Consider the following 72,089-nt stretch of genomic DNA (forward strand, 5'->3'; position numbering starts at 1 on the left):
TTGGGATGAAGGTTGTGGATGGGAGTTGAGCGGTGGCCGTCTCTCTGGTCTAGGAGGACCCGTCAACCCCTGACCCATGCTGGCCGTGGTGCCAAAGGTGGGGTGGAACCGTGAGAGAGGGGGAGAGTCTAAAACACAGATTCCAACCTCTCAGCTGCCGCCCGGAGCTTCGGTTCATCTCTGACCCTGGTGGCTAGATCTATGTATTCCCAGCAGAATAAATAATCGCTCATTATTGATTTTCTAAGGAAAACACTGCTTTGTGGACTCTGGTACAAGAAGCAAAGTGCTGGTGGCTGGAGTCCTGGAAAAGGAACCTGCTTGAGGCCCTGCCTCTGAGCTGGCATCTGTGTGGTCGCCTTGTCTCTCCCCAGAGACCAGGGCCTGACCAGGGAATCGGTGGCATAGGACCCTCACCTCACTCCAGGAGGCCCCTAGCCTCTGCCCCCCTCCTCCCTTACCCAAGAAAAAACCAACAGCCTCCAAATCTTATGGGGTGAAGGATCTAGATCAGTGTTTTGCAAACTTTCCTTCATTATCACCCTGGGGACCTACTGTAGTAATTAATTCCCGCAGATTTACTCTATATCCGTGGGGACCACAAACCACTGTAATAACTGAGATGATTCCTCCCCCGCCCTCCACAGAACCAGTCTGTGTCCCCGCAGGGGTAATATTTCCCTGACTGAAGGGCTCCTGCTCTGAATCCGTGGTTTCCGGGAGAGAAAACCCCCAGCCCAGCCCAGGGGAGGCCAGAGGGGGGCCCGTTCTCCCACCGGAGAGGAGTTGGGGAATGGAGAGCCAAAGGCAAAGGGAGCAGCGTGGAGCCCAGCCAGAATGATTAGGTCTCTGGGGATTTCTTAAAGGAAGGAAAATAAGCTGACGCTCCTGGTCTCCAAAAAACTAAGGACATTTCAGCCGTGGAGATGGATGCAGGCCTCAGGAAGCGCTTCCTGGCACCACAGAGCTGATCAGCACCATGGGGGCTCGAGGTAATTACTTGTTTATTGATTGGCTGAGAGCAAGGGGGCAGCATCACAGGGTGGATGAAAAGCGAGGTGTGGCAGGCGGAGGAAGGAGGAGGGCTCACCGTTCCACGCCCGCCCTGATTGGCTTGGAGACTGTGAAAGAGACACAGAAGCCCCTCTCCGAGCCTCAGTTTTCTCACCTGCAAAATGGGGGAAACCTATCTTAAGGCGTGGTGGTGAGGATGACATTGGAGGACGCCTAGCACCACCCCTGCAGACTCTCTGCCAAAGTGAGCTCCTGTGGGGATGTTCTTTGATTTCCTCCCCAGGTTGGTTCTCCAGCCTCCTCCACCCTGCTCCGTCTTCTCGCACAGCATCTTCAAGACACCAGGTGTCAGTCAGGGACCTCCAGCCTGCTATGCACAGCCCTGAACTGGGGATAAAGCACCAGGACAGCTATGTTTTATGGAACACTGACCATGTGTGTCAGGCGTGGTGCCAGGCATTGGATAAAGAGCTGTTTCAAGTAACACCGTTCTGGTTTTCTGTTGCTGCCTACAAACACCCTGAAACTGTGACTTCAAATCGTAACAGTTATTTACTTTTCTCACGAATCCGGCAGTTGACAGGGCTCCGCTGGGTGATTCTCACTCTGGGTTTGTCCCCCGTGAGTGACAGTCAGATGAAGGCAAAGGTGCCTCACTCACCTGGCGGTGGACGCTGGCTGTCACCTGACCTCAGCTGGGAGACGTGCGAACGCCCACATGTGCTCTCGCCCTGTGCCTTGGCTTCCCCACAGCAGAGAGACAGAGAGACAGAGGCAGAGAGTCCAGAGGAAGTGCTTTTTATGACCCAGCCTTGGAAGTCGAGCATCGTCACTTCCACCTCATTCTTTTCACTAGAAGCAGGTCACTGAGTTCAGTCCACAGTCAAGAGGAGGACGTGAGAATGTAAGTCCTGGAGGGAGAAATGCCACGGGTTTCAGATGTGCTTTAAACTCACAGTCACTCATAAAAAGCCTGCAAGGTACTCACTATTGTCTCGATATACAGAAGAGGAAATTGAAGCTCACAGCAAGTATATAATTGCCCAAGAATTACTCAGTTTCTATAGGAAGTGGAGAAAAAGTCTTGCCTTCGGGAATCTTACATAAAAGAGATGTACACAAAGGGGTGTCTCAAGCTGAGGGGAGACACAACCCTGCCTCAGGGAGCCCCCGTCTGAGGGGAGACACAGCCCTGCCTCAGGGAGCCCCAGTCTGAGGGTGTCAGTGAATCAAACTTCAGGCATGCCAAGTAAAGCTAATCTACTGACACTGTTGTGGTGAAGGAAAGTGCAGTGGTTATTGCAGGGCATCAAGCAAGTCCAGGGAAGCTAGTCAGAAAGCATTGTTTAAGGCCAGATGAAGGCGGGACGTGGCAGGGTGTGTGATCAGCTAGTGCACAATTCTCTGATTGGTTGATGGTGATGTAATAGGGAGGAGGCACATTATTAATCCTCAGGCTCCCATAGGTCTGGGGGCTGTGCTCCTGGTCACGGGGCAGTTAATTTCTTCCATTTGATGCGGGTTTTAGCATCTGGGAAACTCCGGTAATATGCATCAGATACTATTATGTAGGTACTTCAGTGAGGAGCTAAAGCAGAGGGTATGGGGAGGGGTCTGTCCCTCCCCTCATCTGAAAGCCCCAAGTAGTCCTGTTACAGACACAGCCCTGCCCTCAGGGAGCCCCAGTCTGAGAGGAAGATGCATCTCTGCCATCAGGGAACCCCCAGCTTGATGAAGGACTCAGCGTCGTTTATCTTCAGGGATTCCCTGGTTCTTTCTGAATGCATTGACTGTAGCTTCGTGATTTATTCGTTACAGTGGATAATAGTTTGCTCTCATCCCTTGATTGGAATATGGAGGGTATCTCTACTAATGTCTTACTGAAACTTTATAAAGTGAATTAATGAAGAAACCCTTTCCTCTGTCTACATGCCAGGATTTCCTGCCTCCTGTACTAGAAAGGGACTTGGGCTGGGAGTCAAGCAGCGCAGTTTTACTCTCAGCGCTGGCAATACCTAGAAGTCTCCTTTCCTTCTGCAGACCTCCATCCACACCATGGCAATCCCCTGGCATCATTAGAATCAGTGACATGTCGAAGACAAACTCCATGCATGGAATGCATAGCTGAGTCAGGATTAGAACCCAGACCCTACAAGGCGCACAGCCCAGGGCTGTCTGAGGAACGTCTCCACAGGAGGGCCAGCCCAGTGGGTGGAAGGTCCAGTGAGTTTCTGGAGGATGGAGAGAGTCAGGGTGGAGCTGGTGAGGAAGAGCAGAATTCCCACTCATCCCCGGGGAGATGCCAGTTTCCATCCTTTGCTCCAGGCGCCTCCCCCTCCCACTTGGTGTCCAGAGCACGCAGGGTCTCTGCACTCCTGCAGCAGGTGCGGGGAGGGGTCACGTGGACATTTGGACAGGGCTCTGAGTCTGGAAGCTGTAAGGAGCTGGAAAGAGACCAGAGTCCTTGGTAAGGCACGTCTCCTCTCAGGGTCCCATTTCCTCATCTAAAAGCTGGAGACAAATCCGCATTCCATATCCACCTCACGGAGTGGTTACAAGGGGAAATCAACTTGCACTGGTGTACACCCACCTGGTGGGAGGAAATTCTGCTGTGGTTATTTTTGTTTTAAATCTTCATAGCAAAGTTTGGAATATTGTTCCCGTTTTGCAGAGGGGAAACTGAGGAGGTTCAACTAGAAGAGCTGAGACTTGTAGGTAGTAGTGTCAGAGTCAGCCCAGACTTGTATCGCTTATTCATTCACTCAGCAAATACATTTTGCTGCTCCAGACACAGTGCCAGGCCCTGGGCAGAAAGCATTGAACCAAGGCCCTGGACCTTGCCCTCCCGGGGTGACAGTTTGGAGCGGAAGACAGGTTTATAAACAGGTGATCATGTGGGCACTGAGTGTTCCACACATGGAGAACTTCAGGGCATTGCAGGACAGCCCATGAGGGGAGCCCACCAGGATGGAGATGGGAGAGGGTGTGCTGAGGAAGTGATGTGCAAGCTGGCGTTTCCAGGAGGAACTGGATGAAACTGACTCATCAACTCGAGGAAACATCAGGTGTTCCCCTGTGTCATCAAGACCAGGGACAAGGGCCAGCTCCTCTCTGTGGGCTCTAAGGGGGATGTTGGGCTGGGGGTCCTGAGGAGCTAAACCTCCCATCACAGGAGAAAGGCAGCCATAGGTCCTCAGTGAAATGTCTGGGCCCTGAGGGTGTGTCAGGTCAGCAAAGCTCTCCAAGTCACTCTGGACCAATCACTGGAGATGTGTCATCAGCCCCTTGTCCCTATTTTGGGTGAAAGGGGAGGCCCCTCACATGCCCCCACCACCCTGCTCCACCACAAAGCAGACTAGTGAACCATCAGAGACCTGGACCTGCTCTCCAAACTTACTTCCACCTTTTCCCTATGCTCATTCATTCCATGCTATTCCCTCTGGGTCTCCTTATCTGTGCCTCCGTTTCCTCATCTGTAAAATGGGTCTCATAGCAGCAACTCCATCACGGATTGCTTAAAGATTACAAGAGCTAATACAAGTAAAGTGATTAGAACAGTTTCCAGCACGTGATAAATGCTCAACCAACGTTATTTACATGTTACGATAGTCGTCCCATAGATAGGGGCTGGGTTATGCTCTCTGTTTAACCCCTTTCAAAAGCATGTGTGTAATTTTTGGTGGTAATGGTGATGACAATGGTCATGATATAAGTGGCTTCAGTGACGATGGTGGTCAGTTTTCACAAAGATGGTGATGGTGGTGACGGTGGTGAGGACGAGGTAGCACTGACGAAGACACTTTGTGGTGACGATTGACAGCCAGCCAGGGCAGGCTTGAGGGATGTGCTTCCATCCCAGGTCACAGTTGTCTCGATGAGAACCTGAGGACGTGCTCTTTATCTCATTCCTCTTGGTTCCCTCCTGGCCCCATCCTGTGCTGAGCCTTGTAACCAGCGCACAGTGGGTACACAAAGCAGGTTTGCTGGATGAATGGCAGACCTCACTCTAGACAGTTCTCTCTCAGAGCCTCATCGACACAAGAAAAAGAACGCCCCCTTTTCTTCTAGTAGCTGCTTCTATATCTCCCGTGACTCAGTTAAGAGATCCTGGTTTCTTTAACCAAATCACTCTCACTGCAATTGAAGGTCCTTCACCCTTCCTGTTCCATGAAGAGAACAAACTGGTGACACCCCACCTTTTTCTGGAGCCCTGTGCTGGTGCAGAGGCTGACTTGAGGCATCACCCCTGCCCTGCAAGATGTGGCTGAGGGTGCTTGTGGCATTGCCTCAATTTTGACTGTCAGTGACAGAGAGACGCTTGTGGGGAAAGGAGAACTCCTGCTTCTGCAAGACATCAAGGACCAAATAACCCCAAACTGTCCTGTAACCACACTTCCAGAGAAGCCAAATCACTTGGGCAGGGTCTGCCTACCCGGGTCCCCCACCTGAGGGCAGACCCTTCTCCAGAGCAGCCCCGCCCTTTCAGTTAGCAGTCTCCAAGTGCCCAGATGCCATGCCCCCTTCCCCATCCCCACCATAAAGAACAGAATGGGTCAACCAGGTCTTAAAATGAAGGCAAACTGGGGCTAAGACTTCTGGCTGTCATTTAAAATCCATTCTCTCCTCTTTTCCCTTTCTATTAGTACATCTGTTTTTTTAAGTTGGGTACAGGATTATCCTAAGTTTAGCATAAAGACAATCTTTCTTGGTCTTAATTGCAACTAGGTATGGACTATATAACCAAGTTTTGGCCAATGGGACATGAGAAGATATAAAGGGTGAAACTTCTGGAGAATGTCATTAAAAGGAAGGGAGCATACGCTTCTGCCCTTCTTTTGCCCTGCTGGCTGGAATGTAGACATAATGAATGGGGCTCTAGCAGCCATCTTGGACCATGAGGTAATGTTGGGATAGAGGCCATGAATGGTGGGGAAACAGGATAGAAAGAGCCTGGATACCACATAACACTTTAGCAGTCTAGCAGTGACTACTTCTGGATTTCTTAGAAGTGAGAGAGAAATAAATCTCTCTTACTTAAGCCACTGTTATTTTATTTGTTCGTTTTCTGTTACTACAGGCTAAACCTAATTCTAATTGACACATCCATGGACCAGAACTAGTCCCTAGGCATATTTTGTTGGCCTACACACTAATGTTCAAATATTTTAAATTCAAGTCCAACATGTTAAAACCAAGAGTTTCTTTCACATAAAAAATTGCATCATTACTTTTTCTGGAACTGCAGTTCAGCCTGGCAATATTGGAAGAAGCTGAATAAGAGCTGCCCTTTTCTGCTGGAACCTGGGTCCTTCTGCTCGTCACAGGCTCTGCCCATTTTACTCTATATTCCCTCCTGGTGCCTCTGCCTCTGAGCTTGAGTCCCTGGGGCAGAGGTTCCCATTGTTCAGACGCGATTCCCTAGGAACGCTTCTCGCCCTAGGAACCCTTCTCACCCTGCCTTCTCCATATGAGCCACAGGGAGCGTGGGCCCCTTACATACCATCTGGAACCAGTCTGAGTCTTACTCTCTGGCCCAGCCATGGGGTGGGAGCTTTCTCAGAGAAGGAATTATATCTAGAAGCAAAAGCGAGATGAGGAACAGGTCTGGGACTGGATCAGGGGCTTGTCCTGGGCCCCCAGCAAATCTGTGGGAGAACAGACCGGGAGTCTGGTATCCTGAGCCCCAGCCTGGTGACCCAAGCTCCTGACTCTTTGGAAGAGAAGTTTTGGTAGGAAAACTTTCCTGGGAAGAGACCGAGCTTTTCTGTTCTCCTAAAACAAAAATGAAAACAGAAACAAAACCAGCCCCGCCCACTCTGTCCAAATCCAGGCAGTGGTGGCATGTGGACAGGAAGCTGCATGTGTGGCATCTTGGTGAAGACTGGCCACCTGCCTCCCCCTCTGGACCCTAACCTGCAAGACGCCTGTGACAGGGACAGAGGCCACCTCACAGTGAGAGCTGCTCTATTTCAGTCCCTGGCGAGGAACTCCTTCTCGAAGAGGTACGAAGTTATAATTCTTTCCTTTTGGCATCCCCATCTAGCGAAGCCTAGTACGTGGAAGAGGATAGATATACATTATTAAATGGATGGATGAATGAATGAGTGAATGAAACAGCAGGAGTTCAGGGCCTGTGCGATATGTCCCACATGAATGGCAGTTACAAAGGCTCCCCTTCCCCTCCCAGGCTCCTGTTCTTAGGAATCACCAAACACTCCTGAATGGGGGTTCTGTGCCCGCTAGTTCCAATCCCCATCCTTCCCTCTACTCTGCGGACCCCTCCTGGATGGAGGAGAGAGCCTAGAAGGAAGGAAAAGTTCTGAAGTGGCCGCGGTGACCTGCTCATTGGCACCCTGCCGCTTGTGGTCCCTGCCGGCCTGGGGGCGGAGTCAGGCAGGGTGCCGCCACATTTCAGCACCACAGAGACCGATGGGAAACTGCTCCACTATTAGGACCCATGCTTTGTCTCTACAAGCAGCACAATTAACTAGAACAGCTAATTAATCACAGAAATGTGCAACGTCTCTGTTATTTTTAATTCCTCGCCGACATTAACGCATTATTGGTTTGCTTTAGAACTAATTCACAGCCGGGTCTTGATTTCCTTATCTCAGGGTTGCCAGCTCCGGGCTGGACGTGAAGGAAGCTCCGCTGCTGATTTCCCAGCACTTCAAATCATCTCAAAGCACATTAGAGTCACATAAACAGGACACGTAATGAGACAGCCCTACTTTGCTTTGATACTTTTAATTGCCAGCCTGAGAAAGACAGGGAAGAGGCGAGGAGGCCCAGGAGAGACGCCTGGGGCCTGGTGATGCACGCACGTCGCCTGCTGCAGGAATAAAGTCAAAACCAGCCGGCTCTTCTCGGAGCACCTTCCTTGTCTCATGGGCGCCGGTGGTTTCCAGCAACAGAGAGACACGGGGAACCTGTAGGATAGACACATGACCAGTGCCATTCAAGGTGCACAGAACAAGGTTCCTTTTCAGAACTGAGGTTCCTTCTCCCCTCAGAAAGCTAGCAATTTGGCAAGGAAACTTCCTGGATGGGACGTGCCAAGCAGGGACTTTCATCTTTCTCATGCAATCATGTATTCATTCGACCAACACTTTTTGAGCACCTGCTGTGTGCCACGCACTGTCCTATTTACCGATGACACATCAGTGAACAAAAGAAACACCAATTCTGGCCTTCATGGCGCAACCACTCCAGCAGGAAAAGACTCCAGCGGGAAAAGACAGACATAACAATAAGCACAATAAAGAAGTACATTACATAGTTTGTTCATGTCGGAAGATAAATACCCATGGGTCTTGCATTCCTACACATCTTGCAAGTAAGAAACTAATTGCTTCTTGTTCTGGATTATTCTTTCAAGGATGTTTGTATAGCAAACAGCCTCAGAAGCTAGAGATTATGTCTCCACTGCAGCAGCGGGAGACATACTTTCTATCCAGTTTAATAAAATTATTGTCTCTTCTGGAGCAAGGGACAAGCATGCTTACTGTCTGTTATGAAAGATTCAGGTCCCCTGAGCACAAGTTCCTCTCCTGTAACATTACCCATCATGTGGGCAGGTCTCATCCAGTCCTCTTTACATCAGCCTGTGGGAACCAGGGCTCAGGAAACTGCTGTGAGAATTACATGAGATAAGGCGAGATGAGATTTGTTCCCCCGTGTTAGTGAAAATGATCAATAACACAACCTCTGCACTCAGAGACATGTTAAGTCAGCTTCAATGCACAGCCCGGGGTCATTTTTGATGATAGAATTGCCCTGGACTTTCTCCTGGCAGGTACAGGTGGAGTCTGCAACAGTCAGCACATCCTGCTCTATCAAGAGGGCTCCCCAGAGAAGGAAGCACTGTGGCCGAAGGCAGGTGACAGGATCACTGTCTGAGCACCCTGAAGCCCTCCCTCCCTGACTGCTCTGCCCTGAGGACGGCTGACTGCTCTCACCCCCCATCACAGTTAGTGGCTTGCTCCCGGTGTGACGCTGAGATATCTCTCGTTCCCCCCGGATGTGGCTTTTGTCTCGCTAACCAGGTTGTAAGCCCAGGGCAGGTACCACATGTCTCTAAACTGTCACACACCTGGCAGCGTGATCTGCTCATCATAAACCATCAATAAATTCGCTGTGACAATAGCAACAAGACTCCTCGTCAGTGCCAAGCACAGTCTTCCCCGCACATAACCTGTGCCAGGGTCTGGAGGGAAGAGGAAGCCACACTGGGGTGGGGTGGGGGGACCACCCAGTCCTCCTCTCTCCCGTCCAAGCTGTCCTCCCACTCAGCCGTTCTAGCCATCTACCCACTTCCCAGGGGCGCAAGCCGCTCTTCCCCCACCCCCATGCGTCCCAGGAGAGAAGGAGGTGGGGATGCCAGCTTAAGTACTTCCCTGTCTGCATCCTGCACCCCCAGCCTCCATGACTATTATTGGTAAGTGAACCAATTTTCTCTCCTGACATCTGTAGCTCTTAGCAGTGAATATATTTGAAAAACCCTTTATGATTACTTGGAATCTTCCCTGCAGTTTGATTCCTGATACTTCTCTTTACTCACTGAATGACTCTTTTAACTCATTATTTCTGACCCTGCAGGCTTGTCCGTCTCCCCACTCCACACACCACCATAGATATTTATCCCCTCCCTCCCTCAACCTGCAGAGAAGCAGGCAGGCCAGCAGCGAGGACCCACCTCCGCCCTCCTCCGCCCTCTCCATCTGCTCCCTCCACTGCTTCCCCAGGTGGGCAACCCCCTTCTCCAAGCCTCACACCCAGCCCAGGACTTTGTAAAAAGGAGGACTTTTCAGGGGAGAGGGGTCTCCTTCTCCCCCATTTGCCATGAGCTGCATACACCACCCACTGCTTGTTCTCATGATTATTTCCCATTCCTTCCAGAACACTTAGCGTTCCAGCCTCAGCACGTGAAGCGACTTTTCCACCAGGGGGACAATAGAATTCGGTAATAATACTAGTGATCATCTTAACAATACAAAGTAGAACGGGTCTCAGAGTACCGGCTGCTGATGGTAGGGGATGTAGTGAGGGTCCGAGTGGTGTGCATTGAGCCCTACTTGGCCCTAAAGACATGGCTGTGATGCACCTGATGTACCTTCCGCGGTGGTCGGGGGTGGGGGGAGGGTTGGTGAAGGCTCTAGAGGCACAGAAATGTCGTTGGATCCCAGGTTAACACTGCTGAGGTCTGTCTCCCAGCTCCAAGGAGCCTGTGTCCAAACACAGTGTTAAGAGAGTGAGGGCAGCTCCCATGGGGTCTTCCTGCCGTCCTCTCACTACCAGGCAACCAGAACACCCATCGATCTGGATTCCAAATACCTTTGCAGTGGCATCTGTCACCATGCCTCCCATTCATTCACTTATTTATTCATTTAGGCAACGAAGAGTTCCTGGGCGCCTGGTATGTGCCAGAGAGCCAGCCTGGAGCTTGGGGGACAAAGAGGAATAAGCCAGGTTCTTGCCTTCTGAGCTCACAGCCCAGCGGGGGAGAGGGATACAGACGTGGCCGTGCAAGAGACGGCGTGGCTGGAGGCTCAGAGCCCAGATCCTGAAGTCAGGCTGTCTGGGTTTGAACGCCAGCTCCTACTTGTTAATAGTGGGACTTTGGGCAAGTCTCTTAGCTTTTCTGGGCCTCAATTTCCCCATCTGTAAAATGGGGATATTAACAGTACTTACCTCAGAGGATGGATATGAGTTAATATATGAAAAGCTGTGAGGACAGAGCCTGGCAGACATCAATGCTGTATACATGTTAGCTGTCCCTCTTGAAAGGTGGGATTGATTCTGTTTCCTGGTACCTTTGTAGAAAGATCTTATTATATTGATCATCGATGAAGGTATTCAAGCTTTCTGTTCTCAGGACAAAGGGAGACCAAAGGTGCCCCCTCCGTTCCTCAGTATAAAAACGCTGAGAACTGGAGAGTTTGGAAAGACTGCTTGGGGCGGAGGGGAGGTGCGGCGGAGTGTTCCAAAGAGATAAACTGAGTTACAGAGGTAGGGAGTGCACCGCGTGGTGGGTGTCCCTTGACCCCCATCTTCTCAGATCCAGAGAGCGTGCCCTGCTTAAGCCCGTGGCTCAGGAAATGGATGTGGGAGCAGATTCCCTCCAGAGGGGCTCATGGGGTGAGATCACAGGTCTTCCCAGATTCCCAGGCCATTTGCCCTCAACCGCCTGGCAGTAGTATCTCTGGGTGCTTTTTCACTGGACTGATGTGAGGTTCTCCTGTTCCGTGAGCCTGTCCACCTAGACTGGATGGTTCAGAGGGTGGGCCAGGTCCCCTCAGCCAAACTGGAAGGGTCCAAAGCCAGCGCAGGGTCTCCAGGTGCATGTAGTCTCTTCTGGGTCCTCAGGATGGGCTCCGCCCCCAGGGCTCAGGTCAGCTCACGGGGAGTGGGGGTAGGGGATCCGATGCTGTGAGTCATAGAAACTGCTCTGAGGTTCGGAGCGTCCTGTCCTTCCTGACATGCTGCTCAAGCAGATTGGGTTCTCATGGTGGAGCCAGGCAGCCCCGCCCCCAGGCCCCATCTCCTGTACCCCAGATCCTACCACCAAGATAACCTGGGCACAGCTGGGGTGATGTACTGCTCCGAAAGGTCCACAGGGAGGAGCCAGAGGGCACCTCGTCTCTATCCACTGTGCAGCGAGGGCCCTCCCACGAAGTGAGATGAAACCTCCGGGCAAGTATTGTTTGGTCCAGCACCTAACACGGTTCACATCCATTCAGCAATACACTTCAGTCCTACGTGCTAGTCGGGATGGGCCTTACTGTCCCCATTTCACAGATTAGGAAACTGAGGCTTACCAAGGTGAGGAGGCTTACCCCGGGCACACGGCACAGGGGCAGCACAGACCCTACCTCCACTGTATCCTAGCTCTTCCTCGGGCGTTACTGCCAAATGTGTGAGATTCCTGCTTGCATCTGGGTTCTCAGCAGGAGAAGAGCTTAGAAACACAGACACTCCAGGAGGAAGACCCAGGGGAGAGGCACATCGGGGATTGCCTGCATCCCTATCTCTGGAAGTCAGAAGAATGGTTTCCAGGTCTTTCCAGGTCTGCTTTCACCCCTGTCAGGCAGGCAGCCTGGGGTGCAGGTCATAGGGTGAGTGTGCAGGGACTTGTTATTGGGCTCTTCCATGAGTGAGCGGCTGCAGGATGACGTGCACATGGCCCTGCATGGAACCATTACAGCAGTGATTAATTAGGTGCCTTCCACCCAGGGCCTCTGGGCTCCTGGGGCTGCTTGTCAAAACTGCAGGGCTCAGCAAACGGTGAGGCGCCAACCCGGAATCACCATCCAGACTTGCCACGCCAGGGAGGGAGGCCGAGTGGTTGCAGGGGACTCTGCCACACTGAGGTTCCGTGCCCGATGCAGGCCCACTCGCCTGGGTAACGTAGCTGTGGGAGTGGGTCTTTTCTTACTTGCCCTGAAAGGTTGAAGGACCTTACCAGCCTCAACTACCATTTATTGAAGACCTGCTTTGTGTATCCACCACCTCAGGTGCTTAAATGAGTTACCATGTGTCACCTCCACAGCAGCCCCATTTTCCAGATGAAGAAACTGAGGCTCAGAGGAGTAAAAAGCTGCTCAAGGTCATGCAGCATAAATGAGGGGGTGCAGTAGGGCTCTGCCCTACTCACGATACTAAGACCCCCCCACCCCCAGCTGCTTTCTCAAGACTAGGAAAGAGGAGGGGGTCCCTTTGCCTCCAACTTGTGACTCCTAAGACCAAGGCCCCCCACCCTTAGCATCCCTCTCTCTCATTTAGGGGAATCACTCATGAGTCTGCACAGATGCGGTAATCACACTCCTTGTGTGTGGACATTTCCTTGTCCAAGATGCACATGCTCTTCTGGACTAGGGTGGGGTGTGGGGTTGGAATAAGCAGAAGAGGACGTACTGGGACCTTTACCCAAGCACAGGCAGATGGGAAGGATCACCTGCAAGCATCCACATGCTTCTTCTTCAGCTACAACCTGGAAATACTTGAGTAACAGGTTGTGGTCATTTTAGCTTCTAGACTGCTCCATCTCCCCATTCTCCAGTTTAGTAAAACTGAGGTGCTCAGTGGTGTTAGGGTCATGAGTTAGGCTGAAAACGAAGGTCAAGCATGTCCACACAGAAGGAAGTATCACCACCAGTGGGATCACTAGTCCGACTCCACGGGGTCTGGGCACACTTCTGCATCTACCAGTCCATCCCGAGCATGTGGGTCGAGTGCCAGTTGCAAGGGGCTAGGTGCCCAGTGGTACAGTGAGGGAAGAGGCTGCACCTGTCATCAAAGAGCTCCCACTGGTGGCTGAGACAGGAAGCGCATGGCTGTGACTGCTGGCGAAAGATGTGGACTCGGTGGGTGGCTCCCAGGTGTTACATCAAACATCCCAGCAGGTAGTGTTAGGATGGGGAGTGAGGCAGAGGACAAGTTCTCACTTGAGGTGTCCACAATGGGGACAGTAAGAATGAGAAAAGAAAGGCAGCCGAGAAGGAGCAAAGGACCTGGAGGCTTCAAACACAGTGCTGCCCTGGGAGTCGTCAGGTGAGCCTGGCGCGGGGTGAGGGCAGAGCCCAAGTTAAAGAGAACTTAATGGTGCCAGTGGCTGGGCTCAGTGCTTTGCCAGCATCATCTTACTTAAATCTTCACAGCAACCCTCAGGGATAGGGATGGCAGTATTCTCTTCGGCAAATGTGGAAACTGAGGCTCAGAGAGTCTGTTAACTAGCCCAAGCTTGCAGAATTAGGACAGATGGCCAGCCATCTGCTCTGTGGGCCAGATTCACCTGCTGGGTTGGCTGGAGGAGGGGAAAATGAGGGTCCCAGTGACTCTAGGTCACATGTGACGGGTTGGATGCACTCCGGTCCCTTGGGAAAAGCTAAACTGTGTGAACTAAACTGTATGCCCCGGAATCCTCATATATGTGGTGAAGTAGCTTTCCCACATCAGAGAACGAGCTGTAGGGATGTGATTACTGAGGACGGAGAAAGGCGGAGAGGAGTCTAAAGGGGGAGGAGGGGTGTATTAGTCTGCTCGGGCTGCCATAAAATACCACAGACTCGGTGGCTTAACTACAGAAATTTACTTTCTCGTGGTTCTGGAGGCTGGAAATGCAAGAGCAAGGTGCCACAATGGTTGGTTTCCTCCAAGGCCTCTTGTAGCCTGTTTACATGGTTGTCATTCTGTGTGTGCCCCACTGCTGTCTCTCTGTGTCCTAATCTCCTCTTCTAATAAGGACACCAGTCAGATTGCATTAGGGCCCACCCTAAGGGCCTCATCTTAACTCAGTAACTCGTCAAAAGGCGCTATCTCCAAATACAGTCACCTTCTAAGGCACTGGGGGTTAGGGCTTTGTTATATGGTTTTGGGGGACACAATTCAGCCCATAACATTCCACCCTCTGGATACCCACCCCCCAAACCCATGCCCTTCTCACATGCAAAATACATTTACCCCCAGGTCAATGGCCCCAAAGTCTTAACCTATCCCAACATCAACTTTAAGCTGCAGGGATATGACCTGGGTCCCAAATACTAAAGATGGATAAAGATGAAGGGAAGGTAAAAGGAGAAAGGAGGGGATTTCTGGGGCTGAAGCTCCAGAAAGTAGAGTATACTCTTTGGGCAGGGCTGGCAAGGATGCACTGAAAGCAAATGGCTTGACCCTAAGGTCTCACCAGGCCAGGACCATCCTCACGGAAGAGGACTGGTTTAGTGAGAACAGGGTGGGATGAGAGGCTAAGGAGTTGGGGAGATTGTGCAAAGCTTTGAGTGTAAGAAATCTGTCTGCCTGCTCTGCCTCTGTGTGGAAACAACTGTGCGTGTGCGTGCACGTGTGTGTGTATTTAAACATTATTACTGTTTTGCGTTCTCTGCATCTGCAGCTCAGAGACACAGGAGCCAGGGTGATGGATCTATTAACATTTTCATTCACTTCAAGATACAGAACGTGAGTCTCTTTTGGGACACATTTTGCTGGAGGCAGGTGGCTTTACCTTAAATGTTATTGGGCCTCTTTGTGCCCTGGTGTCTAGAAGAGGGTGTGAGCCCCCCTGGAGAGGCAGGGAAGGACCTGACTCTGGGTGGCCTCTCCAGAGTGGCAGGGAAACACCACAGAGGCCTGAGCCCAGGGATACACAGCTTCCGGGGTGGGGGATGTTCTTTAGTCTCTGGGGAAGCCTGCAGAGCCCAGCCCTGCAACCAGCCCCAGTTTTTTTTTTTTTTTTTTTTTTTTGCAGTACGCGGGCCTCTTACTGTTGTGGCCTCTCCCATTGCAGAGCACAGGCTCTGGACGCTCAGGCCCAGCGGCCATGGCTCACGGGCCCAGCTGCTCCACGGCATGTGGGATCTTCCTGGACCGGGGCACGAACCTGTGTCCCCTGCATCGGCAGGCAGACTCTCAACCACTGCGCCACCAGGGAAGCCCCCAGCCTCAGTCTTGAGTCTTTGGTGACTTGAAGGCCCTCAGAGTGATAGGGCCTCCAACCACCTGTGGTCATCAAACTTCATTGCACATGATCACCAGTTGGGGAGCTTGCTCAGATAATAGACTTCTGGTCTTTCTTTTTGAGGTGTCTAGGGGTAAGGTCCAAGATCCAGCACTTCAATAAGCTCAGGGGAGTTTTATGGCCCATTGGCCGGCACTTTCGAAGAAACTTGTTCCCTTATCCGGGTGATCAGCTAGAAAAGCTCGTCCCAGAAAGTGGTGCTGAGCCTGCCTGACTGTACCGCACCCTGGTCACCCCATGCGTCCTTCAGGAACGGAGAAGACCCCTGTGGGGGTGGGGGGATTATTCACCCTCTCAGATTCACTAGAGGGTCAATGCCCTCCAGCCAAAGACCTAGGAACACACCAGCAGTGGAACAAGTTGGATTTTTTACTTGTTGCAAGTGAGGGCAAACATATACCATGGGGACTCTGGGGCCTCTCAGTAAGAGGGTGGAGCTAGAGAGAAGCTGTTGTAGGATCTGGGCTTTGGTCAGGCGGTTTGGGGAGGGTCCAAGGAAGCAGAAGTCTGCTCTGGATTGAGTGTTGTCAGAGAGCGAGGCAATCCTACTAGTGGGTATCTCAATCATTTTGATCCATAGGTGAGACAGGAAGGGGGCAGGGCACAACCTTTAAAAGAATGTCATAGCCATTGAGGACACGACATCAACTGGTTAGAACCAACTAGGTCCAAGATGGCAGATGAGCCGACTTCCACTAGACACTGAGGCTCAGTATACGCTCATGGTAATACATCAGCACGCTACATGACGCACGGGCGCCATGACAGCTCTGAGGCCGACCATAAAAGGCCAAAAAGTGGGTGGTGGTCCAATTCCTGGGAATCCCTGCCCCTTCCCCCAAATAGTTGGAATAATCCTCCCACAAATTAGCCTATGAAATTACCCACCCTATTAAAAACTGACAACCCCGTACCCTGGTGCCTTTTGCCTTCTGAGACGGCCCACACTCTGTCTACGGGATGTGTATCTCCCTGAATAAACCTTCTTTCACTTTACTATGGCTTGCTCTTGAATTCTTTCCTGCACGAAGCCAAGAACCCACACTCGGTGGCCGTCCCAGGGACTCACCTGAGACCTGAGATGTGACCATCCTCTCACACCCCGCTCTCTTTCCCTCAACATCGGGAGGCGAAAGCTATAATTAGTGAAACAGAAGCAGTCACTCACATTAGCTGGGAGAGAGGGGGCATTCGGTATTTTATAGTTTGGACAGCATTCACGTTTTGTCTGCGTTCAGACACGGTTGCAGAATAGACTTGGTTTTGTCTTGCTCTATCATGGTCCCAGGTGGCGTTGTCCGACGCTGATGCTCTGGGATATTGTTTATGGTCGACAGGAGGGCACAGAGGCCACCTCCCAGGCATCAGGGCTACCCTGCTCTTTCTCATCACCCTATCACACCCCTGCCCACGAAATCGGGTGGTCCGTGTACTGTCCAAAGGAAAGACAACAATAGCCACTACAGCTGACCTTCACCTCCCAGCCCCCAGCTACTCTGACCCCCTGTGAGGCTCCAGGTGTCGGCTACCTCCTCAGGCTGCTCCCTCCCCAGCAGTGGTTTCCCTCCCTTCCCTTTAGCCACTGCTCCTTCCACTGAAAGTCACACCCTGTGCAAAGGAGATTTCCCCGCCCCCTCCCCACCCCCCTCCCGCCCCCATTCTGTTCCTTTGTATTTTGATTTCACATTGCTGCTCTGCCGCTGAGTTCCTGTGTAGCTACGACTGTCACCAATGAGAGACCCTAAGTCGCTCTCACCCTGCAGTACTCGGCCCAGCCAGACCCTCGTACAAGAGTAGTGAGGGTGCTGGTTGATGGGTAGCAGGTTGAGGCTGATAGCGTTTCCGGTGTTGACTTGGATAAGGATGGTGATTTGGATATCGTGATGGCGATCACAATAGTGGCAGCGATAGTGATGGGGTTCTTAAGGATGGTGGTGGGGCTGGTGATGGAGGTGATGGTGGCAACCGTGGTGACAAGGTGATGGTGATGATATTGTTGGTGGTTGCAGTGGGCAGTGTAGGGGGCGGTGACGATAGAGTTCACAGTCATCACAGTGATGGGGAGGGCAAATGTGACGACTACGAAAAAGATCAGTTTGTAGGTTGAAACCCTTGAGGTTCTTTGACAGTGTTCATGGAATATTCTCAGAGAGTTTATTAAGTTATCCACTTCATTCTTCAGGAAAGGAAACTCTAAATCAACTTTCTAAGGTTGCTTATGGGCAGACAGTGATACAGAATGAAGCTGGTACGACAGATCTCCTGTCTCCCAAGTCAGCAGCCCCAGGCTTGCCCCATTTCCAGGCCCATGAAAGGAGATTACAGACGGCTGCTGCATTTCTGGCAGTGTCCTCAGACAGAAGGGGACTCCCTGATGGGCACTGACAGCTGTGAGGTACCTGGGGAGACTCAAAAGACCTGTCTCTGACAAGACCTGTCACATGCAGGCAGAGACAAGCATGGATACTGGATAAAGGGCCTGGAGACGCAGAACCAGGGCTGTCCCACAGGGCAGGGGTGCACAGAACAGATGGTCTAGACCAGAACACTCAGAAACCAAGATGCAGGAAGGTATGGGGGCTGACTCAAAGTGAGCAGCTGGAAATGGAGAAGGCGGGGCTGACAACCTGGGATGGACCTGGCTGAAACTTCCAGGGAAATCACTTGTTTGGAAAATGTCTGAGGCATGAGGGCCCTGAGCCCGGGGCCAAAGATTGCATCTAACAATGGACTGTTCCACACACCCTGCTACAGGAGCCCCTGTGACTGACCTCTCAGAGCAGGGAAAGCCTGGGCCTGTAGCAGGGGCTGTTACACCCTGCCCTGTGAGGACCTGACCTACTCCACGTGGCCTCCACCACTTCATCCCTCCTTAAGGTTCTCAGGACTCAGAGGCATAGGGGTCAGGGGGCCTCAGGTGTAAAGATATCCCCAGGGAAGTTGTGAATCACACGGTAACCTTCAAGATGCTTCTCATCTGGGGAATCAGCCACATAATTTCCCCAAGTGGACACTAATCTGTATCAGTCAGGGTCCCGTCACGAAAACATAACCCACACTAGGTATTTCCAACAGAGAGATTTAATACAGGAAATTGGTTACACAAATGTTGGAAGAGCTGAGGGGCCAATAAAGGGTTAAGGAAGCAACCAGAGGTCAGCAAGAGCAGGAAGCCACTATGACCCTGAGGGCTGAGGGGACAACAGGAGGTGCTCTTACCAGAAACCGGATGCCAAGGCTGTGTGGCAGGAGCTGGCATCATGTCGGAGATTCAGCCTCCCTGAAGACCTGCATTAAAGCAGGATGAGAGAGGGAGAAATACCCTGGCTTCTCACTTTTTCTTTTCTGCAGTCTCCCACTATTCCTCCTACTGACTGGCCCTGACAAGAGGCCAGTTGGCAAAGGAGGCTGGGAAGCATCCTATGCAGGAGGGCTGGAAATAGATCTGAAAGCAACTGGGTATTGACCACTCTAGGTTCTGATCTCAGAAAGCTGAACTACCTTAAGGTCTCGGGAGCTCAATGACTAATATCCCTTCCCCCACACTTAGTTCATAGCTGTCTGAGAAATAGATACAGGAGTCAAGCAAAATGGAAACCAAATATTAACTTCAGGACTACTGCAATAGTAGAGACTGTGGCATTAAGGTCTCTTAGCCAGGTGGGCTTGTAACATCTCATGCCTGAAGTTGCCAGGCTTGCTGAGTCTCAGGCAGAGCTGGACATCTGCAGACTCACCCCACCTCCCATGGTGGGGAGATGCAGAATATCTGTGCTTTCTGTCAGCAGGAAGATCCCACAAGTGGAGAGCTCTCAGATCCTCTCCCAAACCCACCCACAGAGAAATCACCTCTTCCCCAGGAGGGCAATGAGAGAGGCAAGGGAGAGAGGAGAGGATTGTTGCTCTAATGAAGGGCCCTCTACATGGAACCAGAGACCAGATGTTATGAAATCCTAGTCTCCAGTTGGGAATGCTGAGTCACCTCTATGAAGCCCTGCCCAGTGGTCATCCAGCCTCTCTTGAAAATGGTGACTGATGGAGACTCAGAACCATCTACAGGAGCCCGTTCCATCTTCACACACTTCTGATGGTTAAAATGTTCTTTACAGTAACCTGAATTTTCCCTGTAGGTTCTATTTCTCCGGGGGGGGGGGTGATGGAGGGGGGGGGCTTCACATAACACCTCTGATCCTCCTTCAGCAAGAAGAAGATGTTGAAGATGTACTTCAAGGGGGCAAGTCCGTCATCCTGAGACACAACTTCTCTAGGCTAAACACTCCCAGTCCTTTCCATTTGCTCTTATATGTCCGTCGTTTCCCAACCATTCAGCACCCTAGTGTCCTCTTTATGGACAGATTGAGTTGGTCAGTATCCTTTTTAAGGTGTGGCACCCAGAAACAACCACACCAAGAAATCACCCTGTCATCTCTGCCACCCAAGTGGTCACTCTATAGCACCTTTAGAGTTACTAGCGCTGGTCCTACCCAATGAGATGGATACAATTGTTTCCCCATTTGGAGCTGGGGAAACTGAGGTTTGGTGAAGGTTTGACTTGCCTGGGGTCCCATAGTTAGCAAGTGACTTGGAGCTGTCAGATTACAGAGCCTATGTTTGCTCCCCAAGGACATACTGTTCCCAACGCTAAGAGTAACGCACTTGCAGACCCCAGGTTTGAAGAAGGACAGAGAATAGCGAGCTCCTGTGACTCTGGATCCACAGGGAGTGAGAGGAAGGTGAGGGAAGGGGAGCAATAGGGAGCCCGAGCCCCAGCCCCTCTCTGCCCCAAGGTGGACGCTGTGTTTTGCTGGCCCGTTGGTGACCCTGCCCTCTTGAGTGGGGAACATGACCTTTCTTCTCCCAGCAGACCCCGAGAGGGCAGCGCACAGAGCAGCAGTGTCTCCTGGCTTGTCACTGACAGGAGACCCCAGGACACAGAGCCGCACTTTTCTCATTTATTTGAATGTGTTATAGCGCCTGTAGAAATGCTCATCTCTGACTGTAGCGGAACAAAGCCCTCAGCTGTTGCCAGTGCCTGAGACAGAAAGGAAATCACATGCTAATAATTCATCAGAGGGAGGTGTGTGTGTGTGTGTGTGTGTGTGTGTGTGCGCGCGTGTGTGTGTGTGTGTGTGTGTGTGTGGCTACCTGAAAACAAGCCTCATATTTCTCCTGTATAGGCCTCTGATACCAACTGACAGAAATCCATTCTTAAGTGAAATATTGATAGGTTTACTCTGCAATCTTAAGCAGACCTCCTAAATTGCTGTAATTAAGGCTAGTAAAGAGGGGTGGCAGCAGAGATGGGAGACCAGAGACTCTGGACCTGAGAGAAAATACACACACACACACACACACACACACACACACACACACAAACAGCTAGTGAGTAAACAGAGCTGATGGTTGAATTCCCCCCCAAAAAAAAGAGTCGTAAAAAGGCAGCTCAGGAGCTCGGGCTCCTGTTCCCAGCTCAGAGCCTCCACCCTGTCCAAATCCACTTTGGATATAAAGTCTCCAGCCTGACTTGTCCTAGGGATCAAATGGCCATTTCAGCAGTCACATCAGCTCTTCACTTGTGGCTCAGCTGACCCAGCACGTGGAGGGCCGGGAACCAAGTCTTTAAGACAAGGAGACGCCCACCTCAGGGGGAGAGCCGCAGCCCCTTGCTCAGGAACGGGACACGCGGTGGTCTGTCTATGTGACCCCTGCTGCCTGGGGGACGGGGGTCTCCAATGATGGGGTGATTGGTATGGGGAGGTGAGGGAGCGGGAACTGGAGACTCAAGAAGGTGTGGGCGGTCCGGGAAAGACAAGAATCAGAGAGAGGCATGGACATATATACACTACCAAACGTAAGATAGATAGCTAGTGGGAAGCAGCCGCATAGCACAGGGAGATCAGCTCGGTGCTTTGTGACCGCCTGGAGGGGTGGGATAGGGAGGGTGGGAGGGAGGAAGACGCAAGAGGGAAGAGATATGGGAACATATGTATATGTATAACTGATTCACTTTGTTATAAATCAGAAACTAACACACCATTGTAAAGCAATTATACTCCAATAAAGATGTTAAAAAAAATGAAATAAAATATACAAATGATGGGAGCCCAAAAAAAAAAAAAAAAGAATAAGAAACACGGGAGCACACCACAGGGGGTGAAGGACTTGTATTCTCTTCAAAATCAGGTTTAGGGCTCCGCAGGCCTGGGAGAGTGTGAGGTGTCCTGAGGGCCTGGCTTTGCTCATGGGGGGATTTCAGAAGGGCTTCCTTCTTGCTGCCCTTCTACTGGTCTTTTTTTCTCTGCATGCCCGTGCCTTCCTCTCCCTCTCCCTCCTTCTCTCCCCCTTCCTCCCTCTCCTTCTTGCTCTCATCTTACCTTCTTCCTCCTGCTGTCTTCCCCGACAGAATCAGAAGCAGAGGTAAACATTTATCAGAAAGGCTTTAATTAAAACGTTAAACACGCACCTGCAGCCCCAGAGACTTTCCCAGAACTCTGTGTCCTCTCAGCAGCTAATTATTTAAAGTAAAGTAGTGGCGCTCAGTCTGTATATGAGAGACTCACATATTAATGGGGATGTAATTCTGCTCCAGCCCAGACTTTCTGTCGTGGAGTCACAGCTTCAATGGGCTGTGTCCTGGAGGCCTGGTTCACTACACCTGCTCAGGTGTCTGTCTCCCTCCGAATCCCTGAGCCAAAGCGGCAGCCCGGGCTCCCTTCTCCAGAGACCCCTTCTGTCTGTCTGAGAATGCTCCGTCATAATTAAGAAATGCATGAATCAGAGAAGGAGGGAGAGAGTGGGAGCAAAATGTGATGATGAGGAGAATGGGAACGGTGGAAACAACCACGGACATGGGAATGGGGACAGAGCGGAACTCTTGGCAAAAGTTTTCCAGCAGCTGACACAGAAGGAGAGGCTGTTTCCTTCCAGATTAGGGGGTTGCAGTGGGGGATGGGGCAGGGTGGAAGGAGGAATCAGACCAGGAGTGAGGTCCTCTGGAGGTGCTGTGAGTCTTAACCACTTGCATTTATTCATTCATCCATTTATTTATTTGTTCATCAACTGTTTATTGTACATGAGCAACGTGCCAGGCGTTATATCACACACTGGGGGCCAGAGCTGCAAATACACAGTCCCCGGCCTCAGGGAACATCCTAACAGCATATCACCTGCACTCACACTTGCTCCCTGGTTTGTCTCCCTGAGACGCAGACCCATGTGCTGTGTATTTTCAGGGTGCAAAGACCATCAGAATGAAATGCATGGGGAAGCATAGAGGTGACCTTGTATAGCTGGGAGATTGAGCCCAGAGAGGGTGTGACACCACTCAAAAGTCACACAGCTAGTCTTAACTGAAGTGGGACCAAAGCCAGAACAAGCCCCCACAGATACCCCTCAAGGGGTGATGTCAGACAGGGGTGATTGTCCACAGAATGCACCTGTCAGATCAGCTTCCACGTCTGCCCAGCACCTGGCAGCACCTGCCCAGTGGTGGAGTGGGGGCAGATTGACTTTCCTAACGGTGTGTGGTGTTTGGAAGCTTAATGTGGGAGAGAAGAGTTCAACAGATCTGGATCCAAATCCCATCTCAAACACTTAGTTGTGGGGAAGGTTTGTGTAAGTAAAATCTTTGGAGTCTTGTTTGCCTCCTTTGTAAAATGGGCATAATAAAGCCTACTCTCCCCAGAGGGTATAAGGACTAACATGTATGTAGAGCTGCTGGTACAGTGCTGGCCCAGGAGATCAATAAAAGGAATCACTACAGCACGAGCTTGGCCACCAGGACAAGTCCAAGTGTCTTCTGAGCAGGTGCCGCTCAAGCTGGGGCGGTGACCCAGGAGTTTCTGGGACAACAGGGCAGACAGACTTTGGTTGTTTTTTTCTTTCTTTTTTTTCTTTCTTTCTTTCTTTCTTTCTTTCTTTCTTTCTTTCTTTCTTTCTTTCTTTCTTTCTTTTCTTTCTTTCTTTTTCTTTCATTCTTTCTCTTTCTTTCTTTCCTTCTTTCTTAACATTTCACAGATAATCTAATACATAATTAGATTATAATTAATTACTCACATGTGGGTAACTGGAAATTAACTCACCCACCATGAGCCATTAAGGGTGAAAAAAGCAAAAGGAAGACATCATGTGTCCTTCATATTACAATATGCAAGAAACTACCTCTTACATCATGTCTGTACTCCAGCCTTTTTGTCTCCATCTGACAGGTAAGCCATGAAGACACTGGATGGGGTTATGAATCCTTAAAAGGTTGTTGTGTATCAGTTCATTTTCCAGAGAAAAGAGTTTGTAGTTTTCCTCAAGACTCCCTTCCTTCGGGGAACCCTCAGCCTGATGTGGGAGATTCATCTTCTGCCTTCAATCTGAAATGGAGACAGCCCCGCCCTCAGGGAGCCCCAGTTTGAGGGGAGACACAGCCCTTCTTTCAAGGAGCCTCAGTCTGAGGGTAAAAACAGACCTGCCCTCATGGAGCCCCAGTATGATGGGGGAGACATAGCCCTGCCCTGAGATAGCTCACACGTGATGGAAGAGATACACCTGCTGTTTCCAGGCACATCCCAGTCTGAGGAAAACAAAAACTATCAGAAATAATTCACGCATGCCAAGCAACATTGTACCAACTGAGCCCTGGGCACTGCAGAAAGATGCGGCAAAGCAGGGTCCAGCCCAGAGCACTCCAGGCCAGGCCGCCGCTACCCTTCCCCTGCAGCCCCTCCCAAATAAGGCTCAGGCTAAATCCAGGCAGCACGTGGTCACAGACCCTTTGGCAAGCAATTAGTATTCTAAACATGAAATTAATTTCTCCTACGAATATAAGAACCTAGTAATTTGTTTCACTTTTATTTTATTGTCAGATAGGATTCATTTTCTACATGATTTTATGGTTGGATAGGATTCATTAGAAATTTTCCCCCAACTCCTTCTCTTAAAAAAAAAAATCCTGGGCTTCCCTGGTGGCGCAGTGGTTGAGAGTCCACCTGCCGATGCAGAGGACACGGGTTCATGCCCTGGTCCGGGAAGATCCCACATGCCGCGGAGCGGCTGGGCCTGTGAGCCATGGCCGCTAAGCCTGCGCGTCTGGAGCCTGTGCTCCGCAACGGGAGAGGCCACAGCAGTGAGAGGCCCGCGTACTGCAAAAAAAAAAAAAAAAAAAAAAAAATCCTTCAGCTGCTCAGTCAGCGGTTGAGCTGGGCTTAGCTTTCCTTTCAGTCACCTGTTCGCACACAGCCGTAGCCCCGGGTTCTGCTCCTCAGTTTCACTTTAATTCCCGACTCTTAAGAGCCAGGTACTGAAATGGAGATAAATCTTTCTGGAAGCTCCGGCAATGGGACCTTGGATAATGGAGCAGAGGGGAGAGTTAAGGTTTCCGGGGCTCCTCTGTGTTAGTTACTGACATTGCGACCCTCACTCGCTCAGAATAATTTATTTAGTACCCACTCTGGGTCACTTAACTTGCTGGGCACCCGCTCCTGCTTCTGCCTCTGCCTGTGTTGTCCTTAATACGAGGTCACTGAAAACAGACTCTCCTGGGGTACACTAGGTCTCTGCTGGACAGGACCCCTAAATGCCAACCTGAACCAATCACACAAGACGTCTTCAGCCTTGAGCACAGACTCTGCTTTCCCTTGTGTCCTGCTCACTGACCTCAGCTGTGCTCAGAATTAGGCCCCTGAGTATCTCCCCTTTTATTACACAAGCAGGGATTTGGGCTTCATATCCCCCTTGGACCAGGGCTCCCTGAGGACGGGGCCGCGTCTCCCGCCTTCTTTACATCTCTCCCCCTCCAGCTCCACCTCAATGTTTCAGAAGTGCCTCTACATTTGGGAGCCGGAGACTCTGCCTGGTACTGTGAACCCCCAGGAGCTGCTTCCCTCCCTGTCCCTTTTACGGATGACCTTGGCCTCCAGGAAGCAAAGAAAACAACTTCCATAGCGATACCCTGAAGGGCTCTGCCAGGTCAGTGGCCGCACTGTGACTGTGTTCTGCCCTGAGCCTTTCAGAGACGCCACTTCTCAGTACCTGCTTGCTCCCAAGGATACCCTTCGCTTTCCTCTCTTTTCCTTCGCGTATAGCTTTACTTTCTTACTGACATCGGTGGAGAGACACTGTGGATGGCATGAATAATAGATTATTCATTTGGAGGCTCTCCAGTGAGACTTGCCACCCAGTGAGGACGCATGTTATGTAACCAGGGAATTACGGTGGCATCAGAGGCGGCGTGTCTGCTAAAGAGCGTAAGATCAGAGGAGTGAGAGAAGCGGGGAGCAAGGCCATTTCACAGGAGGGTCTGTGGGGAGCCAGGCTCTGGGCTGGCTGTTTTCGGCTGTCTTCTCTCCTTTAAGCTCACAGTGACCAGTGAGGAGGCGCTGAAACCTCTCTGTGGAGAGAGAATGGGCTGGATAAAGTTGGGCTGCCCTGTGCTGAGGACTGCTGCGTTCCTGGTGCCCGGCCTGTACCCAGCTGGCTGCTACCCTGAAGCTTCCCCGTCCCGGTGAGCTGGCCGGGGCTGTGCCTCAGAAGGCCTGCTGGAAAAGGTTTCACGAGGGAAACAGGAAAACCAGATCTAGGAGACATCATCCCTGAAGGAGGGAGGCCCTGGCCGTTCCCCCCATGTGACACTGGCTTTCTCCACAAAGGCCCTTGGAGGGTTCGTTAATTAAACATATAATTATGTAGATGATGAATTACAGTTAGGGTGTGTGTTATAAAGAGAAGCTGGGGGGTTAGTGAGAAAATGGAACAAGGTGACCTGGCCTGTGTGGGAGTAACTGACTCTGACACTCCGCCTCTGCCAGCCTCTAAGTGATCCTGGTCTGATGAGACGCGGCCCCGCCCTCGGGGGGCCCAGGTCTCAAGAAGAGACTTGCTCTGCCTCAGGGAGCTCAAGGTAGAACCTCTGCCCTCAGGGAGCTCCTAGATAAAGAAAAAACAAAAAAACAGACCCTGCTCCCCTAGACTCTGAAAATATACATTTTTTCCTGTGTACAACAGAGAGGAGATTTCTAGTAATCTTAGTCAGAAACTAGAAGACAAGGGTGAAAAGGTATAACGGACATGCAGACTGCTCTTCCTAAAGTTTGGGTGGAGGGGGAGGATCTAAGGACACATATATCAATTTTATAGTTTCACAGTGTGCAAAATCTGCTATCGTTTCCAGCTGAACGTGGCTGAAAAGACACATTCACTTAGCTCCGATCCCTCCCCAAAGTCAAAAGGGTGAATAAAGGGATAAAGAAAATAGAAAGAATTATTAGCTGTAAGAAAATTAAAAATAGTTTAGGAAGGAAACTATTATCACACGGGGCTCTTTCTAAGCAGTGTTTATATAATCACAAATGCTAATGCAAGCATTGAATACTTATTTTTAGCCACGAATTGTGATAAAACTCTGTTGAAAGACTGGTGGGGAGAGTGATTCTGCTGGGAGTGATAGGAGGAATACTATCAGGGTGCTAAGGGCTCAAACTCCTTATCAGGAAGCCACCAGATAATGTCTCAAAGGAAAAAATCAAGAAAGAGCCAATAATGAGGAAGTAAATACAAGAGGAAATAACTAAAGAGTTGAAAGGTTCCCCCTGAGGAGAGGGATTTTGGATGGGAAGGTTGCACGCCATTCTGTGGACCTCGGGGAAGTCCAGGTCATTGCAAAAACAAGCACCAGCAAAATTTCAGTGGCTTTAATATGACACAGATTTATTCATCACTCATACAGGCAACCCCACAGGGTAGCTGCCCTCCATGCGGTAGCTCTGTGTCCTCAGCTCCTTCAACCTGGTGGCTCCTCCCTCTCGACACAGGCTTCCACAGTTGCCATGGCAGGAGGAAAAAATGCTGAAGACACTTATACCATCCATTAATGCGTTAGCATGTAAGAGACACATATCACTTCCTCCCATAACCCACTGGCCAAATCTAGTCTTATGATCCTCACATAACAGCAAGTGTGGGAGTTGGGGCGGGGTGTGGGGGGGTGTCATTGGGTGTAATCCTCTCCTGTGCCCTAAAGAGAGGAAAACCCAATGTGGGTAAACACAAGGAACATCTACCACACCTTTCATGGCACCCTAGAAGTGCTGGCTGCTCCCTGCATGCCTCCCCCAACCCCCTATTCTCTCTTCCGTTACTGCTCTTTGAGGCCTGGCTGGAATCCCATCTCCTCCTTGAAGCACTCCTTGGCCACTACTTTCTGCACTGATCCCCTCAGCCTGACCAACAACAGTTCTCATTATCTGTGGGATGCATTTAAGCGTTTTCAGAGTCTTTACATATCCTCTGTTGCAAATGATTTCATCTTCTGGACTTTGGGCCAAGAATTGAGAGGGATTGCTGGTCTGGACAACAGAGTTTATCAGAAAAGTGGGAGGGATGGGAGCCTGGAGAGTGGGCCCCTTGACTTCTGAGACTTTGGGCATTGCAGGGAAGGGAGCTGAAGGGACAAGTGAACCCTGGGGCTTGGAAAGATTGTTTTCAAGAGCCCCTCATCCTGAGAAGCTTAGGCTGAAAAGTAAACACCAGTTAAGAGGTGGGGGTCTTGGCTGGAGAAGGCCTCCCTTAGAACTGTTGATTATCTTAATGAGGGGATAAGAAGTATTGAAGAGGCCACAGCCTGCATGGGAAGCCCACCAGTGAGCCCAGGACTTAAATGGACATGTGCAAAAGATGGGAGGTGAAGGTCATCTCCCCCTCTGCACTCCCACTGAACCCCCAGCAGATAGGTCCCTGCAATTCCTGCACACTGGGGTCACTGTCTGCTAACATGGCTATTTATTTATTTATCTTTAAACATAACACTATGTCCCAGGTACTATCACATGTGTTTTATAAACACGAACTCATTGCATCTTCTTTCAACCCTGTGTGGGTTGTCGTTCCCCTCATCCCCCTCTATAGATGAGGATAGCAAGATTAAATAACTTGCTCAAGGCCACCACTAGTGAGGGACAGAGCCACTAGCTCCTTTACAACAGAGCATATCTTCATAAGTCCAGCAACTTCAGGTGCTTTCTAAATGAGTGAATGCTGTCTTGTTTCCCTCTGAGAGCAAACTGCCTGGGTTCAGTTTCCAGCTCCAGCACTTACTAGCTGTGTGAACCTGGACAAGATATTCACCTCTTTGCACCTCTATTTTCTCGTCTGTAAAGTGGGGCTAATAATAAGCCTCACAGGGTTGTGGTGAGGATTAAGAAAATTAAAGAAATTAAAATATGCAAAGAGTAACACAATCCCTGGCACGGGGAAATTCTCAATAAATATAATTGTTATTTCACAAGCTATACCTTAGCTCATCAAACTGTTAGCATCTGTAAATACACATTAACCATTTCTTTTCATTCTTGACACTACCCAGAATGTTTTAGGCACACGTTTCTAAATATTACCCTAGAATAGGGGATTATTTTAATTGTCTATTTCTACATAACAAAGCTTAGCAACTTAAAACAATGCATATTCATTTCCCAACAGTTTCTGTGGGTTAGGAATCCAGGCATTGCTTAACTGGGTCTTCTGTTTCATGATCTCTCACATTGTAGACTTTGTGAGCCATTGTAGGCACATCAGCCAGGGCCGTGGTCTTATCTGAGGGCTCTACTGGGGACGGATCTGCTTCTAAGTTCACTCTGTGGTTACTGGCAAGATTCAGTTCTCCCATGGCTGTTGGACCAAGGGCCTCAGTCCCTTGCTGGCTATTAGCAGGTGGTGACCCTCAGCTTCTTGCCATGAGGGCCTCTCCAACTCACTTTATCAAAGCAAGTTCATGAGAAGAGGAGCCAGGAAAAGAGAGAGAGAGCTAGTAAGGTGGAAGTCAATGTCTTCTGTAACTTAACCACAGAAGCAACATTGATCTCTTTTGCCATATTCTATTCGTTAGAAGCAATTACTAGGTCCAACCCACACTCAGGGGGAGGATCAGGGGGCCCATGTCAGAAGCTGCTGACCCCAGGGCTCAAACATACTTGTTAACTGAACTCAAGAGCCAGCTCTGCTTCAGATGAAAGTAAGGAAGGGGGAGAGGCTGACGTGTAGTGTTCTAACTAGCTCCGCCTCTAGGGCAAGCCTCTTTGAACCGTTTTGGGGCCTTGGTGTCCACCCCTATAAAATGAGCAGCTTTGACTAGGAGATGCCTCAGGTGCCCTCCGTCTGACATTCTGGGGTTCTAGGTTCTTTAAATGTAACAGATCTTGATCCAACCAAGCTAATAACGTTAGAGAGCTCTGCATTCTTGGAAAACTGCCAAGATCACGTGAGTCCCTTCCAGACTCCCAGCCCAACCAGGTGAGGGCTGGATCACTGCCTCCCTCCTACCACCCATGCTGCCCCATCCCACACACAGCCTTGTGGGAAGGAAGGAAGTGGGCGAGCAGAGTCCTCAGCAAAGGAAAGGTCCCAGGTGTTGCCATTTGCCTTCCCCACCTTCTTGCCCTGAATTGCTCTGGGGGTTAAATCACTGCCCAGTACAATCAGCTAGGCAGGCCAGCATCGAACCCTGGGTGAGATGAAAGGTCCTTTCGAGGTACGTAATTCAGAGCAGCAAACCCTGTACAGGGCATATGATTAGAAAAAATGTGTGTCCCCGGGGCTGAACACAGCTCTGCGGCATGGCAGGCCCCTGTGCTCCCCTCGGAATCCTTCTTATCTCTTGTCCCACCGTTCCTTTCCTCCCTCAACAGCTCAGCTGAAGCCCACCCAGCAGGCAGTCCCTTTCAAACAACACCCTCTTTTCCCTACAGAGACAGTGCTACATGAATACAAGGAACCTGAGAAACACAGGGGGGATGGGGAGTCTGGAGGACCTAGTGTGGGTCCTGCTGGGTCCCTCGCGGTGTGGTCCTGAGGGAGTCCCTTTCCCTGCTGAGCCCCAGTTTCCTCATTCTGTCAATGAAGAGGTTGGAGTAGATGATGGCCAAAATCTCTTCCAGCTTCCAAATCCTATGGTTCTGACATTTCCCTAAAGTGATCCGGGAAATTAGGGGTCACTAGATGAGAGAGGATGTGTTTGGCTATGAGTAAGTGAACCCCCAATAAAATGTGCCTTCTGTGGGCTTCCCTGGTGGTGCAGTGGTTGAGAGTCCGCCTGCCGATGCAGGGGACACGGGTTCGTGCCCCGGTCCGGGAAGATCCCACGTGCCGCCGAGAGGCTGGCCCCGTGAGCCATGGCCACTGAGCCTGCGCGTCTGGAGCCTGTGCTTCGCAACGGGAGAGGCCACGTACCGCAAAAAAACAAAAAACAGAAAACCAAAAAAACAACAAAAAAATGTGGCTTCTGTACATTTATCTCAATCAGAAGTAGAGAGATAAGAGGTTTCAGGGTTGGAGCACTGGTTCAGCAATGTCACTTTCCCATCATCCTTCACTGCCAACTCCAGTGAGACAAGTCCCCCCTCAGGGGCCTGAGATGGCCACAGCTTTGGGCATCACGTCTCCCTGTGATGGAGTCAAACACAGGAGGTAGAGGCAGAACGGTGGGTTCCCCTGGATGCTGCTGCATTACTACGGAGAAGGCCTTTTCCAAAGACTTATGTCTTATTATGATGATTACTCCTCATATCTTATTACGGGTTGAATTTTACCCCCAAAAAGATATGCTAAAGAACCTCAGGATGTGCCCTGATTTGGAAATAAGGTCATTGCAGTTATAATGGGTTAATATGAGGTCATACTGGAGCAGTGTGGGCCCCTAATCCAACATGACTAATATCCTAATAAGAAGAGGAAAATGTCACAGAGGAGAAATGGCCACGTGAAGACAGAGAAATACAGGGAGAACACCATGATGGAGGCAGAGATTGGAGTGACGCAGTGGCAAGCCAAGGAACACCTGGGGTCGCCAGTGACACCAGAAGTTAAGAGAAAGGCACGGACCAGATTCTCCCCTACAGCCTTCAAGACAGCATGGCCCTGACGACACCTTGATTTTAGACTTCTAGTCTCCAGAACTGTGAGAGAGTAAATTTCTGTCATTGTTAAGTCACCCAGCTTGCGGTAGTCTGTTATGGCAGCCCTAGGAAACTAAGGCATGCCTCATTGACAAGAACTGAGTCACATCCCCTCAACTACTGGCAAATCACCATCGGTGAAATGAGCTTGGCTCTGCCGTGGTCAATCATGGTTCTTCATGGGGGTTGAGCTCCTTGCCTCTGGGATAAACCCAGGCTCTTACGGACTATAAGAAGAGCGGGTGATTATTAGATCATCAAGTCTAAAACACACATTTGGAATATGAGAAAAGTGAGGCTGGTGTGTCTCCTCCTACAAGTATGTGATCGCTCCACGTGTGGGGTCTTACTCACTTTGCTACGTGATTCTAGCTCGGGCCGGGCATATGGCTAGGCAAAGGCTGACAAGAGGCAAAGTACGAAAAGGATATGGTCGGAGACTTTCAGCATCCCAACTCACACAGGAGATTAAAAGAAGCGCCGAGAGGCTTGGGTGCAACTCAAACTGGATGAGAAATGGATTGGGAAGACACAACCTGAACTGTGGCTTCATAGAGGCCGGGTTCTCAGTGAACGCTAAGGCTGCCCAGGGAGCTAAAAGTGGGGGGAACAGAAAAAGAACATAAGACTTTAGAATGAAAACACTCTTGGTCTACCCCCAAAAGACGGCTCTTGGAGTCCTGGGCTGCAGTGGATGGCCTCCTCCTGGAGAGCCAGATAAACACAGACACATCCAGGAAAAAACAATTCTACTGCCGCCACATCTATTAGAGCATCTCACAAGCATCTCACACCCAAATCAGCTCATCTTTCCCCCAGATGCTCTTCAGTCTGTGCTTTCCCTCTCAACAGAAAGTATTTCCACTTGCCCAGTGGTCCAACCCACAGTCCTGGGTGTCACCCTTAACCCCTCCCCTCCCCTCCCCTTCCTAACCAGTCAGTCACCAAGTCCTGTCAATCTCTCCCCAAATACTCCCGAAATCCTGCATTTCTCCTGGCCCCTCCCTCCACCATCCTTGCTTGTGGAGATTACTACCATGGTCTCCTTACTCATCTGCCCGCCTCTAATCTGCGCTCCCTACTCCTCCCCTCCATATTCCCTGAAGCCACAACAATCTTGCAGAAACCCAGATCCAGCCACGGCACTGCTCAGAACCAGTGGTGACCCCCCCGTGGCTTTTGTACTAATGCCTGATCTTCCTGACTTTCTTTCAAGGTCCTTCGTGACCTTACTTCTATTTCCCCTGAAAGCCTCTCTCAACATGTTTCCCCTGATCCCCCAGCCCCCAGTCTCCACGTTCCACGAAGCCACTCTCCTCCCTTCCTCCAGCCAACACGCTCTCTTGAGCCCCCAGACCTTTGATCCTCCAATCGAGTCTCCCTTGTTACCTGATCTTTCCCGCTCTTCCTCTATACCTATTTCAGGCTTAGAAACCACTTCTTGTGGGAAACTTTCCTAGACCTTCCCCCTAGTCTGGTTTGAGCCGAGCCCCTTTGCCCTGCCCTGGTCTGCTCTGTGTTGCAGGGGGCGGGGGAGTGAGGCTGACCCCCGCAGACCTCCCCCCTCACCTGGCTCCTCTGGCAGGCAAGTGGGGGGCAGGAGAAAGGGAAAGGAAGGACATTTCTTTCCTCCCTCTCTGCTGAAGGGACCTGGGCAGCAGTGCCCCCTTTCCACTCAGGACCCTAGCGGGATCTCATCACACTGCCTCCACCTTTACCCCTGTAGCCCGGAGTGGTACCTGCTTCCTGCTGTTGCTAATTTCCAAGTCTGCTAACCCCTTCCATCATCTGTCAGCCCCTTTTCTCTATTAAATTACTGTACTTCAGTTATAAATACCTTAAGTGACTTTGGTTTTCCTGGTTCCACCCAACTCACATAGACCTTCCCCATAGTACAGCTCACTGCACTTCCCTAACCTGTCCCCATTCATGCTGAACTCTAAGGGCCAGTTTACTTGTGTCTATTCTCCCCTAATGGGAGTGCTTCATAAGCTCAGGGACCACGTCTGCTGGCTAGCCTTTGTACCCCATTGTATCCCTAAAACACTGCCTGGACACAGTGACTATCTAATGAACATGTGAGGGAGTGAATGAACGAACACGAATACATTTCATGCTGAGTTTCTTGCCCATCCTTCTAACTGGCTGTTAAGTCTTTCTCTGTCCTGCAAACCTCCTTTCTCCAAGAAAATCATCCCTACTGCTTTGCCCTTCCCCTGCAGGTTTCCCCTTTGCTTTACTTCATTAAGTAAGTAGAAGTAATACAGAGCAAACCATCAAAAGATCCCTACCCACCCAGACTTCCCATTTCCACAGCATATCTCCTGGGTGGCAGGCTCAGCCAGGGCTGTTGGCTAGAGGGGGCAGAGTTACAAGGTGCAGGGACCCACACAAAGCTGGGTGATGGAATTCTAGCTGGGGCTAGGATCATGGATCCTGTGAAGAGCTTCCTCCTGGCTCCACGGGGTGTGGATCTGGAGAGAGTGAACAGGAAGATCCTTGAGGAATCTCCCCTTCCCGGTGATCTGAGCCTCTGGAGGCTGCCCCGCAGCCCAGCGTTGCTCGAGTTAGGTGAGGGTGCAGAGAGAGGAAGATGCCCGGCTGCCTGGCTTTGCTCCCAGATGTGGGCCGAGTGGAGAGGCCGGCATGGTTTGGCAGCCTAGCGTGGGAGTGGGTGGAGTGCCAGCCAAAGGGAGGGAAGCACAGGCACTGACCCAGGACCACGGCTGTGGTCTGAACTGCTGTTTTCCGTCCCTCCTTCCTAAGCCCACGCATCACATTTCAATCAGCTCTGAGGATCTGTGCAGCAGCAGGAGACGGGCTGCAGACAGAGCACCCAGCCACGCCTTCCCCAGCCCATACGCTGATTGGAAGTAAGCAGGAGGGCGACACATGGCAGCGGCGTTCTCACCAAGTGCAGCAGAATCTGTTTCCAGAGCCTGGCCAAGAGCCAGCGAAGAAGAGGGGAGGGCGGTGAGACATTTAGGCAAAGGCTCAGGGTCGGTGGTCTTGGGGTCAATGTGTCCATCCCTCTGCCTCCAAGAAGAACTTCAAAGATTCCAGCCCAGACAGATTCTGTTGACTCTGCCCAGGTAATGAGATGCTTCGAAGAGTAAACTGCAGGCCACACATGGCTCAGGCAGGGGAGAGGCTTAAATAAGAGGGGAATCTAGACCAGCGCAGGGGAGGGCAGACGCCTCTCCCCATGCCAGCGAGAAGTCATCTTCGAAACTGGATCCCCACATGGTGTGGTGAGGAACGGGTGGGGCAGAGGGAGTTCTGAACAGTGGAGTAGGGGGTGGGGTGGAGTGAGGGGAGCGTAAGGTCAGTGCTGCCGGGGATGTGAGAACAACAATCACCACTTCCTGAGCGTGTCCCAGGCTCCATGAAACATGAGGTACTTTTATTCATCATGCATTTCATCTTTAACATAACCCTCTGAAGTAGCTACTATTGTCTTCATTTTACAAAGGAGGGAAACCAAGGCTCAGAGAAGTAAAGACACTCTTAAGGGTCACACAGCTAGGTGTGAGTAGCCAAGCCAGGCTTGGAAACCAGGTCTGTTTGCCTCCAAAAAGATGTCACCTTTGCAGTGACATCTGTGCCCTGCCCTGTGGGCCCAAAGCCAGCACCAGGGCACTACACAGGGCCAGACACGGGCCACAGCTCCCTGATAGCCAGCAAAGGGGCAGCTCTAAAGCCAATGGTGCTGGGTGGAGGAATCCAAGGGTCTGGTTCCACCTGTCAGAGGCCTTTGCTTGGGGCAGCTTGAGGACCAGTCGTCTCACCTCAGGTTTCTAACGTATTTTCTGGTTTTTAAGGGGGGCTGGGGTCCAGCTTCCCCTCCATCCCTGCAGCCTTACAGTAACTGAGTGCTTGGCCAGCTCCCTAAGCATCTTCCCTGCCATCCCCTGAACCACCTGAGCTCAAACCCTTGCCGTCTCTCACCTAGCCCAGCTGGGCAGCCCCTGCCTCTGACCCATCTCCCATGCGGCTTCCACCACAATCCTTCTCAAAGGCAAGTCTGGTCATGTCACTTTTTAAAGTAACTTGGCCAGGACGCTGTTTGCTTTGGGAATAAAGCCCAAATTCCATCATTTTACATTCCAGCCTTTCCCAAGTCGGCCCGACCTACTCTCCCAGGGCCTCCCTCCCCCACATCCTCCACACTCCCCGGAGCCGGAGGCCTGGCTGTTCTCCCAAACGTGCCTTTGCATTTTCACACTTCTCTGCCTTTGGTCCTGCTCTCTCTGCCTGGGTGGGCTTTCCTGTGCTTGGTTTTTTTTCCCCTCAGCAAAATGTCACCTTTCCTGCCCCACTGAGATGTCAGATGCTCTGTGAAGCTTTCCCCAGCAGCTTCTCCTCTATGCTAACTCCTCCCCTGCAGACTCCTGAGTTTGTGATGAAGATGGTGATAATCAAGTAATACCAGCTAACCCTGTGGAGCGCTCACTCTGTGCCAGGCGATGTTCAAAGATCTTCTTATGCATTAGCTCCCTTAATCCTCACAACGACCCCAGGAGGTGGGGGCTATATTATCCCCATTTTGTAGATGGGCCCAGAGAGGTTAAGTAATTTGCCCAAGGTCACACAGCTGGTGAGTGGAGAGGAGCCAGTATCCAACCACAGCCATGTGGTTTCAGAGCCTGTACTTTTTAGCACACTTCAAGACCCCCTCCACCTCAAGAACACCCATGAAGTGAGTATCTGAAGGTACCTCTACAGGAGCAATGCCCACCTGATCACAGAGGTCGTCACTCGCTTGTCTCGCCTGAAGGCCTGTGAGATCCTTGAGGGCAGGGCCTGTCTCAAGAGTCTCTGTATGTTTTTTGTCTAGCACCGCACAGAGGACAAGGATAAACAACGCATTCGCTGGCAAAAACCAATGAATGACGTGTCATGATTATTTCAAATACCACTCTACTGAGTTACCACAGGAGAGAGAAGAAGGCCCCCAAAGCCTGACGCAGGCATGAAATGACCCACTTCCCCGCTGTCTCCCACGCAGGTGAGAAATAAGGCCAGGAAAAGTATCTTCTGTCAGGGCCCTTCATGAGGCTCTGTGCACATGGTGGGAGTGGGAGTCAGACATCTCTTCACTGTCCTTTGGGCCAGAGCTCAGGGCAGAGGCAAGGTCCACCTTTTTCCCGCAAATACCTAGGTCCCTGGTAATGCCCCGTGGGCTCTTCATGGGCTCCCCAGGTCCCAGAGTCACACCCATCTGCCCCTTCTCTGACCCACATGTCTGGCTGTAGAGCAGGAAGCAGAGCTGGACTTATAGAAGTTGGGGTGTGTGTGTGTGATGGGTTCTAGAAGCTACTCAAATTCATCATGTCCACCCTGAGCACCCACTCAATCTCCTATGAAGTCCCATCTCAGCCCTACCAGCCATCCAGTTATCCAGGTGAGAAACCTAGACCCCGCCCCCCCCCGCAACCCTTCCTCCCCACAACCAACCAATCCCCCAGTTCCTGCCATCCCATTTCCTAAGCATCCCTGAACCTGCCGCCTCTCCATCCCCAGGGTCCCAGGGTACATCACTGCTGGTCTGGAATCGAAGGCCCCTGCCAGCTCTCCCTGCCGCCAGTGTGCCCCCACTGCCCCTTCCTTCTAATTCCTCCTCTGCCGCCACAGAGCGCCTGGTAATTTATGAATAGGATCATGTCACTTCCTTGTTGAAAAACCTTCTATGGCTCCCCACTCTCCGTAGGATGACACTCAAGCCTGTCTGTCCGCCCTCCCCGCCTCTCTTGGGTCCTCCTACTTCCCATGCCTCTGCCATGGCACTGCTGCCACACCGCACGGGCTTGGCCATGCCAGTCCTTATGCCAGAGCCCCCCATCTCCACTCCCTCTTCTCCTTCTGGCCCTCAACTCCTTCCTGTGGAAGACATGACTCAGCCAGCGTCTCCTCCAGGAAGCCCTCCATGAACAGCTCCCTGTCCCCTCCCCACCTCTGAAGTCTGGCCTCCTGCCCCCGTGGGCTTTCACACTCCCCTTAAGTATAAATCTCTCCTGGGACTTGCCACGTTTGACTGAAATCATCCCGTTACGCATGTTGCCCCATTGAACTGTTTACGGACAGGATCTGTCAGTAATGTTCAATTTCCTATCCCTAGTTCGGTACCTGGGATGGAACTTAGTGGGCACTTGGTGAAGGTGTCTTAAATTGAACTAAAAACAGGCTTGAATCATCCATCTGTAAATAGGCGAACCCTCAGGGCTGCCGTGAGAACGAAGGGAGATACTGCCCGTGAGGGGCTTACTGTGTGCTCTGCAGTTGTTCACTATCATCATAATTGGTGTTACTATGACCCATATAGTGCACTTGACAAAGCACTAGACTAGGCATTAGGAGATGCAGATTCTATTCCCAGACCCACATTATTAACTGTCAGGGTGACCCTGGGCAAGTCAATTATCCTTTCTGAATTAGTCCTCAATAAACATTATTTCCCTTCCTTGCTTCACTTCCATTATTGAATGACTTCCTATATTATCCCCGCCTCTCCCTTTCTTCAGCAAAGATAATTAAGAATTTGAAGATAACTAACAGCGTATCTTGACTTATGAACACCGCATTTATGAATATCCCAAATACATAAGCAATCCCAGGGGAAGCCTCTTCCCCTCCCCACTGAGCCATCACCATGTCCCCACATGTTTTTACATCAAAAAGTAGAAAAACAAGCCCAAAGACAATCCTTTAAATACATTAAACTTTAAGACAAACAAGTTACATATTTCTTATTTTCTCATTTCTTTGCAGGCTGGTAGAACTTGATCGTGAATGAATAGGCACCAGCCTGGACCGCTATGTGGGAACCAAGCTCTGTGGTGTGCCTCTGTAGCACGAAGGCACGAGCAGCCACTTAAAATCCCACTCGCCCACCCTGCTCCCTCCCCACCCAACAGGGAAACCGCAACTTCTGCCAGCAGAGAGGGGACAGAGTCTTATCAAAATCAGCACTGCAGGTCTGTATCAAAGCAGCCTACTCTTTCAGAAAATCACTAAAACGGTGCCAGGCTATAAAGAAAAATGGTTCCGAACTACTCCCACCAGTTCTGAAGAAAGGAGAAGGCTTTCCTCCTCACAGAAGCTACTTTGAGATTTGAAACCATTTCCTTCTAGTGGGGGCAGGGAAGAGGCAGGGAACTACATTACCCAGAACCCCTATGGATGAACCTGGGCCGACTCCTGGCTTCCATTGACTGGCAGTAGCCCATGCTAATAGGCCAATTAGAGCGTGAGACTGAGGATGGTGTTCCCACCTGTCCCACCAAGAAATTCAGAGTGGGAGTGAGGAAGGGAAGATGAAAATCTTGGGTTTTTCTAAGACTGTTTTTAGGAAAGAAGACTTGAGCAAAAACAGTCTGCCGGCAACTAGTCCCTTAAACCAGGGGTCCCCGCCCCCCCCACCCCCACCCCGCGCCGCCAACTGGGCCGCACAGCAGGATGTGAGCCACGGGCAGGCGAGCAAGCGAAGCTTCATCTGCCGCTCCGCATCGCTCATTATTACTTCTGAACCATCCCACCCCCACCCCCCGTCCGTGGAAAAATTGTCTTCCACGAAACCAGTCCCTGGTGCCAAAAAAGGTTGGGGACCACTGCCTTAAACCACAGCATGGTGGAAGCAGTGCAGACCCCAGGGTGACAAGGCCACCCTTCCCACCACTCTGTGCCCAGAGAATCCTTGTCCTGATGGGGGAGACACAGCCCCTGCCCCCAGGGAGCTCCCAGTCTGATGGGGGAGACAGGGCTCCCAAGTGATGGGGGAGCTAGGAGTGCGGCCGTATTCCCAGCTTCTGCCCAGCCCTCTGCACTCCCCGCCAAGGTGTCCTCCGCAGCCAGATGGAGCCGGCCGTGCAGCTGTGATGGACATAGGTGGCTTGGCGCTTGTCCTCGTCTTCGCTCCACTGAGCCTAAGGTTGGGCTGGCTCCGGGGATGAACGGACAGCTCTCGTGCTGCCAGGAGAAGAGCTGTGGGGGAGCCGAGATCCAAATGTAGCAGAACTCTGCAGCGGGAGCAGGTGGCCCGCCAGGGGCAAACTTCTCCAGAGCTCTTCTTGGGCAGAAATCTTTATTCCTAGCCCTCCTTCCACCCCCCGGATGCTGTTCTCTATTTTCTCCCCTCTTTCAAAAACTGGCCAGGCTCACCTCATTCAAGAAGCTGTCAGGGTGACTGTCCCACCTCTGCCACGAGCATTCTTTCGGGCAAGCAGCTGCACAGGGCTGCCACAGACACAGCCTTTCCTGATGCAACATCCCTTTCTTTCTGAGGGACTTTCTGGTCTCTCTGACCCTTTCAGAAGTCCCTGGACTCCCCCAAAGTAGGGCTTGGGTCTCCTCCCCGCTTTCAGATTGTCCCTCTCCCATCTGGCCCAGTGCTTCCCAAGTCCAAGATCTCTATGACTGTCATATCCTGGGGGCTCCACAAGGGGGAGCCATCACCTCCAGGGGACTTGGAACAGAAGACCTGCAGTTGAACCCCATTTTACCACTTGAAAGCTGTGTTACTTTGGTTAAGATACCTCACTTCTCTGAGCCTCGGTTTCCAGAAAAAAATGGGGAGAATAAGAGTATTGCCCCAAACTCATGTGGTGGTGGAATTGCTTATAACGAATGGTTAAGAGCCCTGCAGCTTTAGTTACCACTATTGTTTAGCTGAGAGTTCCCTGGGTGCAGCCAACATCCAGAAACCTCATTCCTAATGTATAAAAACAGATAAAAGGAGCTGCTCGGTTTACAGCCAGGATTGGGGTTCCAGGAAGCCCCTCCTTCCTAGCCTCCCCCACTTCCTTCCCCACTGAAGACCCTAGGGTCACCATAGAGCAGGGTTATGAGGTTAGCACGACACCAAACAACAAAGCCCAGCTCTGAAGCTTTGCTCAGCACCCATGATTTGCCAACTGCATCCAGGTACAGTCCTCACCTACAAAATGGAATTAAAATCTCTCTTTCAGAGATTGGCTGGGAAGATATAAACGGATTACTAGAAAATATGAAAAATCGTTACTCTGGGTCATGCTCCAAGATTTCTCTCTCCTGAGGTTCTTGTTAATTTTGTTTTGGGGTCTTTCCTTGTACACAGTACGGTGGGCTGATTGTGTGTTTAATATTTCCCGGAATGACCTGGAAAGAAGTGAGGCTGAGGAGAGATGGAAGACAATGCAGAGATGCCAAGGGTTGAGTCCAGGGGAATGATCTTTCCCATGCTTTTTCCGGGTTGGAAAAAGGTCAACCCTTGAGTCTAGGGCAGAGCCCAGCACAAAGATGGCAAGAATCTAAGAATACTCAGTTTCCTGAGGGCCAGGGCCACCTCTCACCTGACAGAAAGGAAGGGACAGGGAGAGAAGCCCTGTGGCCGATAGGGACCTGCCCAAACGCCACATCTTTGAAGCCACTTCCATCCATTCCACTTAATAACCAGGTGGGGAATCCCTGAAGATATGGTGGCTCTTATAGGCTGATCCTTAGAGACAGCCTGTTTTGGACTCACCAAATGTATCATTAGAAATGCATTCAGCTGCAATTAACAGGCAACCCAATCAGATAGCTTAAATTAAAAGGAGATTATTTTTCTTAAATATCAAGTAATCCAGGGATAGGTGTTGCTGGTATTGACTTAGCTGCTCAATCGTGTCATCAGAGACCCAGGCCTTTTCTACCATCCACACGAGCTGGCTCTCATCCCTATTGCTTAGAGTCTCATGGACACAAGATGGCTCCAGGCATGACAGTCTCATTCAAGGAAGGAGGAAAGGGGGTCAGGAGAGGGTAGAATCGTCTGGTGTCTGGGAAAACGCTGTAGGAACATGACACACCCAGAAGGTTGACCCCATCTACCCAGGAGGAGCAGGTAGGCCTGCGGAAGTACATTCAGCCTTTTGGACTGGCGGCCTCACCCTCTTGCAACCTGCTGCTCACCTAGCTCAGGTTTCCAAAGGATCACCTGTGCAGGTATGTGCTCATCCCTGGTGTGGAATCGTTGTCCCTCACCAGATGAAAACGCTAGTGGGCGGGTGGGAGAATTCCATCCCTGAAGTGTCCTCTCCCTCCTGGTGGCACTCTGGCTTCCCTCAAGCGCTGGAGATGGAATCTCTGGGAACAGAACTGTGCCCTTGGGAGGCTGCCAGCTTAGTTACTCTGCTGATTTTTTTACGCCACCTTCCTTTCACTGCCCCGCTCCGTAGTAAGCCAACTAGAGGCACACAGTGTGCCAGGCAGAGCAATTAGACTCATTAGAGACTCAAGAGCACAAAAGACCCCTCCCTGCCAGCCGTCTCCTCCAGAGGGTTCTAGAACACAAGTTGGAAAATGGCAGCACTGGGTTCATTAATTAATACTTCATGTCGATTTCCTGCCTTTTAGCACGAGGACAGGAGGTGACTGGGCGCTGAAAGGAGCACTGTGCTGGGGGTCCAGTCCTGGTCCCATCGCTAACCTCACTGTGTGGCCTCGGCCCAAGGCACCTACCTTCTCAGTCCCCTCTTCTGTAAAATGGGAATGACAATCATAGGCATCATGAGAAGCTATTAAACCCACGTTAGCAACTTACTTTAAAACTGATTATTTAGGAAATTTCCGTAAAGAGTTAAAAGGAAATAGTTAAATGTTATAACGTTGTTATAAACTGAATTTGCACCCTCCCGCAAGAAATTCATGTGTTGAAACCCTAACCCCCAGTACTTCAGACTGTGACTGTATGTGGAAATAGGGTCTTATAAGAGGTAATTAATTAAAATGAGGTCTTTGGGGTGGACCCTAATCCAATCTGACTGGTGGCCTGATGAGAAGAGGTAATTGGGACGCAGACACGCAGAGAAGGAAGACCACGTAAAGACACAGGGAGACGCTGGCCATCTCTAAGCCAGGGAGGGAGGTTTAGAAGATACCTGCTGACACCTTGATCTCGGACTTCCAGCCTTCAGAACTGTCTGTTATTTAAGTCACCTAGTCTGTGGTATGTTGTTACGGTAGCCCTAACAAACTAATACACTAAATATGATAGATCTTTGAAATGCGAGGGACCTGCGGAAGGCAACGTGTCACTTCCCCACCGCACAACGCAGGAGGTCTAAGTGGAGAATCCCACATGGCCAGGCCAGGGCTGGGGAGTCACGCCTGCTGTGTGGGGAGAATGAATCCATCCTGAACAGGAAGGTGCTATTTCAGGAGCTCCCTTCAAATCAGAGACTGAGCATTTGCACGGCCCCAGCTACCCACGCTGATGTCACATGAGCAGCCGGCAGCAGCCAGCTCATGCCAATCACTGAGGCCAAGGGTGAGGATATTGCTCATAACTTGTTAATAATATATTGGAAATTACAAAGCTCATGACTAATTTGCTTGTTTAAAAAATCAGACGAGGTTTAGGGTTATGCCTGAGGCACTGTCACTTCACTCAGCCATCCACTCACTCATTTCATTTATTCATCATGAGTATTTTGAGAGCCTACTGCCTGCTGGGTGATGTTTTAGGCTTTGGGAACAGAGAAGAAAACAATCTACCCCTCTGCCTTCAAGGAACTTACATTCTCCTGGATGGTAAAATGCTTTAAGCAAATAAACCAGTAAACGCACACACACACACGCACACACGCACACACACGCGCGCGCGCACACACACACACACACACACACACAATAAAGCTGCTTGAGGGAATAACACCTGCAGGGGATATTAGTTTACAAAGATTCATCAAAGAAGAACAGAACTCTCTGATTGCCATTTGAGATAGACCTGATCGAAGCAAGGGAGCAAACCATGCAGACATATGGGGATAGAGCATTCCAGGCAGAGAGAACAGCCAGTGCAAAGGGCCTGAGGTGGGAGCAGGTTCGGTGTATTCAAGGAACAGCGAGGAGACCGAGGAGGCTGTGACTGGAACAGAGGGAGTAAAGAGGAGAGTGGTAGGAGACGAGGTCGGGCAAGTAGTGGGGGCCAGCTGATGTAAGCAAGATAAAGACTCGGGATTTTATTTGGGGTGTGGTATGAAGCCCCTGGAAGATTTTGCACAGATGAGTGACATGCTTTAAAAGGATCCCTCTGGCTGCTGTGTGGGCAATAAACCAGAAAGGGAGACCAGTTAGGAAGCTGTCGTCCAAAAAAGAGACAGTCGGGCAGCCATAGACAGTGGGATGCCGTCACATTAAAGTGGAGCTCGCAGGATTTCCTGACAGACTGGATGTGGGATGTAAAAAAAGGTGAGTTGAGATTGTGCCAAAGTTTTTGCCTGAGCTCCTGGAGGGTCAGCTATCCACCCTGACGTGCCTTCGACAGGAAGGGGCAGATCTGTAGCTGTTTAATCTTCCCAGAACTGCACACCCTGGGATGGGATGCGGCATGTGACGTCACCTGCCTTCAGTAGCACAGTAAAAACCACCGCCCTCACACGTCCCCAAGCGAGAGATGGCCCTTGTGCTCTGGTCCACCAAAGGCTGGAAGGCCCCTGAGTGTAAGGGCAGGGAGGGACCTTAGTCACCATCTATAGGACACATGCATGAAATCACCTGAGATGCCCGCTACAGACGAGAGCCCAGCCCAGCCCACACCTTCTGAACTAGAACGTCAGCGTCTGGGGGTGAACCTGTAACACATTCTCTGGGTGAATGTCGTGCTCTCCAAAGTCTCTGAACCACTGATCTAGTTGAAGCCCTTCCATCTGCAGGTAAAGAAACAGGGTCTCACCCCCAGCTCCCGCCCTGGGCCAGGTTCCTTCCGGTATACCAAGCTGCCAGGGTCACGGCCCAGGTGACATCACCCTTCTTGGCTTTCCAACCTGTCTGCCTCATCCCCAAAGTAGGACATCAGTTATAAGGGGCCCAGGATATGTGATGCTCCACCCCCACTGCTGGGAGGATAGGTTCTCACAGGTAGATGAGGGGCAGTGTGTCATTCCCAGGTGTAGAGGATAAAGACAGCTGGATGCATGGAAGAAGCCGTGACTGAATTGCTGTGAGGGGCGTGAAGCCAGGTGCAGAAGTGGGGACATGGGAACACTCCTGACAGCGTCCCTGCTGGGTGAGCGTTACTGGGACTGTCAGGAAGTGTTCCCTTCCATGAAGCCACGCCCTGGCACACTCAACTATAACCCCAAAGGGGAAAGGCTAACTCCAGGGCTCTGATTAAGTCATCCCACTTATCTGCAAAACGTAGCCTGAATCCTTCCATGGAGCTGAACTGCCAGCTTGCTCATAGGGCCGTAAGTCAGACACGGCAGCCAGGCGGGTGGCCCAGGGCAGTCCCAGCAGCACTATGCTTGGCTGACTCTGCATCCCTGAAGTGCCCAGGCCCCAGGGAGCACTGATGGCACAGAGCCGGTGGCCGGGCACGGGTGGTAGGTGGAGAGAGGCTTGCAGTGTGATGAACTAGCAAACCCTCCCAGTTTGCTAATGTACAAAAATTAGAGTAAAATCGGCCAGAGTTAACGCTGGCTCCTTGGAGCTCCATTCAGCTATATGAGTTTAATTTCACTGATGGAAAGACTTTGATTCTCTGCCTCCAACTTTCAGGTCATCCAGTTACCCGCCTGTCCTCCCCTCCCCAGCCCCTGGCAAAGGAGGCCTCTGCAGCGCTGGGAGAACTTTCCTTAGCCCCCCAGGACCAGGTGGGCTCTTCAACTGAAAGGTGTGGGTTCCACATTCTGCCTGGGAAGGGGGAGTCCATTGTCTTTAACTCCAGAGGTTCCGTGCATACCTCCGTGGGGATGCCCTTATGTATGCACACACACACACTGAACACAGGGGCACATAGACACACACATCCCAAACGGGAGTCCACACAGATGCACACCCAAAATAAAAGTAAACAGGAAATAAAAGTAGGCGTCATTGTAAGGGCTTACCGTATGTTAGGCAGTGTTCGAAGGGCTCTGCAGGTGTTACCCCATGTAATCTTCACAAGAACCTTGCAGGTCGGTGCCCTTGTTGTTATCAACTTGATTTCACAGATGAGGAAACCCACTGAGGTTCCCAGCTGTACACGTAGACCCAATAGTCTAGCGAGTCTTCAGGGCCTGTACTCTCAACCAGGACCTTCCCAGCTGCCCACTGTTACACACGCCACCCCCGCGTACATGGTCCCACACGTATGGTGTCCCACACCCCACTCATGGCAACCACACATACAGACACACCCAAGACTGATCACACCAAGCCCTCCGGGGACACGCACTGAATCAGGGCATCCGGAGTTTCTCCCGGTCCCCACCTCCCCCCACCCGCAGGGGATGGCAGCACCTTTGAATGCTGGCCCAGGCTCATGGGTCCCCCTCTTGTCCTCAGAGCCCAAAGCCTGAGAAACTGCTCATTCATCTCATTCAAATGCAGGCAAATTGCTGAGATGGGTTAAGTCTTTGTTCAGGCTTCTTGGCAATAGACAGATCAGGAACAGAAGCATGAACTTTAAATCATCTAAGTCCACGACATTTAATAAACCTGTGGTCAGGAGCTTTTTTACTTGCTGCTGGCAGTTAAAGAAAAAGGCAGTTATACAGCTAAGCCCTAATGTGTCAGCTCACAAAGAAATCACTCCATGTTCTGACTTATCAGACTCCGTTGTCACTCCCCTAATCAGGGACACACTGCTTTCTTCTGGCACTAACACCATTAGCTCAACGTGCATGAGAAATATTAAAAGGACGAAGGGACTTGCAGTTTCCAAGCAAGTTCTTGGGGTGCAAGTTCTTCCAGACGGGGTGGGAGCCCTGCAGGAAGAATTGGGCACCATGGGGAGTGGGGAAAGGCAGCTGCCTGGACACTGCCAAGTGCTTCCCCAGAGAGGCAACAGTAGTGCCCTACCTCCAGGCTACAGAGGGAAACTTGGGCTCAAGGTTGGGGGCGGTGGAGGGGGAGAGGCAGGGCCACTGTCCACTCCTCTGGGGCTGAGCCTGGCTCCAGGAGGTATTGATAACATAGGCTCTGGGTGTGAAATCTGACTCAGCATATGCTGACCATGGCCTTAGGCAAGTTCAACCTCTCTGGGCCTCAGTGTCCCAATTTGTGAAATGGGATAATCAATATAGCATCAGCTGCAGAGTTCTTGAAAGAACTAAGTAGAAAATGCGTTTACTCTTAAAGTTTTTCTTCCAGAAACTGTCTCATCCTAGAGCACCAGGAGCATTTTAGGAGACCTCAGGAGGATCTGGTCTTATCTGCACTTTCCTTGCAGGGAGGGGTATTGCTGCATCATAGACAAAGAATGTCAGAATTTAGAGATAGGGTTTGGGAAGCCAGCCTTCCTGATGGTTCTCCACGATTTCACCTCCTGGTATCCACCCCTAGTGTAGTCACCTCTGACACTGAGTCAGGGTGGGCATGTGTGACACACAGAATGCGGTGGAGTGTTGATGTATGACTTCCGAAGCCAGGTCTTAAAGGCATGAAGCTTCCATCTTGGTTGGTGGGATCATCTGGTCTGGGGGAAGCCAGCCACAGGCCAAGGGGAAGCCCAAACAGACCTGTGGAAAGGCCCATGTGGAGAGGGGCTGAGACCTCAGGCCAGCACCACGTTGCCAGCTGTGCGAGTGAGCCACCATGGAAGTGGATCCTCAGCCCAGTCAAGCCTTCCAGTGACCGGGTAAGAGAGCCTGAGGCAGAAGCACCCCGCCAGCCACTCCTGCAATCCCGACCCAGGGAAACCACGAGCAATAGTAAATGTTTGTTGTTTTAGGATGACATTACACATCCATAGTGACTAGAACAGGGTGAAAATCCTTATTTTTCCGATTAGACAAGCCCATAGGAAAGCGGACTGCCCAAAGTTGATAGGAGCCCAAAGACTAGAACCAGACTTTGGGGTCTCAAGCTGGCTCTTTCCTTGTGCTACCTTTAACCTAATGCCTGGCCTGGCCTCTGCAAGCTGGATTCACTGGAATCAGGGAAGCATCCCTCTCCACCTCTCCCCGCCCCCAGCCTCCACTGAACATATTTCAGGCTCTCAGGCAGAGACAAGGTTATTAAACAAGCTGTTATTAAATTGTGCCAGGGACGATGAACGCTCACCAAATACCCATATGCATCTCTGCATCTCCCAGCTTCCCTTGAAGTTGAGTTGGGACAATGCGCTGTAAAGAGAAGTGACGTCACTTCCAGGCCAAAATATTTAAGGGTTGGTGCATGACCCTCAACACTCTACTTTCTGGCTTCAACAATCAGGAAATCACCTATTCTGGAGTCTGTATCTGTAAGATGCAGCCTGGATCCCTGAGTCACCGCTTGGAAGAGAACTGCTCCTGAGAGCCAATAGCCCAGGAGCAGACTTCACATGAACCAAAAATAAACCTCTGAAATTTCAGGGTTTGTTATTGCAACCTAGCTTAACCTAATATACCATGTGTTCCAGATAATATAGCTACTAGTTGGGGTGGGGTTACCTAACTCATATTGGACTACGATGGAGTGAGGAATAGCTACTATTGGGTGAAGTCACTAAGATTTCAGGGTTTTATCTGTTATTACACCAGAGCCTCCGATCTCATCTTTACTAATAAATTAATCAAGAATGCATCTTACAACTGAGGACCACTTACAAATGAGAAAATAGAATAATAAAAGGTACAAAGACATAAATATTATCAGTAAGTTTAGGTATGAGTACAAGTAAAAGCAAATCAAACTGACAGTAACTAAAACTATGCGGGCACTTATGCTTTATTTGACAAGAAGTTAGAGGAATGTAGCTTTAATATTAGTTCAGCAGTTCAGTGATGACATCAAGGACCCAGGCTCTTTCCCTCCTAACTCTATGCCTCCTCAGCTTTCTGGTTTTCATCCTTGTTGTCTTATGCTCAAAATATGGCTGCCACAGCTCCAACCATCACATCTTCACATGACCACTTTTAAACAGAAAAGAATGGGATTCACCCTATCACAGGGCTCAATGCCGCACGGGAAAAATCAGGATTCTTTTAGCAAGAAATGAAGGTAACAGCTATTGGGGTTACTTATCAACAGCATTTGCCCCATGCATAAATCATCAAGTCCATTGCCTAATGCCGCAGTATTAAATGCAAAAAAGTTAAAAAAGTAGTAAGATAATGGTTAGAACACCACTCCCCTCTCTCTAGCAAATCCATATCCTTGGTTTTCAAGGCCTTTCCTTCCAATTAACTGAGGCTCCAAGAAAAATGGGACTTGCTCAAGGTGTCCTGCTGATTGATAACTAAGATGAATCTGTAAGCTAGATCCCTTAACTCTTGGGCAGAAGTTGTGTCTGTGTCAATGTTTTTCATTTTGGGTGCCAGGGAACACTTTTCACAAGGTGCCCTTCCAATCAAAAAGGGGTGAAAAATCAAATAAGTTAGAGAAATGCTATCTACTTGATCCCCATCTTGGTGATTCCTTATGCCCACTAGCATAGTAAAGGCTCTGAGAAGTCCTGCAGCAAAAACATGCACCTTATAACATTTCACCTAGCAGTTCCCCAAATACATTTGAGGATGGAATTGTCACCTCATGACCCCACTTAATATTTCATGGGACTAGCATTCTGAAGAACACCTTTGGAAAAGCTGCCCTAAACAAGGCAGCTCATCACCCAACCACTGTGCTGAACACATCCATCTGCAGAGAGAGGGGTAATTAGTCTGGAATATGATGCTGTGCTTCTACTGCATTCTGGTGCAAGTTCCACTCAGGTGCTACATTTTTTTCTCTGGTTAATGAAGAGATTTACTTTTGTGTGTTCATTTAGGAATTGTAATCACTTTCAAGAACGAATGAGAGTGTGTCATTGGAAAGAATAAGCATGAAGTTGGGAGGTAATGGAGAAATACATGGATGTATCTCTGGCTCAGAGAATGCTGGCAATGGCAGTCCACACAGCCCTGCTGTGCCACCTTGTACAGGCCCTTCTGCACACATCATCTCATGGATTCTAAAAGCAGGTGGCCCAGGCCTCGGTTGCCTTCATGCACGTGGCCAAGGAAAGGTCACTGGCTGTGCCAGCCACCGTTTATGAACTTCGGGCAATTTCCTTCTCTTAAGTCTGGATTCCTTTGTCATCTACTGATAAGGACACTAATTCCTGGAATGCTTAAGTGGCCTGAGCTCAGGGTCCAGGTCTTAGGTTCTGGACTGTCTTTCCCCTCTACAGGGCTGCCCCCTCAGGAACAGTAAAATACACAAACCACCTGACATTCCATGATCGTTCACGTTGTTTAACTTTTTGTGGAAACAATCATGCGGAGAAGTGTACTCATCAGAACCGTACATTGCAATGAGTTTTCACAAACTGAACATATCTGTGTGACCAGCATTCCGACAAACATATCCTATCAGCGCCTCAGAAGCCCCCTGAGGCTGTCTTCTGGTTACTACTCTCCCAAGGGAAACCGCTACTTTAGTTTTGTCTGTTACTGAACTTTGGATAAGTGGAATCAAATGTAGGTACATATTCTCTCATGTCTGGTTTCTTTCCCCTAAGAGTATGTTCATCAGATTCTTCCAGGTTGTTGAGTATAATTGTAGATCGTTAATTCTCGTTGCTGTGTAGTATACTACTGTGTGACTATACGACACTTTATCTACTCATTCCACTCTTAACAAAGCTTTGTTTGGGTCATTTCCAGTTGGGGTGCATGAAAAACAGTGCTTCTATGAACTTTCTACTACGTGTCTTTCAGAAGAGTATATGGATGTATTTCTGTCACGTATATTATACCCAGGAGTGGAAATACCAAAATTTCCAAACAGCTGTCCCAAGTGGCTTTATCCATTGATTCTCACACTCGCCATGTATGAGAGTTCAATCACTCCACATCTTCCTCCCAGGATTTCTCATCCTTTTCCTTATCCAGATGTGCGGTGGCATCACATTGTGGTCTTAGTATGTATTTCCATACAGACCAATGATGTTGAACTCCTTTTCATGTTTTTTGGTCATGCAGCTATCCTTTTTTGAGACGGGAGCAAGGTTTCTATCCATTTTTTTCTCTTAAATTGTCTGTCTTTTTCTTATTGATACATTGTGATGGAAACACAAGGACCTGGTAAAACCCCTGCCACACACGCAATCACACCCACGCCACACTCTAATTAACTCACAGAAACAAGGGGGCATGGAAACCAAGCCCTAGGTAGGCAGAAAATGCTCCCGAGAGATGGGTGTTTCGTGCGGGGTTGAAGGCCACTCCTCAGCCCCGATGTCCTCTCCTCTTCTCAAGGCCAGACGAACAGATGAGACAGAGTGAGAAGGTGAGCACCACGTTCATACGGTAAATAATTGTCAGTTTCAGGCTGTGTCCCAGCACTGTTCTGGGGGCTGGAAATTCTACAGTTGGACAAACCAAAACAGACCAGTCCACAGGAACCCAGGAAGTTTATTGAACATGAAAATGGTGCTCAGCCTTTTCTCCTCCAGAGCTGGGCCAAACTTCCCCTCCCAGAGCTGGGGATAATGAATGCCCTGACTAATACTAATAAGTGGTTCACATTTATTAAACACTTACTATGTCCCAGGTGTTATTCTAAGTGTTTCACAGGTGTTAAGCCAGGGGCTCTCGTACTTTAAGGTACATCATCGGTGCTTAGAGGTTGTGTTCAAAAGACAGCTGCCGCAACCCTGACGGGTGCTGTTCCTGACTCAGTGGGTCCAGGAGAGGCTTAGAATCTCCATTTCTAATGAAGGTCCAGGCGATGCTAATGCTGCCATTTTTTTTTTTTTTTTTTTTTGGCCGCACCACGCGACTCGTCAGATCTTAGTTCTCCAACCAGGGATTGAACCTGTGCCCCCAGCAGTGAAAGCGTGGAGTCCTAACCGCTGGACTGGCAGGGAAGTCCCATGCTGCAAACTTTTCAACCTCAGAGCAACCCTACGGGGTAGGCGCTCTTATTATCCCTGTTCCTCAGTGAGGGCACCGAGGCATAGACAGGCTAAGCAGTACCAATGCCCGTGACCACACACTCATAAGTAATTGATGGGATTGGAGCTGAAGCCGTGTGTCTGTGGATTTTTCACTCTTGACTGTTAAACCGCACCACACTGTGCCCCAAGTACCTTGCTTTTGAAGGCTTTCCCCCAAAGTCCTGCTTAACTGCTGAAATAAGAGTCTCCGATTCCCGTTAGAGAAATCAGTTCCTGGATGGACCGTACATTTGCCTCGTCCTGCAGAGAGATGCCAGCTCCTGTGATGCGTAGATAAGCCCGGAGGCCAGGGACACTTGTTTGAATTTTGCAGTTTAAAGATCTGTATTTGAATCACAGCTTCAGGCCTCATTACCTTTGAAACCTTAGGAAAGTTAGTCAGGTATCTGAGCTTCAGGGTTTTTTTGTTTGTTTTTTTTTGGTTTTTTTTGTGGTACGCGGGCCTCTCACTGTTGTGGCCTCTCCTGTTGCAGAGCTCCGGACGCACAGGCTCAGCAGCCATGGCTCACGGGCGCAGCCGCTCTGCGGCATGTGGGATCTTCCCAGACCGGGGCACGAACCTGTGCCCCCTGCATCGGCAGGCGGACTCTCAACCACTGCGCCACCAGGGAAGCCCCTGAGCTTCAGTTTTTAAATAATTGTTAAAACAGAGAAATACAAAGTTATCTAAAACTCCAGCTGACTAGAGCCCCTTGAACCTAGCAGCTGGAAGAGCATAATTCCCCTGCAGGCAAACAGCTCTTTCTTGGAGAGGCTCTCCGGATGAGGTGTGAAGGGAGAGGCTCTGGGGGGAGACAGGGGCTTGTTTGGCAGTGGGGGTGGGAGGCAAAGGACAGGGACAGGAGACACAAACAGGGGCAGGTGCTGGGGAGAGACAGGACAAGTCGTTCCAAAATCATTTGGGGCTTTCAAAGAGGATGTTTTTAAAGTAATTTGCTTTTTTTTTTTTTAATTGAGGTATAGGTGATGAATGATAGTATATGTTTCAGGTATACAACCTAGTGATTCACAATTCTTAAAGGTTATACTCTATAGTTATTATAAAATATTGGCTACATTCCCTGTGCTGTGCAATATATCCTTGCAGCTTATTTATCTGTGCATAATAGTTTGTACTTCTTTTTGCGGTACGCGGGCCTCTCACTGTTGTGGTCTCTCCCATTGCGGAGCACAGGCTCCAGACGCGCAGGCTCCGGACGCGCAAGCTCAGCAGCCATGGCTCACGGGCCCAGACGCTCCGCGGCATGTGGGATCTTCCCGGACCGGGGCACGAACCCATGTCCCCTGCATCGGCAGGCGGACTCCCAACCACTGCGCCAGCAGGGAAGCCCACACACCACTGTTTTTAAAATTGGTATTTGTGTCTCAGACAGGAAGATCCCCGAGAGCAAGATGCAAGCCAAAGACCCCTTGCTGTTCAGACCCAATCAGGCAGATTTGTGTGAGGATGGTGCCTCCTGCTGGGTGGACACACTGGATGATCTCGAGCCCTTTTCCTGCCCTGGGTTCTTTCTTAATCCAGCACCTGGGCTGGAAAGCTGAGTGTGCTGGCGTTGGGGGTGATAGGGCCTGATGGGGGTTTCCTATATACATTGTTCCACTGAGGCCAGAGAGTAGATCTGGGGAAATTTCTCATTAATGATATAGGCCTGCTAGGAAATAAAGAATCCAGCTAATAAATGAAGAAAGAATAGTAAAATTAAAATAGTACCATTTTGCAACCCCTGTGAATGAATGGCTCCAGGCATTGCTCGTTGGGCCACTAACAGCACAAAAAGAAAGACTTTTGTCCCTTCCGGTGGATGAATTCAACACCACCCATGAGGTAGCCTTGTCCAGATAATCCGTAAAAGCCAGACAGTGGAAAACTGCATAAAACAAACAACCCAATTCCATCAATACGTTGCAAAGAAAAAAAAGAGAGATGGGAGGACCTATGGATTAATATAGACTTAAAAGATGTCACCCATTCAATGTGTATGGCCTTATTCACATCCTGACTCAAACAAATAAACAGTTAAAAGAATATATCATTGGGGGTTCAGGACTTCCCTGGTGGTTCAGCGGTGAAGACTCTGCGCTCCCAATGCTGGGGACCCGGGTTTGATCCCTGGTCAGGGAACAAGATCCTGCATGCTTGCCTCAACTAAGAGCCCGCATGCCACAGCAAAGATCCCACATGCCACAACTAAGACCCAGAGCAGCCAAAATAAATAAACATTTTAATAAATAAATGCATATATATATAATGGAGGCTCTTTCCACGTCTCTGAGTAGAACATCATCTAATCCATGTTGGATTTGGTTTAGGTCCAAAGACAAGTAGAAAAATATTCGCTCATCAGTGGGGCTAGTTCATCCCCAGCCCCCAGGCCTGTGACTAATAAACAGCTTGGTCAAGACATCCTATCCTCCACCCCCCTTGAGTTCTAAACAGAGGATGCCTGAGGGCCACGGCTCCTGTCCCCTTGACTCTACTTTTCCTTCTTGGAGAGCCCAGACCTTCTCCCCCAACGAAGGTCTTCTGCACTTTCCCACCCATGCTGTCCCCGCGCCCTCCCGGGGTTGGTAGTGGAGAGGGGGGATGTGAGAAAGACGTGTCTTTAGGGGAAGGAGCCCATTTGAGGGATGAGGGGGAGAAAGACAAGCTTCTAGGGTGGTGAGGCTAAACTGATATCCCAGCAGGGAGGCGTGGAAACCATCAGGACCTGAAGTTGTGGCAGCTGCCTTGCCAGGAGCTGCGAGACCCACCCATGGACACAGGCGAGCTGTGTGATGTCCGTCAGGCCAGTGGCCTCAGCACCAGAACCAGGGTCACTGGGGTGACACGCAGCTGAGTCCAAGTCACGTGGCCAGGCTCGTGATCCAGTCACGTATTCTTGGCTCATGTGAAGCTGGGCTGAGCCCTCTTAGGAGAACAACGTTGATGTTCCCTCCCTGAGATGTGTTTATATGTTATGGCAGCTAATGAGGAAATCACTCTCAGCTCTCACTGTGAGGCTGACCTGGAGAGAGAGAGATAAAGACACAGTGAGAGAGTAAAGCCTGCATCTGCTCAAGTCTGTGAGTCCAGCTTCTTAATTTGCAGGAATTACAGAGGACAGAGGGACATTTTCAAGGGTACCACGGGGATGCAAACAACAAAAGCTAGACTTTTAAAATCTCTAAGTCTTCACGTCCTTCTTCTTTCTTGCAACTTGCTGATGAATTGAGTTTCTGTTGTATGGAATTGTCCACTGCCTACAGTCCGTGGTCCTGCAGAGTGCACTTGGGGAAGGGCCTGGGGTGAAGAAGAGTGCTCAGGACAGGGACAGGATCCTTGGCCACGGATGGTCCCTGGCAAGGAAGGAAAAGGTGCTCCTTCCTTCTGCTGGGCCCAGCCGGGACCCAGGAAAGCCCCACTTATACCTTCAGCGGGTGCCTCTATGCAGTCCCCAAACCAAACAACTATATGTGGCCTCCTGGTAAAGGTGATGTGTATCTCTCATGGGGAGAGAGGAAGAGGGAGCAGTCTGAACCCACAGGCTCTAGGAGATGCTTTTTAGAGGAGTCCTCTGCCTTCATGGGCCTCTTCGTACCCCTGCATTTTTCCTGAAGCCCAGTGCCCTGGGATTTGTTTGAGCAGAGATTGAGATGATAAACACAAGCAATAGATATAGGCTTGTTTACTTGTAGAGTAAAGGGAATCACCAGTGACTGAGATCCTGTAGGAAACTGTGTGGCTCCCATCTAGGGTCACTTATCAAGAACACCATCCCGTGTCTCTCCTGTTTCTCCTCCCACTCCCCCAGCCCTTGGCTCTGAGTTGTACACATAAACCCAACCCTGACCAGTCTGGAAGCCGGGCAAGTGATAGTACCCCCGGGCCCCTCCCTGGGCGCCTGTCCCTTCCGCTTGCGTGCGTGTCATCTCCAATCGCTCACGTTTATGGAGCACCTAGCCAAACACTTCACACACTCTGTCAGGCTGGGCTCTGAGATGCAAGCAACAGAAACGAACTCTGGCTGATTTAACCAGGAAAAGAATTTACTAAAAACACCTTTGGTTGCTCACAGATACTCTAAAAGGCCTAAAAAACAGGTCTGGGCCTATATACTCAAGAATAACACCCACGGTAACGCTGCTAAAGTGGTCCAAATTTGGACACTCCCGCTGTGGGCTGGCCCTAGACTTGGAGCTTACACCACTGATGCCAGCTGGGCACTGGCCACCAAAGGAGCAGCACAGCCACTGCTTTCTTGTAGAGCTGTTGCAGTAGCCAGAGATAATAATACTTCAGGGTCCCCTGGAGTCTGGGGCAGGTGCGTCCGACGGCAGAGCCAAGCCTTCCAAAGAGGGAGATGGGCTCTGCCACCACTGAGACACCCCCTCATAGGAAGGGAGTGAGGTGCTGGCCCCAGAGAAAGACCTGTGTCTCCTTCACAGGCATGATCTCATCTATCTCCCTTAAATCTTGTGAGAACGCTGTGAAGTAAGTGGATACGTCACCCTCGTGTATCAGAACAGGTACCGAGGGTCAGAAATAGTAGCCGAGGACACAGGGCTGGAAGCCCAGGTGTAGGATTTAGGGATGTCTGACTCCAGACAGCTCATCCCCTAACATACCAGCGTCCCTAAGCCTCCTGTGGGAAGCATCACTGACAGAAAGGGGCCTGTTTCCGAGAGCATCTGCCGGAGAGGAAGAGCTAGAAGCAGAACGAGAAAGAGAGAGAGAATGTGTGTGTCTGTGTGTGTAAATGTATATGTGCCTGTGTGGGGGAATGTGTGAATGTTTGTCTATGTGTGTCAATGTGTGTGTCAATGTGCGTGAATATGCATGTGTGTCAATGTGCATCCACGTGTGTCAATGTGTGAATGTGTGTGAACGTGTGTATGAATGTGTGTTTATGTGTGTGTGAATGTGTGTCTGTATGTGAATGCATGTATGAATGTGTGTGAACGCATGTGTCTGTGTGAATGTGTGGTGTTTGGGGAGGGCAGGTTGAGGCTCTCTCCCGGACTTTGCCCACTATTGCTACCAGAGCCCTGACCATAACTGTCTGATGGTCAGACCCTGTCTACTCTTTCCAGGGATGTGTGTATGCAATACCTACAGGACCCTCTAACTCATGACTTTACAAAGCTGACCAAAGGCTCTGTGAGGTGAACTGCATGCAGGGTTTAACAGCGCTGGTCACTTACACAGTGTCCCATGTGCTGTACTGATGCCCACTCCCTAAATGGCAGCTCTGACAGTGCGCAGTTTGGGATAGATATTTAGAAACCACACAGACTTGGAAGGAAATGTGGCATCTTCTAATATCAGTCCCCCTGGACTGGGCTTCACGTCTGTCTTGTGCCCATTGCCCAGGGCTATTGGCACCTCAAGAGCTATTTGTTGAATGAATGAACGAATGAATGAATGAATGAACGAGTGGGGAGTGAGTGAATGAATGAATCGGTCTCCTCCCAGATGATGTCATAATGCCCTTAACCAGCATCATGTGACGTGCGGCCAGGTGGGCTCCTCCTCGAGGCGGGTCTGCCTTGGCCCCTCATCCTTCCGATCCCCACGTGGTCCGACTGAAGCTTTGCTGTTCTTCCCTTGCTTCTCCGTGCTTGCTCCCACATCTCAGTCTCTGGTTATTCATTTGCTTAAAATACTCTTTCAGAGTTTGAAATCTGTCCCCATTAGTTTCTATAGGAAGGCTTCGATTCCCTCCAACGAGCTCTGGGAAGCCTGAGCAGGTGGATGAGCTGCTTTCCAGGCCTGCAGGGGGCGGGCAGGGTGTGCGGGCTGGGCGGCGGCTGCCGGAGACACAGGAGGAAAAGCTGGGTCTGCTCAGCCCCAGCTGAGGGACCGCGAAGCCCAGAAGGCAGCAGGGCTGGTGAGAGCTCTGCTGCGATTTTCCTGGCTGCCCAGCATTTTCTCACACAGGGACCCAGGATCTCAACTCCAGGCCTGGAGGAGAACCCAGTCTTTTTCAATGATGAAAGGGTCCAAAAGCGGTTTCCTGCTCCCTGCATCCCAAAGGGTCAGCCACATCCTCGCTCTCCGTTGCCCGAACATTGAACCCAGGGCTTTGAGGCTTTGTTCCTGTGTGTCCGGAGCACTGGGATTCAGAGAGTGTCAGCAGAGGCTGTTGGCCAGCCCAGCCTGCAGTCCCTGCACTGGAGGAAGCCTCCGGAAAGGGAAGCAGTGAGTTTCCTGCCTCAGAAGTGATGTCTGTGCTCAGCGCTGGCCCGAAGGCATCGCGCATGCTGGTTTCATCCCCCCTCTGCATATGCCTGCCCGCTTCTCTCCTCCAGCACAAGCCTTCCCCGGCAGTGACAGGAAGGGAGAACTGTGTCTCAGGCAGGCAGGCGAGCTGAAAGGGGACAGGCTGTGCTGGGGGAGAGTGTGACCACTGTCCACTGGTGCTCACGGGGGTGGGGTGGGGTGTAACTTCCTCCTGGGCAGCTTTGTTTTTGCATCTTTCAACCCTCATGTCTGTTCCACTCCAGGGAGTCCTGAGGTACGTTCCAGGGCCCCTAAGAGAGGGAGGTGTGCTGGCATATTTGAGAAAGATCCAGGAGGCAGTACGGAGTGGGGCCGGGGGAACGAGGGGAAGGATGAGGAGATGAGACCAGAGCAGGACTGAGGAGCCGGGTGTGGCTTACAGAAAAACTCTTCTGGGCTTTTAACATATGTTAATTCATGTAATCCTCTCTCACCAAAACACTCAGAGGCGAGTGGGATTATTATCCCCACTTTCCAGATGAGGAAACCGAGGAACAGAGAGGTTAAATAATTTCCCACGGGGCACAGAGCCAGGATTCCCAAAGTTCTTGCCTGGACTCTGCACATCTGACCGCTTTGCTACGTTGTCCATAATAGTGACCCATCAGCTTTAAAGTCAGACAGAAGCAGATTCCAGCTCTGGGCTATAGTGTGGGAGCTATGTGACCCTGGCAAGTGAATCCCTCCATGTCCTTCTGTTTCCTCGTCTCCCCTTCCTCACAGGGTTACAGTGAAGTGTGAAACAGAGAAGATGCCTATGGGGCTTATATGATCTGTGGGTCATTGTTCCCTCCCCGTCCCTCTTCCAGGCGTCCCTCTTCCGAGGCACGTTCCATGCGTAGGGAGTGACAGTCTGAGGAGCAGCAGGCAGCTCAGCCACAGAAACACGGGGAGCCAGAGCGTAAGGTGACGCACCTGAGGGGAGGGAGCCGCTTTCTATGAGGAGGTCACCATTGAGAGGAACAGGTTCCAGAAAGCACTGGGCCGTGGTGCTTCATTTGAGAGACGTAGCTCCAAAAGAAAGGGAACTGACAGAGCAGAGGAAGTGAGAGCCAAGGAAGAGTGTTCAAATGAAAGTGGAGAGAGTGAGGGCAAAGCAGGGTGTGCTGGAGCAGGTGAGAGGAGAATGGGCGCTCTCAGGGCGTGTGTCTGAAATAACCGGCCATGACCGCCAACCTGCTGGCCACACCCTGGCTGCTGCTACACGGGCTGTTTGCAGAGCTTGGCACCGTGCATCATAAGTTGCAGAGCTTGGAGCTGTTTGCACAGCTTGTCACCCCCTGTGTCACCATTCGCAGAGCGTGGCACTGTTTGTCATTCGCGGAGTTTGGTTTTATTTGCAGAGCTCAGCGTTATTGGGAGAGGTGGGCACTGTTCCTGCTGCTGTTTGCAGTACTTGTCACGGTCTCTGTTGGTGTCATGGTGTTGACTTAGCCCATTCCTCCAGTTCCTCTGTTTGCTGAGCCCCTCAGTGTTGATGCCACTGTCTCTGGATATCCAGAGTCTGTCACCATCCCAGGCATTGGTGGCAGCGCCCCTCCTTGCCCCGTTTGCAGAGTCCGTCACGATTGGAGTTATGGTGTCTGCACTGTGGGTGCCACGGATGCGGAGCCAATCGCTCTGTGCTGCTCTCCGCTGAGCCTTACCCCTGTGGTGTCGCTGTCTGCGTTGTGGTTTGCAGAGCCCATTGCTGGCTGTGCCTCTGTTTGCAGAGCCTCTCACTGTCTATGACACAATAGCAGACCCTGGCGCCACACCTACAGATTCTCCATAGGTCACCACAGCCCTACCGAAAGCCCATCTCCGACCTCTGGCAACCACTGCTCCCCCAGCCCAGACTTGCACATCATCTCGTGCTCCCATGCCCTGAAATACCCTCGGACTATTTTGGATCACCGGCTTCTGGGGCCTCCTAAGACCAACCCCACCTCCTGAGCCTCTGCTTCCTGCCCCACGTGATGGGCTCCTACAACCTGCTTCCTGGAGCTTGATTTCATTGCAGAGTCCAAGCCCCATGGGATGACTTTGGACCAGGAGCACAGACCAACATGCTGAGGAGCCACAGTTGGCAGGAAAGAAAAAAAATGATGCAGAAAGAGAGGAGCCATCAGGAGAGATGAAAGGGTTTTTCTTCTTCATCTGACGGGGCTTGAAGGCTGTCACTGGGAGGGAGGTGACTCCTTGCACACAGGGTGTAATTAATTAAGGGCGAGGTGTGCGAGTGCAGGCAGCTGCTGTGAGTGATAAAGTGGCATCGCAAAGCCACTCCCCAGTGGTGATGGAGATTAGGGGTGCCCATCACCCACACACACAGGGCTTGCCGCATTCAGTGGCGGGAAGGGGGCAGGGTTCTTCTGGAGGGCAGATAGGAGCAAAGCACTTGTGGGTGAAGCTCTGGCTCCTTCAGACCCCAGCACCTTGAGGTTCAGCCGCCTGGTGGGAAAGCCCAAAACACCCATCATGCCGCCAATCATTTCTCATAGAAAAACAAGAAATGAGACCATGTGTTAAAGGCGAAAAATCGAAAGAAATGGTTAAAAGAAAGTTAAAAAAAAAAGTTAAAGCATAAGAAACCTATACACTATTAAAAAAAATAAAGAGAAGCCTCCCTGAAAGCTTGCAAAAATGTGTGCTGAAGATCAAAAAGACTAGTTTCTAGAAAGGAGAAAAAGACCCTCTGCATGACTAACTAGCAAGAAAAAGGGGTCATGCCAAGGGGAAAACACCAGTTACATGCATATAATCCATTCATATATTTACATTTTATTTTCAATTATTAATCACAGGAAAAGGTCAGATGCAAACTTGAAGTCAAATGTCCAGGAAAACAATGTGAGAAGCCCCTCGTGAGGAATTCCAAAGCCAGTAACAAGAGCGCCTTTAAATACTTCAAAGTCAGGGATGCAGGGGGAGAGTATGAGGGATCACAGTGCAGAAGACACTCCCAGGATGAAAGAGGCCGGCAGACGGGCTCAGCAGACTCCGTGCCAGAGAGGATGGCCTGGAGACCCCCACCCCCAAATAGCCCTTGATGCTGAGATTACACGTAAAGAAGAAACCCTCACGTTGAGGGTAACGCTTTACATCGCTTTGTGGTTTACCATTTTCTTTCACTTGCATCCTCTCATTTGATCCGCACAGCAGCCTCTAGGATGGGTAGGAAAGGAATCTTTAGTAGCCCCATTTCAAGGGTGGGAAAATTAGGATCAAAACTGGTAAAGAGGCAAGAAGCCTCAGCTAAGTTAAACCTATGTTGAATTGAGAGCCCAGGGCTCTGACCCTAAGACCCAAAGGCTTAGCGTGGCACCCTGCCATCTTGGTTTAGTTTCCTGCAGAAGCAGACACCCGAGGCAGGGATGTGGGCACATGTAGTTTAGTTGGGAGGTGAAGGAAGTGCCGGTAGGGACAGAGAAGGCGAGAACCAATGTGGGATGTGTCGTCAAGTTGGTTAACACTGAGGAAGTTGGAGCTCAGTCCTGCGGGGACCTCGGGTCACAGGGTGGCACTGATCTTCAGAGTTTGCACCCAGAGGCAAGGGAGCTGGGGTGTTTATACACCAGCTTTGGGCGGCCATGGAGGGCTGCTCCTGGGGGCCTTAATTCCCAGCACCTCTGTCCTGACCCAGCAGGCTCCAGAGAGACCCTCAGGCCCAGGCACAGGTGTTGACACTGGGCATCTGGGCCAGTGCAGGAAAATGCTAAGGGCTGATGGGACGTGGAGGGCATTGATAGCACCTGCTCTGCATGCTGCACCAATTCTTCATTTCATGGATATAACTAGACCAACAGGACCAACAGGACCGGCTGAAATCCACCTGGACCTCCTGGGCGAACTCAAGGGTGAGACTGTGAAATGGGCATACATCCAAATTATGTTACTTTTTTCAAACATTCACCCACTGAGTTCATGTCCTGGCAGATCTCCAAGCACTCTTGTTCCTAATAAGTGGATCCTTGAGATACGTGTGACCCATTCGATAGATATTGTTGTCCTTATTATTATCTGCAAGATAGATACGATTAAGCCCACGTCTAACACGTGAAGAAACTGAGGTTCTCAGAGATTAAATAACTTGCCCAAAGTCTCTAGGTGGGGTGCGCTGGATTTGGACTCTTCACTTCCAATCCTAACATCCATACCAGCTTTTCCCACACCTCACAGAGGTGGTCCCTGTAAACACGAAAGGTGACATTGTATTTTCGGGAAGGTTGGTTCCTGGGCGCCAGATTCTCATTGAGATCAGAAGGGAATTTGGAGCCTGTGAGGGGGGTCTCCCTGACACCTGTCCACGACCGACCGAGCTGTGGCCGGGGGATCAGTGGGGATTGTGATGGTCTAGGTGTGTGAGGGGCAGGCCCAGTGGGCGTAAGGTTCAACATGCATGGGAGACCCAAATGGAGAGGTTTGGAACCTGGACTCAGACAAGGAGAGAGGTGAAATAACCTGTGGAGTGTCTCGGGGCTGATAAAATGGTCAGAGCCCTTCCACACCCACTGCTGCCTCCTTCCCTTCAGCCCCCCAGCTTCACAAAGGCCCCTCTTCCTCTCCTGCCTGGAATTCCTCCTCTTTTAGCACAGTAAACCCAGCACTGAGAGGCAGTAATTGAGAATCTTTTGTTGTACACAGTCTCTGCCACACTCCTGGGGTTGCAAAGTTACTTTCTACTGCCAGGCACATGGGGCTCGGGCTTTTTCATTTATTTGAACACTTACAGTCAGAAAGGGAGGGTGTGAGGTGTGGGGAGAGAGCGTGATAGAGACAGGCCTACAGAGCGAGAGACCTAAAGGGAGAGGAACTGAAGCCAAGATCAGAACACTCGGAGAGAGAGAGGCAGGCAGATACCAGGAGGAGAAACAGGAAGTGAACAAACACATGACAGTGAAAGCCTGAGAGGCAGCTGGAGTCCAGAAGAGAAGGAAGGAGACAAGAGTCCGGGGCCGAGAGATGGGAGTAGAGAAGGGAGATAAATAACAGGGAAACAGACAGTTGCAGAAAAGATGGACACATGCGAACCCACACAAACTGGGGAGAGAGGAAGGAAAAGCCGTCTAGGTGATCCCCCAGTTCCCCGAGTCCTGTGGTACCTGCCCACAGGCCAGCCCAGAATGTTAATTACAAGCTGCTCTTCAACGATCCTGAAAGCTTGCTGGTTCCCTGAAAGGGGAAGCTGGGAGGCGTGGAGGGAACCTGCGTGCAGCATGTAGCACCTCCCTGCCCTCCCCGAGGAAGGGAAGCAGCAGAACCTTCTGGTGGATCACAGAGAAAAAAGCAAGACAGTGTCCCTCGGGGTGGTCAGCATCCCTCGAGGACCACAGAGCCAGAAGAGAGGCTGGCCAGCTGGGCTGAGGAGAGTCTGGAAGGAGAAACCAGGGAGAGGAAGGGCCCAAAGAAGAGAATGCTCAGGAGGGAGGGAGAAGAGAGGCGGAAGAGATGGGAGACCCCTCGGCTTCCCCCCACTCCACCCCGCCTTTTACAGGGATTAATCCCCTTCTACCTCTTCTGTCCTGAGATGGAGCAGCCCCTCCCCAACTTCACCCCATGCATCCTTTCAAATTTATCATCACCGTCCATTAACCTTTAAACAAGTGCCGGGTTACCAGTCAGGTCCAAGTAGAAAAACCTGACTCTTCTCTTCAAGGGCCCTATAAAAACTGAGAACGCAACTCCCTTCTGGGTGATGAGACTCCCCCGTTTCCATCTGGCCCTTCAGTCCACCTCATCGCTGCGCTCCACATCCCCAGACCCCCTGGCTAAGATCTGTCTTCAGATCAGGTCTCCAAGTCAGGTGGGAAGGTAATGCAGGGGCTCCAACCACTGCTGTCTGCTCCTCTCTTGGGAAAGGCCCCCATTTCCCTCAGCCTCTCCTCTGCCCAGGTGCCCAGGAAGCCCTCGTATCCATACCCGCTTCCTTCCTCCCCAGCCAGCTGCCAGCCACTGCTCAAGGGCAGAAAGGAGGCTGGAATTGCTTGCATGGTTCATGGTCAGGGGATAAGGGGCTGCCATGGGAAATCCTTTGCCAGCTCGAGGGCAGAGAGACACCCCGGTCTCTTGAATTCCCCCAAGACTGGTGAAGCTGGGTGGCCATAGACCTTGGGCCTTTCTTGCCCCCTGTGTCCTGCGGCCCCAGCCTTGAACAGCTTCTCTGAGAGCCTGGTGTGGTCTGGGCACTTTGCCAGACATGCTCCCACGCACAGACTTTCGATGGACCTCATCCCACCCGTGCATCCCCTTTGCGTCTTCACACAGGCGCATACGACCCAGAAGCATCCAGCCAGGCCTGCACGCGAGGTGTGAACACAGGCTGGAGTCCATCAGCATGTGGACATATGCCAAACACAGACACAGGCACACCTGTCCCCTGCAGACAGAAATGCCCGCAGAAGAGAGCACCCGAGCACACAGGCTCCCGCATAGGCAGCCAGCCCAGCGCTCCATAAGTACAAATTAAATTCAATATGCACAAGTCATCAGGCCCCTGCTCTGCCCCAGGCAAGGGTGTTGGGCTGAGCATCCCCTGCACAGCTAAAGAGCCTTTGATTTGACAAACAAATTACATGTCTTTCCCATTATAGGAAAGGCTTTGAAGATTCAAAGCCTCGGGCCCTGGAAGCAGTGACCGCCCTGGGGGACAGGACAGCAGGTCAGGGGCTCCTCTCCCTGCCCCTGTCACTGAAGGAGTGTCCCCGTCCCTGAGGCCTTGAAGGGCATTGAAAGTTGTGATCTTGGGAGGCTGAGACAAGGTCAGCGGGTTCCACGAGGCTGGCTGCCTGGCTGTGGGAGGGCTGCCCAGAGGTCTTATGGCATCAGCCCATCTTGGGGGTCTCTCATCTCTCTTTCGGACACCTCTTTGCTCTTTCCTTCATAGTGGCCTCCCAAGGGTCTGTCAGGCTGACCCCCTCCTATGTGAATGATATGACCTTTCTCATCTTTCTGGGACATCCCTGTAATCCAGAGAAGGGACACACTGCTGGGACAGGAAAGGCACCGAGGCAGCACTCTGCTCTGCTGATATAAGCTGGGCTGATATACGAGAGGCTGGAGACCCTGGAGATTCAGACCAGCCCTTCCTCCACCCAGCTCATCGCTTCCTCTCCTGAGTGTTAATAATGCTACGTACAGGCCAGCACTTCAGAGAAATAAAACGTTACTGCTCAGTCTTAAGTCTGCTCTCCCAGCTCAGTGTTCCTCAGGCAGGGGTGGCCTCACAACTACCTGTTTGTCTCCAAGACACTTCTCAGCCAGTCCTACAACAGGACACCTGCCAGTCCCTCCTCAAAAGCCTCCCACAGTGATTTTAAATACAGTTAAATCTTCTGAATTGAGCAATTTTCTGCAAAGGTCACTGCAACTCTCAGCGTGGTCTGAGCTGCGTGGTGACCTCTGGGAACTATTGGAGTCAGTCCCAGAGGGGCGGGGAGAGGAGGAGGAAGGCCTCCTAGCCTGCAGACCCAGCTCCCCACCAGCCCCTGCACATGCCCACCTGAGCCTCTTTCTCTCCTTTGATCAGAGGAACACTATACACACCAAAGCATGGGTCATCAGAGTTAGAAAGAACCTCAGAGATCACCCAAACCCCTTATTTTACAGATGAGAAAACTGAAGCCCCAACTGGTGACATAACTTGTCTGAGGGTGCACAGCCAGTCAGGGGCAGAGCTGGGGCCCGAACCTCCTCTTTGTCATCCCAGTGTTCTGTAAATGTTAACTTACAAGACACTTCCTTGAATTCTGAAAGGTGATTATTTTTACAAATACTCGGGCCGTGTCCAGGCTGTTACCTCCGCGTGGAGCTCCTTCTCGCCCACCCTCTCCCAAACATTTCTCTCTGGAAAACTTCTATTCATACTCCAAAGCCCAGCTGAAATGTCACCTGTTCCTTGATTCCTCTCTTCATTCCCACCCAACATCTACAGATTGAATCACTCCTTTCTCGGGTCTCCATAGCACTTCATATGACTCTATTTGGGCACATAACCACTGGAGTTGACTAGTTACATGTCTGCTTCTTTCCCAGAGCCATGACCTCCTTCTGGGGGTTGGGGGTGGGGAATCACAGTAGAGTCTATCAGTGTTTGGTTCAACTGACATTACTAATTGAATATCAGTTGTCCATGTCAGTGGACTGTGGAGGGGAGGGATAGTTTGAGAACCATCCTCAGGATTCAAGGTCAACTTTCTAGAAATATTGCTCTGACTGGGGACGATGACCCTGTGTATTGGGCTTTCTCTCCAGATATCTTTGTATCTGTGAGGACCCCAAGCATCTCCCAATAAATTCCACCAGGGCAGGATGGATCCAGGGAAAGGCATGTTTCAGAGGAGGGAGCTACCTTAAGAGGGCCTCTAAGGTGACCTAAGAGGGCCCCTGCTTCATCCTTTTCTGTTGGGTCAGGGTTGAGACAGAAGCAGCCCCTGGCCTAAGACCCCAGACACTCTTCCGTACTTGCTGTCGCTGGGAGATGAGCAAGAGACTGTTCTGCTCTCCTCTCCTTCCCCAGCGTGGGTCATCGAAGACACACACCCCGAGTAGGTGTTGAGATGGCCCCTCCCCTCTGGCAACAGGTGCAGCCCAACTCAGTACTGCAGCAGGAAAACTGGGCCAAAAATCAGGTCTGAGGTTGGGCTTCAGGATAAAGTTTGAATAAGATTAGAGAGATCAGGTTAGGGTTAGATTTGAGAGGCTGGCCACGACTGCCTGTGGGGAGTTCCCAGCCTCATGAAGCTCCCAGTCCGACCAGGAGACAGAAGGCACGTATACAACCATGGACGTCGGGGCCCAGCAGATAAACAGGACTGATCTATGAGTGGAGACGATGGGCACGGGGAGGAAGCCTCTGGAGGAGAGGAGAGAACAGCAGGGCTGGAGGATTCTCTGGCCTGCCTGCTCGAGCTGGTGTGAGCCCAGCACTGTGGATTCTCTCTCTAGAAGTTTCTGGTGGCACTCAGTTATATCGCTCTATGTGTGTGTCCGTATGTCTGTATGTCTGTATATGTGCCTGTGTGTGAATTTCTGTTTGGCAGAATAGGGAGAGATGGAATGGAAGTGGGACAGGACATTCAGAGATGAGAGGCTAATTTCCTGTTAATGGCTGGTTGCTTGGCAACCCAGCTTCTTTCTGCCTGTTACCCTCAAAATTGGACTGAGGAATTTTTAGTGTTAAAGCACCTCCCATGGAAACTCAATGCTGTGAGCGGCCAACCTATCCCTACCCGGCTGTGCCCTGCTCCGCCCTGCTGGGTGACAGAGCAGTGCATGTATGCAAGGAATCAAAGCTACAGGCTCGCACAGCCCCACAGCCCGTCAGTCTCTCATTCTGTCTTTCCTGCCACCTCCTTCATGGGCAATCATGCACACATGCACATACACACATACGTGTCTCTGTAACACCTGTGCACATGCATAGACATGCACTAGACCGTGGCTCACCAATAATAATAATAATAATTAGCTGCTACTATATTTGAGTACTTACAATGTGCCAGGTATTTTGCTAAGGGATTTGTATTAATTTCCTCTGTTATTTTTCCCTGTGGCCTTATGAACCATACTATTGTCCATATCTTATAAAAAAGGGAAGAATGAAAACTTTTCCAGGGATCGAAGCACTCATATGAAGATGTTCCAGAAATCCAAGGCTGAGGAGGGACCACCCTGAAATGACCCCAAGAATGACCTCCATCTTTATCCCTCTTCCCTACCCTCCGTAAGCCTTCTGACACTAATTCTACCTGGAATGCAAGAGACCTAAGAACACGTGTTCCTTTCTTCTATCCAAACAGCCCAGAACTCAAGGGACGCCCTGTTCTCTGCCATCCTCCACCCAAGTCATTGGACCTGGGACAGATGCCCGAGCTGGTCTGTGCCTTTGCATAAGCGACAGAGATTTAATATCAAATATTCTGTGCTGCTTCTATCAGAATCATAATTTATTTAGAGTGGAAATATGCCACTTAAGCAAACAGAGAAACAAACTGACAGTTCTCAGACTTCCTTGCAGATCGGGATGGCTAATAAAATATACGGGGAAGTCATTGGGTGGGGCCTTTGGAAAAAGTTTTTAAAGGGGTTTCTCATGTGGAGAAAAGGGAGCCCCTGTGCAGTGTTGGTGGAAAGGTACACTCGCACAGCCTCTATGGCAAATGGTATGAAAGCTCCTCAAAAAATTACAAATAGAACTACCATGTGATTGATCTAGCAATCCCACTTCTGTGTATATATCCAAAAGAAATGAAATCACTATCTTAAAGAGATATCTGCACCCCCATGTTTCTTACAGCCTTATTCACAGCAGCCGAGCTATGGAAACAAACTAAGCATCTGTTAACAGATAAGTGGATAAAGAAAATGTGGTGTAAAATATACAATGGAATATTATCCAGCCATAAAAAATAAGGAAATTCTGCCATTTGCAACAACATGGATGAAACCAAAGGGCATTATGTTAAGTGAAATAAGCCAGACAGAGAAAGACCAAGACTGCATGGTATCATTTATATGTAAATCTCAAAAAAGAAAAAGTCAGACTCACAGATACAGGGAGTAGATTGGTGGTTCACAGGGGCTGGCGGTGGGGGGTGGGGTAGGGAAACAGAGAGAGGTTGGTAAAAGGGTACAAAGTTTCAGTTAGAAGATGAATAACTTCTGAGGATCTAATGTACAGCGTAGTCATTATAGTTAATAATACTCTATCATATACCTGCAATTTGCTAAGAGAAGAGATCTTAAGCTTTCTCACAAAAACAAAGATACGAAAGCCAAAACAAAACAGAACAAAACAGGTAATTATGTAAGGTGATGGACATGCTCATTAACTTGATTGTGGGAATCATTTCATAATGTGTATGTGTATCAAGTCATCACTTTGTACACTTTACATATATTACCATTTTGTCAATTTTACCTCAATAAAGCTAGAAAAACTGAAATAGATAAATTTTAACAGTGGGATTCCTCGGCTGCTAGGTTCTCCTTTGCCCTCCCCAATTCCCCCTGCTTCCTGCCTGGAACTCCTATACGCTGGCTAGAATTCTAGCAGCCCCCTTAGGTTATGAGGGGAACTTGAGGAATAGAAAGATGACTGGAAGCTGGGACATTAATAGCACCAAGGAGCCTTCTTGATAGATCTGGATTGCTGACTCCTGTGTCTTCTTTCACATAAGAGGAAAGCAAGCCCTAATTTATTTAGACCAGCAGCCTACTCAGTATTTGGGTTTTCTGGCATGCAACCAAACCTCATACTAACAGACACAGCAGGTCTCCAAAAATAGAAGGTGTCGAGCTTCCTTGACCCCCGGGAGCAGAGCTGAGCTGAGGTGAGCTGGGACCCCCATTGGCACGTGAGACCCTTCATCACGAATCAGAGCCTGCGCATCGTTGCCATCCAGGAAAATGCTCCGCTGCTCCTAGGCCTCAGACTTTCCCACCATAAACCCTGTCACCTCCTCCGCAGCCTCCCTGAGGCTGTTCCAGTGGTCTCTCCACCTCCCTCCCTGGTGAGACCGTCCTTAAGTCTCCTGAAGCAGTTTGTACACATAAGGAGTCTGAGGTACGGATGCTGAACCATACCACCGTTCCGTCTCAGTCTGCGGGACACAGGGGTGCTCAGCCGTTTTCTGAAAGATCAGAGATGAAGAAAGAAGGTTAAGGAAATGCCAGAGGGGACCCCAGTCCTGAGTTGGGCTGAATCAGGGAGTGAGAGCCAAGATCAGGCAGCACTCAAACAGGGAGCAGCTCTATTTTGTTTTCCACTCAGGCCTCTACTGGGCAAGGTGAGTGAAACAGAAGAACAGAGGTTGTGGGATGGGAAGCAGCAGACTGGTGGCTGGAAGACATAAATCAAAAATCCCAGTTCGGGCTTCCCTGGTGGCGCAGTGGTTGGGAGTCCGCCTGCCGATGCAGGGGACGCGGGTTCGTGCCCCGGTCCGGGAAGATCCCACATGCCGCGGAGCGGCTGGACCCGTGAGCCATGGCCGCTGAGCCTGCGCGTCTGGAGCCTGTGCTCCGCAACGGGAGAGGCCACAGCAGTGAGAGGCCCGCGTACCACCAAAAAAAAAAAAAAAAAAAAAAAAAAATCTCAGTTCTGTCTCTAACTTGACCAGAAAATGGGGGCTGGGCTGGGTGAGCTCTGGAGTCCTACCACCCTGTGGATGGTGGCTCCATGCTCCCTGGTTTAAGGAGTTTTCATCCAGTACACAAGATTCCTTCTGTTCTCCACACCGGCCTCTTTAGTGTCCCCCACGCACTCTCCAGGTAAGTCCCTGTGTCCTCACCTCTGTGCCAGGCCCTCCACCTGGACTGCTGTGCCTGCAGTTCCCCACACGCCTGGCCCCGTCCCCTCGCTCTGGTCTCTGCTTAGATGTGACCCCTCAGAGAGGCCCTTCCTCTAACCCTTATCCCAGGAAGCACCCTGACCACTCTCATCTCTCACCTTGCTTCGGCTTTCTTTATTGATTAATATCTGTTTCTTTGTTCAGATATTTCCTTTCTCCCCCATGAGAAGCTAAGCTCCGCAAAGACAGAGATTATGTCTGTTTTGGTACATTGCTGAATCTGCAGCACCTACAACAGCTCTTAGTAGGCCTTTTAATAAGTAGTTAAATGACTGGATGAGTGCGTACATATGCACAGATATCTGTATATCTTCACTACACGTGTTTACGAAACACACACCTAACACTCACACACACCTAACACACACACACATCGCACACACACACACAGTATGGACACACGTCTATTAGCTTTTGGTGTGAGGGGTAGCTCCCAAACACTACTCCAGAACCTCTCAGAATTACACCAGCTGGAAAGACAATTCCAGAATCTCATTCTTAGCAGACGCCAGTCTGCATAACAAAGCACATGGGGTATGGCGGTGAAATTTAATGTTCAAATTGCAGAATAAAATATTTGTATTTACTTGCCTTTTATACTCTGTGTAATAAAAGTCACAGTGTTCTCATAGATGCTTTTCTTATTCAGCTTGTAGCTCCCTGCCCCCCCACCAAACATACTTTTTTCTGGTTCTACAAGAGGCTCCGCTAGCGACACTTGTAGCAACACATCTGGAAAGAGAGGGATGGGCAATTTATTTGACCAGTTTGTGGAGCCATGGAGCCAATGGCAACCCTCCTGGACTATTCCTCACCTCCCCTGGTTTTGGCAAATGGGAGGGTGCCCAGAAGAGACACAAATATGTTTGCAACACATAAGTAAACTCCATTTCCCCTTCCCTTTCTTATTTATGCCACATAATAAATTAATTAATTCATATTAGCTAACAGTAAAGAGAACCAGGTCAAAAGAGTAGAGCTTCTTATTGGGACAACCTTTCTGTTTCATGGGTAAATATTGGTATTGTGTTACAGAATGAAATAATTTATCTATTCTGAATGCTCACTAAGAGCTGTTAACTTTATCATTTATTAATAGACTAATAATTCATTCGATTTAAAAAATTAAATATAGAACCACTAATGAACTAAATTTAAATAATTAAGTCTAGTGTAAGTGGAGAGGGCCTGTAGTAGAGAACTGGGTTCTGCTGAGTGTTTTGTGTGTGAGGAAAAGAATACTATGTATGGTCAGACTCTAAGGTTACACATGACGCAGGCATGTGTACTGAGCTCTGATTCTCCTGGGAAAGTGACTTCAGACCCTGTGGATTCACCCTCTCATGCCTGGCTACCCCTAACCAGGGAGGCCAGGGCTGTCCAGACCCAGGTAAGAAGAGGAGAAAAAGGAGGCAAATGACCTTTGTCACTGGACCACATTCAATTCTGGGTGTGGGTTCCAGCTTTGCCACCCCTGGACACTAACCCCTGGGATTTAGTGTACAAATTCTCGGAGAGGACCTTCCTGAACTTGACCCTTGCAGACTACACCTGTGGAGCCAGCGAACTCCCTAGAGTTTCAGAGCAGCCTCAAGCATCCTGTTGACAGTTCCTGATACCAGAGCTGCTCACACTTTCAGGTTTACACAAAGAATTACTTGGGGATGTTGTTCAAAACACAGATTTGGATTAGCAAGGCTGGGGTGGGCCTGGGCCTCTGCATTTCTGACGAGCCACTGCTGTTACACGTGCTCCAGGGACTCACTGGAACAGAGAAGCCTTTTCTTTTCCCTGGTGGCCCCACTCTCACCCACACATGGTCCAACCCCAGGCCTTCTTGCAGCCCCAGGCTTTAGGCTCAGAGCTCATCCTGCTGGTTGAGAGGGTCAGGTTGGAGCACTGCAGTCTCTCAATTGGTGCTGAGTGCCTGACCCTCTACTGGGAGCTGAGTATGGAGCAGGGCAAGCTGGGGATCCCCTGCCCCGCGAAGCTTGTAAGCCCTCAGGTAAGAAGCCAGGACAATCCCCATGCGATGTCTGCTATGGAGGAGATCTGTAGGGCCTGGGGACTTATGGAAGGAGTAGGTATCCTGACCCAGGGGTTCAGTCAAGTCCCCAAGGGAGAAATCCTTAAGTGGAGACGGGAGGAGATGAGTTGGTATTGGCCAGGGGAA

Source organism: Lagenorhynchus albirostris, chromosome 10, assembly GCF_949774975.1.
Source record: "Lagenorhynchus albirostris chromosome 10, mLagAlb1.1, whole genome shotgun sequence".
NCBI classification, from domain to species: Eukaryota; Metazoa; Chordata; class Mammalia; order Artiodactyla; family Delphinidae; genus Lagenorhynchus; species Lagenorhynchus albirostris.